The following is a 72089-nucleotide window of genomic DNA, read 5'->3' on the forward strand; positions in this document are numbered from 1 at the left end:
GGAAGAATCCAGAACTAAAAGAATTGAGGTATTTGTGTCTCAGATTAAGATAATCTTTTATGTGGATGACGTTATGCTTTCTATAGCTGACCTTTGGGGAAGTCTTCCCCCTATTTCCAGTATTATCAAGCATTTTTGTAAAATCCCTGGATATGAAGTTAATAAACAGAAGACAGAATTGTTGGCTATTAATCTTGCAGCGAATGAACAGTGATATATAGAGCAAAATTATGGGTAGAGGATTGCTGACTGCCCAGTAAAATATCTTGAGGTAAAATTGGTAGCAAACGTAAAAACATAAGAACACAAGAGCCTGCTGAATCAGGCCAGTGGCCCTTCTAATCCAGCACCCTGTTCTCATAGTGGCCAACCAGGTGCCCATGGGAAGCCCACAAGCAGGCCCTGAGCACATAAACACTCTCCCCCTCCCCCATGGTTTCCAGCAACTGGTATTCAGAAGCATACAGGCTCCAACATGAAGAAAGATGCTAAGATGAACTATGATCATGTAGTCCAAGTAACCAAAATTGAGCTTGGCAGATGGAAAAGACTAAATCTATCTTGGTTGGGTAGGATAAATCAAATTAAGATGTCCATAATTCCAAGATTTCTGTATTTGTTTGTGGTACTAGATTTTAGAGAAATGAAAAGCTGGCAAAAAATAATGGATAGCTTTATCTGGCAGAATAAACATTCCAGAATAGACTTCAACACAATGCAATGTCCAACGTCAAAGGGAGGACTAGCCATCCCAAATTTGGGGCTGTATTATGAAGTGTCCCAACTGGTTTAGCTGCACTTATGGCTATTTCCAGGGAAGAATAGGGTGTTGTATGATTTGGGACAACAGCTGGTAGATACTTCATTGGTCTCTGCTCTCTGGTGCCCCAGTAGAACAAGAGGTATCTCAATTTGCCAAACATTTGTGCCACAGCTACTATTGAAGACATAAGATTACCATACCTAGTTGTTATTACCTTGAGGTCTCAGTATTAAACTTTTTACTTGTGTTAGGTTCTCAGAAACAGTAGTAATATTTAGAAAAGTAATTTAAACAGGAAGTAGTTAATACACCAACCAATTTGTAGCTTGTTTTGGAAAACAACAACCCAGCACCTGGAGTAGAAGCTGTTTGTCTAGTGCTCCCAGTTCTTTGCTGACTGGCCTAGCCAGAGGGAGAAGATTGCGAGGGAGCAGAGCATGCTCAATAGGGTGTGCAGTGGATTTGGTCGAGGCCTGAGCCAAATTGGGCCTATTCAGAGGCCTTTGGGCCTCTGCCAAGTAGGGCAGAGATAGCCCCAGATTTCTAAGGGTCAGGTTATGTGGTTCAGAGTGATCCATGGTTATCAGGGGGCAGGGTGCCAGGCAGAAAGGAGAGGCAGGCATGTGCAGGAAGAAGGAGGTCGAATAGAAAAGGCACCTCTTTTGGGAGAAGGTAGGTGCCTTTCCTGCTTAACCTCTTCTTCCTGCCAGGCGTTCCCAAGCCCCGCACGGTATCCAATTCTCCTTTGCAAGTGGCTTCCCTGCATGAAGCCACTCACAAAGGCGCAAGAACCTGCAGGATGGAATCCTCCCACTGATCAGCTGGTAAGTAGGAGAAAATCTTTATAACAAAATATATATGCCAAAATTCAGCTTTCATCATGCTAGATTCTGAATTGGAGGTGTATTTTAGCATTTGGGATATGTACAGATTCTAATTTTGACAGGCCAGATGTTCCTGATTTTTTAAATAATACCATCCAATATGGATATAATATGCGCATGTATGTGCCTGGAGACACTGGAGGCCCTGGAGACAGTGGGGGAGGCGTTCTTTCGCCTGTTCGGACCGCGCCGACGTCGCCTCTCCTTGCAGCCCTGGAAGTTGTCGAAAGGTGGGAGGGATTCCCCGTTCCTTGCTTCCTGTTCTTTTTTCCCGGTGGCTGTTTTGAAGAACGAGGCGGGGGCCCCCCTGTTTTTCCGGCACCGGATTCCTTGGATCTCCTGGTACTGCCTTTGTGTGGACCTTGTGTTTGAGACTCGTTCGAGACCCGTGGATAGGAGCGGTGGTTGGACGTGGGGTGTTTGCCCCTTATCATCTGTGACTTTCGCACTTACTTGGTAGACGAGGATAACGGCTGGACCTTTTTTGACGGAGCAGGAGGCGGCTGGTGACGGCGTTGTTTTCTGTGTGGGGTGTGGGGAGTGTATGGTGTGAGTGTGTGAGCGTGTGAATGCTTGCAATATGTGCCTGGGAGAGAGGAGCCAAAGTCGATTAGGACAATTTCAGGGGGCCCCAATCAGTGTAGTGACGGGTAGAGGGAGATATGATGTTGTGTGGAGGACTTGCCAGGTGAGGGGAACGCGGCTCAGGCAGTTAACGGCTGTGCCGTGTTCCGGTCCCCCACGCACCCATGGGTTTGTTGGTTGCACTATCAGCCAGCTCTCTGATCTCCGGATGCTGCTTTTAAATGCCAGATCGGTTCACAATAAGATTTCTCTCATCCATGATTTAATTGTGGATGAGGCGGCTGATCTGGTATGTATAACCGAGACCTGGGTGGGTGAGCAGGGAGGGGTTTGTCTCTCCCAGCTGTGCCCACCTGGGTATTTGGTTCAGCATCAGGGTAGATCGGAGGGCCGGGGAGGGGGGTCGCTGTGTTCTATAGGAGTTCCATCTCCCTCTCCAAGCACCCTGTCCATTTAGCTACTGGTCTGGAGTGTTTGCATCTTATGTTGGGTCAGGGGGACAGATTGGGGATTCTGTTGGTGTACTGCCCACCCCGCTGCCCAACAGACTCCCTAACTGAGCTGACGGAGGTTGTCTCGGATGTATTGTTGAGATCCCCTAGACTTTTGGTGCTGGGGGATGTCAATGTTCATGCCGAGGCCGCCTTATCCGGGGCGGCTCAGGACTTCATGGTCTCCATGACAACCATGGGGCTGTCCCAATATACTATTGGCCCAACGCATGTGGCAGGGCATACTCTAGACCTGATTTTTGCAACTGGACATGGTGATGGTGATCTGAAAGTAGGGAGTCTTACATCAACCCTTTTGTCATGGACAGATCACCGCTTGTTGGTGTTAGACTTACAGCGGCTTCTCCCCTCCGCAGGGGTGGGGGACCTATTAAGATGGTCCGCCCCCAGAGATTAATGAATCCTGAAGGCTTTCAAACGGCTCTGGGGAGTTTTCCGGCTGATAGGGCTGGCGCTCCTGCCGAAGCCCTGGTCAAATTATGGAATACTGAAATGACCCGGGCAGCTGACACGATCGCTCCCAAGCGCCCTCTCCTGGGTAGAGCTCATACAGCTGCATGGTATACTCCAGAGCTGAGAGCGATGAAACAGCACAGAAGACGGCTTGAGTGCAGATGGAGACGAACTCCTGATGGATGCAATTCTGCACTGGTAAGTGCCTATACCAAGTTGTATTTAGGGGCAGTGCGGGCAGCAAAAAAACAACATTTTGTTGCCACTATACAATCTTCTATCTGCCGGCTGGCGGAGCTTTTTAGAATTGTCCGTGGGCTGTTACATTCTGGCCCTAGGGACATGATAGATCCATCGGAAGCCCGTTGTAATGAATTTGCTAGGCACTTCCAGGATAAAATCTCTTGCATCCGTCAGGACTTGGACTCCAATGTTTTGGGAGTGGAATAAAATGAGGTGTCCGGAGCGCAGTCTAGTCATGATTCTTTGGATGAGTTTCAATTGGTGCAGCTTGAGGACGTTGACAAGGTGCTTGGACAGATGCGTGCAACCACTTCTGTGTTGGATCCTTGCCCCTCTTGGCTAATAAAAGCTAGCAGGGTTGGAACTGCCGGCTGGGCCAGGGAAGTGATTAATGCCTCTTTGCATGAGGAAGTGGTCCCTGACTGCCTGAAGGCGGAGGTGGTGAGACCACTTTTGAAGAAATCTTCCCTGGACCCAGAAAATCTTAACAACTACAGGCCGGTAGCAAATATTCCATTCCTGGGCAAGGTCCTAGAAAGAGTGGTTGCAGACCAGCTCCAGGCGCTCTTGGATGAGACCGATTATCTGGATCCATTTCAATCGGGTTTCAGGCCCGGTTTTGGCACAGAGACGGCCTTGGTCGCCCTGTATGATGACCTGTGTCGGGAGAAAGACTCTGTTGATTCTCCTTGATCTCTCAGCGGCTTTTGATACCATCGACCATGGTATCCTTCTGGGGAGACTCGCTGATCTGGGAGTTGGAGGCACTGCCTGGCAGCGGTTCTGCTCCTACTTGGCGGGTTGTCTCCAGAAGATAGTGCTTGGGGAATTTTGCTCGGCACCCTGGGCTCTCCAATATGGAGTTCCAGAGGGGTCAGTACTATCCCCCATGCTTTTTATCTACATGAAGCCGCTGGGTGCTGTCATCAGGAGTTTTGGAGTGCGTTGCCACCAGTATGCTGCTGACACGCAGCTCTACTTCTCCTGTTCATCTTTTTCAGGTGAGGCTGTCAAGGTGCTGAACCGATGCTTGGCTGCGATAATGGACTGGATGAGAGCGAATAAATTGAGGCTCAATCCAGACAAGACTGAGATGCTGTTAGTAGGTGGTTCTCCTGAACAGATGGTGGATGTTCATCCTGTCCTGGATGGGGTTGCACTGCCCCTGGAGGAGCAGGTTCGTAGTTTGGGAGTTCTTTTAGAACCATCCCTGTCACTAGAGGCACAGGTAGCCTCGGTGGCACGGAGTGCTTTCTACCAACTTCGGCTGGTGGCCCAACTACGCCCCTATCTGGACAGGGACAACCTTGCATCAGTTGTCCATGCACTGGTAACCTGTAAACTAGACTACTGCAATGCACTCTACGTGGGGCTGCCTTTGAAGACGGTTCGGAAGCTACAGCTCGTGCAAAATGCAGCGGCCAGACTATTAACAGGGACTAGGCGGTCCGATCATATAACACCGACTCTGGCCAGCTTGCACTGGTTGCCCATATGTTTCCGAGTTCGATTCAAAGTGCTGGTTTTAACTTATAAAGCCCTAAACGGCTTGGGACCGCAATACTTGTTGGAACGCCTCTCCTGATACAAACCTACCCGTACACTGCGCTCAACATCAAAGGCCCTCCTCCGGGTGCCTACTCAGAGAGAAGCCCAGAAGGTGACAACGAGAAAAAGGGCCTTCTCAGTGGTGGCCCCCGAACTGTGGAATACTCTTCCTGATGAGGTACGCTTGGCGCCAACATTATTATATTTTCGGCGCCAGGTAAAAACCTTCCTCTTCTCCCAGGCATTTTAATATTTTAATACTTTTAATATTCAATGTTGTAATTTTTAACACCTTAACATCTTCACATCCTAATATCTTAACTAATTTAATTTTAATATTTATTATCATGTACTGAGTTTTTTTTTTTTTTAGTTCTCTGTTTAATTATGTTTGATTTATGGTATAATGAATCTATTTTAAAGTTGTTTAACATATGGTTTTAATTGTGTATTGGTTGTTTGTCTGTTGTGCACCGCCCAGAGAGCTTCGGCTATGGGGCGGTATATAAATTTAATAAATAAATAAATAAATATAGACCCAAGTACTATATATGGTTAATATTTATTCCTGTACTAATGTATGTGGTCTATAGCTACATTCCACTTTCACCTATGGTTGTCACTGTGTTCTGCTTCTTCATGAACTGAACTACTTTGGTAATGACACTGAGTTTCTAAGCTTGGCTTTGATGCTGCACTAGGTATCTCAGTTTTAGATTCCAGCTGAAAAACAAACTAGTCCATACTACAAGTTTAGGGAAGGGCAGAGAGAAAATAAATACTTTAGGGCAGCCTTGTCCAACCTTTGGGCCACAGATGTTGCTGGACTACAGTTCCCATAATTCCTGACCATTGGCCATGCTGGCTGGGGCTGATGGGAGTTGCAGTCTAGCAACATCTGGGAACCCAAAGGTTGGACAAGGCTGCTTTAGGGTGAATTTGCTTCCTTTTAGCTTTGTTCCTGACCTGTTGGGCAATCAAGGAAAAGCTTTTTAACTGGCTGCTATATAAAGGACTAGAGAGCCAGTGTGGCATAGTGGTTAGAGTGTTGGGCTACAACCCGGAAGACTAAGGTTCAAATCCCCACACAGCCATGAAGCTCACTGGGTGACTTTGGGACAGTAACTGCCCTCTCAGCTTCAGAGGAAGGCAAGAGTAAAACCCCCTCTGAATACCACTTACCATAAAAACCCTATTCACAGGGTCGCCATAAGTCGGAATCAACTTGAAGGCAGTCTATATAAAGGACTAACTAAGCAATTGGCAACTAATTGTGGAAAGCAATTGGAATTTTTTTTTTACTGGTTGCTGGGTTGATTTTTCTGTCCACAAATACTGCAACTACGAAGTGCTATACAGTACATATACACACACACATTGGAGATGTAAAAATACATACACCTCATATATAGGGTTGCCATATTGCCCGGTTAGCTGGGTTTTACCTGGATTCTTTGCCCATTTAGCCCCTTACCTGGCCCGGATTCTCAGCTTTAATTAAAAAAAAAAGTTTCTAAGTGTTCCGGTTCTCGAGATATACATAAAATCGTTATCCACTCCGACTGTTAAATCTTTCTTTAAACAGTACTGTATAGCACTTTGTAGCCTTAACCCCGCCCGTTCAGGATTGCAGCCAATCAGTGAAGCCAGGGTTGTGTTTCAGTTTGATTTGCCTGAGGCAGTGTCTAGAAAACCTCATTGCAATGCCAGAAAATGGTGGTTCCCCCCCCCCCCGTTTATCTGAAAATCTCATAAATTGGGTAAGCATATACATTTCAGGTTTTTTTCCTCTTGTGTGCAGGAGTCAGATCCTGGGCAGTGTTTTGAAAACCTTCCCAATACTTGGTTTTGTAAAAGCAATGCTAATCCCATATGCCCAGAGTAAATCTCATTGAATTCAATAGGACTTACTTTTGAGTAGACATGTTTATGAATGTGCTGAAAATCAATGGGACTTTGGAGTGAATGTAAAAAAAATTGTGTTTGTGTTCTAACTCTTTCTGTCTCCTCTCCAGTCCTATTTTAAAGCAAGTAGGCAGGGCTTACTTAGGTATTACAGTTTTTATTCTGTAGGAAACTAATACTGATTTTTAAAAAACTAATACTGATTTTTCTGCAATGACCAACTGGTTTGACAATAAACTATTATATGGGCTGTATGTATTGTATTTATACATCTGCAGTGTGTGTGTGTGCGTGTATAGAGTCTTTCCATCAACCCTGTGAGGTAGGGTTGGAAACCAAGGCAGCTCACAACAAGAAATAAAGCCATTAAAAATCCAATAATCATAAAAACAAGTATAAACAGTTGCAAAACAGCGTAAAGTTGCATGATTCGGAATTTTGGGTTGTGTGAATGAAGTTGCTTATCACTTGAGGTTGCATTTCTGTCTCTGAGTAAGGCCCACTGAATACACTGGGACTTGCTTCTGAATAAATAAACCTAGGATTGCACTATAAATATCTTTACAGTTTGTGTAAATAATAAATATATTTGATAGTCATGCTTATATAAATATTTCTTCATTTATCATATTTTTGGTTTTTGGTTAGGAATCCTGACTGGTTGTGAGATGCTTAGTTTTCTGCCTTACTCATAGGAATCTTGCTGTGGTTGGTATGGCATTACATTTAAGAAATCATGGTACGAAATGGCCTGAATCAGTGTAAGGCAGATTCCTTGGTTCATAAAAGTGGGAAGAGACTCAAGGGCCACAGTGACTCCAACATTTATTTATGTATTTTTATTTACAACATCTATATACCGCTTTATTGTAAAAAATCCCAAAGCAGTTTACAGAAAGAATTAAAACAGTAAAATTATTGGCAAAAGCGTTAAGGACAGATGCTTAAAAACATTCAAAATAATAAAACCAACAATGAGTTAAAAACAGATTTAAAAACACAATAGCTTCCACATGCCTGGAGAGGCTTGCCTCAAGAAAACTGATTTTAGCAGGTGCTGAAAAGAGGCGTCTGCCTAATGTCAATAGGCAAGGAGTTCCAAAGCGTAGGTGCTGCCACTTTACAGGACTGATTTCTTACAAGAGCAGAACAAGTACTATGTGGCACCCATAACATGGAAAGCACAGCTTGAACTTGGCCTGGTAGCAAATCAGCAACCAATACAGTTTTCAGAGCAGGTATTATGTGCTGATAGGATCTCACTCATGTCAGCAATTGTGCTACAGCATTCTGCATTAACTGCAGTCCCCAGGTCAGGTTGTGCTGCATGGGGATTTCTGTGACCTTGGCTGACTGGCTGCTAGGATTTTTTTAGTTTGGGTTTTTGGTTATGAATCCTGACTGGTTGTGGGATGCTGAGTTTTCTGCCTTACTCATAGGAATCTTGTTGTGGTTGGTATGGTATTACAGTTAGGAAAGTGTTACTGCCTTTTGTGTTGTTGTTTTCCTATTTGCATTTCACTTATCTTTAACCTCACTCCATTACAGCCATGGAAGCAACAGCAGCATATGCAAGATAATTAACTCCCATTAGTGATAAGAGCAAGAATTTATAATTATTATTTTAATTAAAACAAGAGGCTTAGCAGTACTTTGAAGAGGACCAGATATTTATTTTCTTTCTGAGCCCAGGACTGGGTCTTTCATGATGCCCGGTGCGGGGGGGGGGAGCAGGAGAGTAGTCGATAAGACAGACATCCTGGCATTGGTAATCTAATTAGCAAGGTATGTGTGGGGTTGTTGCACACTTCCAGGCCCAGTTTCATTTTGAGTATGGAGGTGGAACCTGTGTAGATGTGGTTGATCAAAGGGAGAAGAAATTTTGAGTTAAGCAAAGCTCTGCTTTTATAAAACCTAAGAAACATACAGATACTTTGAATGTCGTAAGTGTCTGCTCCAGTGGAATACTGGAGGAACTTGTAAAACCTGCTGCAACAGTATTTAGAACTGAGCATGTGGTGTGAAAGACTCCTTTTCCTAACATTTTGGCTTCTTGTTTTTCTCCACCCACCACATCTCTGAAATATATCATATATGTAATGGTTAACCATACTGCTTCCCTGACTTACTTTATGTTTGTTGCTGTTTTGTGTTTTTATTATGTTTTTATATTGATTGTGTCTTTTTATTGTTTTTATTATATTTGTAAGCTGTGCTGAGCTCTGTTTTTAGCAGCAGAAGGGCAGGATATAAATCCTCTTAATCAATCAATAAATATTCCATAGTGTTGGAAACTAGAGTCTAGGCATTTAAGGCTGAAAATGTTGCTTTTACAAAAAAAGATTTCTCACATCTTTCCCCAGTTTTTGGTGGTAATTCCTAGGCACAAAAACAAAACAACTGGATAATCCAAATACTAATATGCAAATAATATGCAAATAATATGCAAATAACATGCGTAACATGAAAATAATATGCAGATTAGCCTTCCCGGATTTATGGAACTGGAATATGGCAACCCTACCCATATAATAGTTTATTGTCAAACCCAGCTGATCATTGCAGAACCTTAAAAAAATAAAATCAGTATTAGTTTCCAACATAATAAAAACAGTGATACCTAAGTAAGCCCTGCCTAATTGATTTAAAAACAGGATTGGAGGGGGAGAGAAAGATACACAACACAAACACAATTCTTTCCTATGTTCACTCAAAAGTCCCATCAATTTACAGCACAATCCTAACCATGTCTACTCAAAAGAAAGTCCTACTGAATTCAATGGGGTTTACTCTGGGTATGTTTACTCTGGAAAATCAAGTACTAGATTATTAATATTTATTTATTGCATTTATATACCGCCCCATAGCCGAAGCTCTCTGGGCGGTTTACAAGAATTAAAAACATTAAAAACAAGTATACACATTTAAACCATTAAAACCCATAAAAACAGATAAGCAAGTTAAAAACACATGTTATTCAAATGCTGTTAAAATGCCTGGGAGAAAAGAGGGTTAAAGCTTCAATTTGGGTAGTTTGCAAACTACTACCCTCTTCAAAATTTAAACCTGTCTGACTCCTACACATAGGAGAGAAAAAGACTGAAAACTTACTTATTCAATCTGTGAGATGTTCAGAAAAGGAGGAAAAAGCACATTTCTGAGCCTTGAGCCAGTCGATGCCTCTCAGCCTCATAGAGAGGCAATGGTAAACCCCCTCTGAATACTTTTTACCATGAAAACGCTGTTTGTTCATAGGGCCCCTCTAAGTAGGAATCGACTTGAAGGGAGAGAATACAATGTGTGCCTACACTTTTGGCTTTATCATTCCTAGTCAATCACAACCCTGATTTCTTATTGGCTAAAAACCTGAAAGGGCAGGGATCAGAGCCACCAAGAAGTTGTGGGGTGGGGGCGGCGGCGGCTGATATTTTGGTGTGTATCTCTGGAACCAGACTACCTAGAAACTTAATTTGTTTTTTAAATGAAAGCTGAAAGTCCAGAGATTAAGGAGAGTCAGCCGGAGGGGACCCCCAGAAACCAAAGTCTCACGCTGAAAAACGGTGATCTGGCATATTTAACTCTTCAAGGATCATGTTACTATATAGGCTGTTTTTTTCAGGATCACTTAAGTAATTATAGGGTGACTTTGATCATGAAAAATCCACCCTCAGTTAGGGGAAAAAATTAGTAAGCAGACTTCGGGGGCTCTTCCGAATGAGTCTTTTGTTGTGCACTTGTCCTGCCTTATTTACTGAATTTCTCAAAGGGGCCTATTAAATTGCTCCTGTTCTTAAAACAAGCGGTCATTAAATGGAGGTTGTCATTGTCTGTCATGTCACAAATGAAAAAAAAGACGATTTCCTCAAAAAATCCTAGGGGGGGCAAAGCACTAGGGGTGAGGCACCCCCATTTTCCCCCACTCGCTGGCTACAGGCCTGATATTAGGGGGAGTAGAAAGAAATTTGGGGACTGGAGGACAGGTGAATCTTCCTCCCTTTTCAGATTTCAAATTCCCATGAGGAAAAAGTCACAACTCAAAATGCGGATTTTATACAGTTGTTCAGTTCTAAATGCACATCCAATTCTGTTCAAGATGTAACATCTTGCTATTCCTACACTGGGCTTGTCTTCTGTTGGATTGCCTGAAATACTCCTACAAGTAGCCAAATCCAAAACCACTTAGGATTTATCAGCTTGAAACTACTGCAGTGTACTTTGCACCTGGATGCTAGCAATATATATACATATATAGATTATATGGGTTGTGAAGTGCTGGGAACCTTCCTTGGAATCTCTGTCCTTTAGAAACACTTCAACCCTAGCCTGTCTCCACCCCAACTTCCAATTTCCAGATGGTTGTGAAAAAGCCATTAAATAGAATATAACGTGACAAATACAGCTGCAGGACTCCCCTTTAGAAACTCAGCAACGTTTTGGGAACAGTCAGAAGAGTCCATCAACCACAACTCTTTCAAATAACACCCCTTTAATGGCTGTGGGTCAAGAAACTATCATGCTGTGGATAACTCTAATTCTTATTCTGGTGGAAATCTTGATGACATGAAGCATTCTGCTGTTATTTTATTCGTTTACTTATTTGAATAATTTATATCATATGGAGAAACATTTGCAGCCTGAGGGCCACCTTTGATCATGGCCAGTCTCCCAGGAGCTGCATGCCAGTGCTGGGAAGGGTCAGAAGCAAACCGTGGGTGGGGCAATGGACATGACTCTCCCCTTTGTACAGTAGGCTACATTCCAGCCCCACACAGAGGGGGGGGAGAGAGAGAGGAATGCTGGATTGGTTTCGATGATGTATCTGCACAGCCCCAGTCTAGAGATGTGAAGGTCCAGGAAGCATGGCTCCACAGCACCATCCACCCTGCCCTTGATTTATATTGTCCATGTCCAACATAAATTTTGAAGATTTATACTCTGCTTCCCTTTGGTTCTACAGGCCAAAGAGAGTTGGCATTTGGAGCCGAGTCTTGTTTCTGGCAGGGAGGCGGGAAGCAAACTCCCTGCAATTGATCCTTCTTTGGCCAATAGACAGGTCCAAGTTGGTCTTCATATTATTCCGGGGGTGGAGAGTGGCAGGGTGTACAACTTTCCAGTTGCCTTCTTCTCTAGGCTGAAGGCATAGCGTGCTTCCCTTCTGATTTCAAGTCCAAAGGCAACTCAGATACCTTGTCTGATACCTTTGAATGTTTTCTTGGGAATATCTGATACAATTCATCTTACCATTTATTATTTGAAATATTTTTAGGCCATCTTTCAGGGCAAAAATGTCTTCTCATGGCAGCTTACCTAATACAAAATCTTCTGATTGGTCTGGGCACAAGCCCTCCTGTTTCAGAGCGATAGCTTGACAGTACTTATACATCACTATTTATTCAACAAAGAAAGTAGGTGATTATACACTTTTATATATTTTTTCCCAGTGTGCGTTTTTTCATGTTTGGCAAGGTTTCCTTTCTGACTGAAGCTTTTCCCACTGTCTGCACAGAAATGGTCTCTCTAGTGAGATTCTCCAATGTATCATAAGGTTTCCTTTCTGATTTGAGCTTTCCCCACACTCAGAGCACTGTATCCAGTATTACTTCTCTTGTACTTCTTAAGAGCTGCTTTATGGGTAAAAACTTAGCTACACTCTGAGTATTTATACAGTACAGGCTACTGCCCTAGACAGACAAAGAAGAGCATGGACCTTTGGATCATACCAAGGGTCCATCAAGTCCAGTATTCTGTTTCCAACACAGCTAATCCCAAAAGCAGGGCAACAGTTCTTTTCACTATTTGTCCCTAGCATCTTTTATTCAAAGCTGTACTGCTTCTGGCACATGGAGGTTCTGTTTAATTGTTATCAGTAATACGCACTGATAGATCAGCCCTCCATGAATTTTTCTCATCTCCTTTTAAAGCCATCTGAGTGGCCATCCCCACATCTTGTGGCAGTTAATTCCATGAGTTGATTATATACTGTATTTAGAAGTACTTCTTTTGTATTTAGGGCTGCCAGGTCACAAGCATCCCAAACCCTGAGATTTCAGGGGCATGCCCTAGTGATATCATGGGGGTGTGCCCTAGTGATGTCATGGGGTGGGCCCTAGTGATGTCATTAGGCATGATAGATTAAGCATCAACCATAGTTGCTTGGAGCATACCCAATTTCTCTAATTGGAAATTAAGATAGAAATCTTAGCTAAATGAGGATGTTTCCAGGTCCAGATGAAGTGACGGGCTCATTCCTTCTCACCTGCTTAGAGAGCCTGGGTAAAGAACATTCAGTCTAGCCTATTTGCTTCTGGCAAGAAGGGCTTAAGTGCCCTCAGGCCAGGCCAGGCACCAGAAGGCTGTTGTAGGAAGAAAGCCTAGTGTTGTGGAGACGTTAGATGGGAGCACTCCAGAATAAAGGTGGATGCCCTTGAAGGCTGCAATTCTAAACACACTTGCTAAGCCCCATAGAACTCTACAGGACTTACTGCTGAGGAGATATTTATTTATTTATTTATTTATTTATTTGCCAATTTATAACCCGCTTTCGTTCACTGAATTCAAAGTGGCGAACAACAGTATAAACTCATACAATGTAAATAGAAACTCATAAAATCAAATAATAAATCCATTAGACATTAGTAATTAGACGAAACAATAATGTATACATTTTAAAAGCTTGGCAAGAATTAAAATTAAATAAGGCGGAAACATTTATAAATTAAAAGCTTGGCGGAATAAAAATGTTTTAACATGTCAACGAAAATCTAAGAGGGAGTTAGAAAGCCGTATCTCTAGTGGAAGGGCATTCCACATGCTAGGGGCTACTACTGAAAAGGCTTTGTTCCTAGTGCCCAATTTACAGATTGTAAAAGTTGAAGGGATACTCAAGGTACATTCAACAATGGATCTCAATGGACGGTGAGATGTATATTCACAAATACGATTGGATAGATAAAATGGCGCCAGATTATGTAAAGCTTTAAAAATTAAAGTCAGTAGCTTAAATTGGTTACAAAATCTGATAGGAAGCCAATGCAGATGATATAAGAGAGGCGAGGTATGCGTTCGAGGGCCAGCTCCTGTTAGCATCCGTGCCGCTGCTCTTTGAACCAGCTTAAGCGGCCAAAGGCTTTTGACAGGAAGGCCGACATAAAGGGAATTACAATAATCCAATCGTGATGTTACAAGGGCCTGCGTTACTTTCCGTAGATCGGATAGTCCCAAGAAAGGACGAAGTTGGCTGACTAATTTTAGTTGTGCAAACGCACTCCGGGAGACTGCTGCGACTTGAGGTTCCAAGGTTAGGGCTGAATCTAAAATGATGCCTAGACTACGGACTTGTGCCTTCAGGGGAAGTACGATCCCATCTAATGAGGGGAGATTTTCATTTTCCTGAGGGGGATCTCGTCCGATTAATAGAACCTCTGTTTTGTCTGGGTTAAGTTTTAGTTTATTTCTATTCATCCAATTCTGAATTACTGCCAAGCATTGGTTCAGAGGATGAAGAGCCCCTTTGACATCTGGTGGAAATGAGCAGTAGAGTTGTGTATCATCAGCGTATTGGTGGTAGGAAATTCCAAATTTGCGTATAATACGGCCCAATGGTTTTATATATATATTAAACAACATTGGGGAGAGAACAGATCCCTGAGGAACCCCATATCGCAATGGCCAGGGCTCTGAAAGAAAATCCCCCACAGCAACTCTTTGAAATCTACCTTCTAAGAAAGAGCGAAGCCATTGTAGGGCAGTGCCTCGCAGCCCCATCTCGAAAAGGCGATTCAGAAGGATGTCATGATCAATGGTATCAAATGCGGCTGACAGATCCAATAGGACTAGTAAGGTCACATTACCTTTATCTAATTCAAGTCGTAAATCATCAACCAACGCCACTAAGGCTGTTTCAGTCCCGTGGTGAGGTCTAAAACCTGACTGAAAGATGTCGTAGTGGTCATTGGTGTCTATGAAGCTTTGTAGCTGTGCTGCCACCACTCGTTCAATTACTTTACTTATAAATGGCAGATTAGATACAGGGCGGAAGCTATCACAAAGAGTGGCATTAAGAGATGGTTTTTTAAGTAATGGTGTTATAATTGCTTGTTTCAGATGTTCAGGTAAGTGGCCTTGTTGCAGTGATGAGTTGACTATCAGGCATAGCCAATTTGCCAATTCAACTCTAGATGTTTTTATCAACCAGGAAGGGCATGGGTCGAATAAGCAAGTCGTGGGATTCATTCCACTGAGGAGCTTAGGAATATCCTCTGGTTGGATCAGTTGAAAGGTTGTAAAAAGAGAAAGATGGGCCACATCAACTATAGAATCACAGGGGCCTGACGTTTTATTAGCGTCCAGTGAAAAGCGGATCTGACCAACCTTATTCTCAAAAAATGTTGCAAATTCTTGGCAACGAGCCTGTGAGGGAGTTATACCAGAATCAGGCTTTGTTGGATGGAGTAAGCCATTAACTATCCTATAGAGCTCTTTTGACTGATTCTCAGCTGAAGTGATGGCAGCCGAATAGAAAGATCTTTGGGTGGCATGTCTTGCAGAGGCATAAGTTTTTGCTAGTTTCTTAGCGTCGGCCTGATCGGAAAGACTCCCAGTCTTTCGCCATCGGCGTTCTGAACGGCGATAAGCGCGTTTCATTTTTAACAATTCTTCTGAAAACCAAGGGGCTGGTTTCAGTCTTGCCATTTTTAAGGGTCGAAGAGGGGCCATTGAGTCTATCGTTTCTGTCACATTAAAATTCCAGGTATTAATCAGGGAATCAATTGATTCTCCAAAGCACGGACTAGGATAATTTTTAAGTTTTTGTACAAATATATTAGGATCTAGTAGTCTCTTCGGCCGACATAATTTTGTAGATCTTTTAGTGCTAGTAGGCAGGGAGGTACTAATAATTTGAAACTAATCAGATGATGATCTGACCATAATAGTGGTGTAGTGGTTATGTTATCTATTTTCCATTCGTTGATATTTGGATCTGATCGAAAAATAAGATCCAAAGTATGGCCCGCATTATGAGTAGGGGTCATAATTAACTGTTGGAGACCTAAGGTGGACATCATGACTAAAAAATTTCATGCTAAGCTTGAAGAAGTTGATTCTGCATGAATGTTGAAATCTCCCAGTACTAAAAGTCTGGGGGACTCCAACATCCATCCTGAAATTAAGTTATATAGATCAGACAGAGAGCTCGTAGGCGAATGAGGGGAGCGATAGATTAAAGAGATTGTTAGTTGATCTTGATTACCAAATTTTAAACAAAGAGATTCAAACCCCATATTATGTGAATGAGGCAATTCAATCAGAGGAATCGATTCACGATAGATTAAGGCTACTCCTCCTCCTCGATTATCAAGTCTAGGTTGATGAACCACTGTGAAACCAGGAGGACAGAGATTGGAGAGATTCACTCCACCGGAGGTACCTAGCCAGGTCTCAGTGATACATGCTATATCTGCATGTTCATCCTGAATAAGATCATAGATGGTTATAGCTTTATTATTGACAGATCTAGCATTAAGAAGTAAGACTGAATAAGTTAAATAACTTTTGTTTTTTGTGCAAAGGCTGTTCAATTCGCTGGGGAATTTGCAAGGGGACTATTAGACAATGAGATAGGGAGGAGTTCTTGGGATACCTTAAGTTGCTCAGCTGATTGTATCTCCCCTTTCCCAGTGTTAACTCTATCGAGTTAACATCAGGCTTTTTAATAGAGTGGGATTCCGGGTGAATTAAATCTAGGGGGAGGCTGAATAAGTTAGGACTTAAGTCATTAGTGGATCAGAATAGAGAGGAATCTAACTGTTGTATTGGACCTGTATTGTATTGGATATGTATTGGATATGTATTGGATATGGTTAGGATTGTGCTGTTGGTAAGGCTTGACTAGGGATCCTCTGCAACAATATCCATATCTAAGCATGGTTGGCAACCCCCTGCCTGGAATGCCCTGCCTGCCTTTTAACATGGCTGCTCCGAACATCTTTACAGACTTGACTCTTCACTGCAGAGGTTTGAAAAATGAGTAAGAGTTAAGAAGATTCTCTACTCTTTCCTGCCTACTCTGTGGGCTGCTATAAACTGTGAATCCTTTTACAACTAGTGGGCAAGAAACAAACCATCATGCAAATAACAAGGTGCATCAGTGGGTTTCAGTGGGTTCTGACCACATGGAACCACTGTTGTTGCTTCTATGGATGTAAGGTGTAAGGTCAGAGGTAAATGAAAAAAAAGTCAGTGATGATTTCCTACATGCAATACCATGCCAACTACAACAAGATTCCTATGAGTAAGACAGAAAACTCAGCATCCAACAACCAGTCAGGGTTCCTATCCAAAACTAAAAAAATCCTGGCAGCCAGTCAGCCAAGGTCACAGAAATCCCCATGCAGCACAAGTTGACCCTGGGTATGTGTGCAGTTAATGCAGAATGCTGCAGCACGATTGCTGACATGAGTGAGACCCTGTCTGATCTATATAACTTAATTTCAGGATGGATGTTGGAGTCCCCCAGACTTTTAGTACTGGGAGATTTCAACATTCATGCAGAATCAACTTCTTCAAGCTTAGCATGAAATTTTTTAGTCATGATGTCCACCTTAGGTCTCCAACAGTTAATTATGACCCCTACTCATAATGCGGGCCATACTTTGGATCTTATTTTTCGATCCTGTCAGCACATAATACCTCTGCTCTGAAATCTGCACTGGTTGCCAGTTTGCTACTAGGCCAAGTTTAAGGTGTGCTTTCCATAGTACTTGTTCTGCTCTTGTAAGAAAACAATCCTTAAGTGTGGCAGTACCACTCTTTGGAACTCCCTGCCTATTAACATTAACATTAGGAAGGCTCCTTCACTGTATTCACTTTGGCACCTGTTAAAACATTTTTGTTTAGGCAAGCCTACCCAGGCATATAGAAGCTATCATATTTTTTAAATCTGTTTTTAACTCACTGGTTTTATTATTTTGAATGTTTTTAAATACCTGTCTTTAACTGTTTTTGCCAATAATTTTATTGTTTTAATTCTTCTATAAACTGCTTTGAGGTTTTTTACAATAAATGTTGTAAATGTTGTTTGTATATTTGTTTTTAATGTTTTTAATTGTTGTAAACCACCCAGAGAGCTTCGGCTATGGGGCGGTATACAAATGTAGTAGTAGTAATAGTAGTAGTAGTAGTAGTAATAATAATATAACGTACATAAATTCACTAATAGGCAAAAAAATCCTTCCATGTCTGAATACTGCTTACCATGAAATCCTTATTCCTAGGGTCGCCATAAGTCAGAATCGACTTGAAGGCAGTCCATTTCATTTTCAAAAACTTCTTAAAACTCCCTTCTGGGAGGATGGGCAGGATATAAATTTAATAAATAATAATAATAATTTCAGTATAGATACAGACTGGGATCTCTGCTTAACGTGCTTGCTGGAAAAGGAAGGCAGGAGCTGAAAAGACAACAGAGATGGTGCCTGTCCACTGTTTAATAGGAGAGAATTTCAAAGGGTAGGTACCACAGCACTAAAGGCCTAATTCCTATACTGTATGGAATGGACCTTCTGATAAGATGGTATCTGCAGGAGGCCCTGACCTGCAGAGCACAGTGATCGATTGGGTATATAACAGGTGAGATGTTCTTTCAGGTATCCTGGTTCCAAGCTGCATAGGGCTTTGTACAACAGAGCCAGCACCTTGAATTTAGCCTGGTAGCTAATTGGCAGCCACCAGTTCTTTCATTGCTGCAATTCTTTCAGCAACAGGATAACACAGCCTTTCCCAACCAGTGTGCCTCCAGATGACAATGCTGGCTGAGGCTGATGGGAGTTGTGGTCCAACAACATCTGGAGGCACACTGGTTGGGAAAGGCTGGAACATGTTGGCAATATCCTGCTCCAGTGAGCTGCTGCATTCTTCACCAACTGCAGTTTCTGCACCAATACCAAAGGCAGTCCCACATAGAGCGCATTGCAGGAATCCTGCCTGTAGGTTACTAGCATTTGGACGACAGTGGCCAAGGTATTCCAGTTCTAAAATGGCCACAATCTGGTCTTACCAGCTGGAGTGTCCCCAGTTTCTAGTGTTAGGAAAGAAAGGGAAACAGTTCCCTCTATCCATTCCCTGCATTGCTACTCATAATTATATAACTATCTCATAATTATATTCACAATTATATAATTAAATAATATTCCATCATGTCAGACCTCTAGATCGGGAGCAGGCAACCTGAAGCGCGAGAGCCACATGTGGTCCTCAGCCTCATTTCAAAACCTGTCTGCAATCAATCAATTCAGACCTTTGGCAAGATCAATCTGTATCTTCCCTGGCAGCCTGCTAGGCAGGGAGGCAAAAAGAGAGAGAAGTGGGTGCTAGAGAGAGAGAAAGAGAGAGAAGGGGATGGCAGAAAGAGAGAAAAAGGGTGGCCCTGTCTACTTTTGACTCTGGTTCCGCTCACCACTATCATGCTGCCCCAATAGATTAACCCTGAGGAAATGTGGCCCTCGACAAAACAACAATGGCCCAACTCTGCTCTAGATGGAATATTGACCCAAATTATGTTCTGTGTCCCATGCCCTGTAACAATCTCTGTGTGAATTTGCCTTCAGAAGCCTGAGGCTTCCGTCTCCACATGCAACAGAATGAGGTAGGAATGAGGTGGTAGAGCCATGAGATGGGAGTATAGACTGTAAAATTTCAAACTGCAGGTTGGGCTGGGGACCCCATTTTTGAAAGTTCTCATTCTTAAATAAATTAATTGCCTTCTAAGTAGAAGACTAGCACAGCAAGTTGTTGGCAGAGTTAGAACCTTTCTCCTTGATGTCTGGTTTTGGTGGGGTTTTTTTTCCACAGGACCCTTTTTATGTGAAGCAACCTTTTTTTAAAAAAATGGTGTCCTCCACCTGCAGCCTGAAGTGGTACTGTCTATTATTGCACTCAGGATTCAGCCTTCTCATTCTGCTCTATTCTAGACTAGGCCTGAGTAATCAAATGGTGAAAATGTACACATGAGCAAAATCTGAGAGACCCAGTGTGGAGAAGATAGGGAATGGTGAAAGCCAAGAGCCAACATTTCTTAATTAAAAAGTGCATTTTTTGTTTTCTTTTTTCCTGTGAGCCACATTAGACGTCACAAAGTAAAATAGAAATATTGGGTGAGTGCAGATGGATGTGGGTTGAGTTTTTTGTTTCTTGGTTTTTTAAATTAAGTATTGCATAAGCAATTCAGTATTCTTAATTTCTAGGTGATGTTCGTGTTTCTGCTGATCTGGGCTTGGCTTAAAATGATTTTTTTTAAAAAAATAAAAAAATAAAGCCGATTCATTCCATGGGTTTTTGACTTGGCAGCCTCAAGCCTGTGCTGTCAACTGGAACATCTGAGCTTGGGAACAAGCTATAAGTTCCCAGGACCTGGGCTGGCAGAGTCTAAGTGTGTTGCCAAAAAGCTGCATTCAAGTCCCCAAAGGAGGGAAGATGGTTGGCCTGGGGGGCCTGGGGGATTCGTGGCATCTCGTTAGCATTGGCTCCCGGGGGACTCATTTGTCTGCTCTGCCTGCCAGGGAGATAGCGTGAGAGGATGACTCCACAGGGGAACAAGGGCAGAGAAATAAGACAGCGGAGATCAGTCTGGAGATGCCTGGCCGGGTTTCTTGCTGCTGATGGGGAGAAAACACTTAAGTGGGAAGAAAATTAGGGAGACAAAATAATTGAATTACAGCACTTGGTATAGCCCTTTCAAGCCTGTTTGTGCCAAACCCACTTTGTTTTGTTTGTATTTCTGGCCCTTATTGCAGGGATGGGGAATCTGTGGACCTCCAGATGTTGTTGGACTCCAACATCCATCATCATTGGCTATGCTGGCTGGGGCTGATAGGAGCTGAAGTCCAGCAATATCTAGAAAGCAACAGGTTCCCCACCCGTGCCTTACTGAAAGGTCCCTTTATATACATGACAATGGTGGAACGTGACTCATCAATGATGTGGAGTATACAGTTGAGGTGGAGGAGGCAGCCACATATTTATGTCTGTGATTATGAAAGAAGTTAAGGGCTGGTCCATACATGTTGCAAAATCACGTTGTATGGCTTCTTTCGATTTGTACTACATCAGGTTGCAAGTGGCAGATCTCATGTTCAATTGCTTTCTCATGAAGGATAAGGAAGACCTTTTATGCATATAGAACAAAACCTGGCATTCTAGTTCACTATGTGCAAGTATTTTGGGGGGGAGGGGGATATTAAAATGTGAAAATGCAAGGAAAATTGCACTGCATGATCCCTTTAGATCAGCTGTAGAGATAACAGAAGGGATGGTAGCAGTGCAGGAAGAGCTGCAGCAGGTAACTATTCCCCAATGCAAAAAAGTGCATGCTTAGGGGCATCTGCATTCTGGAGGACCTATTTTTTAGAACCTGGTGGGATTAAAGCAAGAACTGACTCTTCATCTGGAAAGGAGGGGCCATTTGTCTTTATACTTCACTTACTATTATTTCTATGGGATTTCCATTTATTTCCTCTGTGAAATTTGAGAGAAATTAGCTTCTAAAAGGTGGTCGTTGACCATGCTTGCGTTTGGTGGGTCACAAGTTGTGCAAGCATGCCCGTGAATGCTCAGGTAGCGGGTGATGAGAATGCTGACTTTAGACATCCTCCTCTTTGTTTCTCCAGAGCACCCAACTGATGCTATACATTTGCAGCAGATGTGATACAGGCACTCAGGAACAATCACACACCCCCCCACACACAGAGTAACTTGAGAAAATGTTGCAATTGCTTGAAGTTCTTGTAACTAAGGAGACCAGCTGGATCCTTTCCATGTAGTCACCACCAGCTCTTTTCTCTTGGTACCATCTTCCCAGTTATTAGGAACACTGCTGAGCTGTTGGGTTTCAGCCAGGCATAGAAATACTTCAGCATAGCTCATTCAAAGTCAATATTAAAACCCATTGGTTGTACTTGGTGTAACCCACTTCTTCCTTTCCAAAGTTAATTTGGTTTCTTTCTGGAATATCAGACCCAATGTCCTGTGGCATTCCTTCAGAACATCCAGTTCTAAGAAAAAGGGGCTTGGATGCCTTTTCTTTCCATCTTGCTGAGCTGCTGTTGTACGGTCAGATGTTTATGAACAAATGAAGGCTTGAAAAAGTGGAAAGGGCTTTAAAAAAAACAACTCCAAAAGTGCTGCTCTTTGGCGCCAGCAGCTCAGACCAACGCCCACTTTACTCCTCCTAGCTGTAGTAAGTCCTCCTTCTGCAGCACATTGGTCTCTCTCTGTTTTTGTTTATCACGACCACAATTACAAGTCCAACCTCTGACCTCAGGCCGCTTGAGACAGCTGAAACCAGCAGGCAAGTCTTCCTTGAAACCTGGCAATGCTGACGTTGGTGGCTTCATTCCTAATCAGAACTTCTCAAAACATTTTGGTAATTCGGTGGCAAAGCCTGAAACATGGGATCGGTTTCTGAAGAATGTGCATGCAGCAAATTCTTTAAGAGGGGGTGAAATGCTAGCAAGGGCACAAGGTGACAAGCCAGATGTGAATGGGGTGTAAGGATTCTCTGACTTAACTGGGTTACATGAGGGAGTGAATTTGTTTTGTGGTTTCAACAGAAATGCTAAAACTTTAACAGAATTCCATCTGCTTAGCCCAGTAATTGCCATCTGATACTTCCAAGCAGAAGTCTTTCTTTCTTTCTTTCTTTCTTTCTTTCTTTCTTTCTTTCTTTCTTTCTTTCTAACAGCTGTTGTCTGTCTAAGCTGTGTTCACGTTCAATACATTTAAGGAATTTATCACAAGTCTCCATTAGAGAACATTGTAATGGTGCCATGACATTAATTTCCCTAATTGCAGCACTGGGCCTGACTCTGCTGCTTCTTCAATTATGTAGACGCAGAAGTGGAAAATTGGGATGTTATAGTATAACGTTCCATATCGGGGAAGAACCATTTGCATACACGTGTATACATATACACATATATATGGGCAAACAGATTACACTTGGGGTGGGAGACAAGTACAATAGGTCATGGGTCTGCTGATGAATGTATGCATGGCTATTTATTTATTTATTTATTATTTTATTTATACTCCGCCCTTCCTTCCAGCAGGAGCCCAGGGCAGCAAACAGAAACACTAAAAACACTTTAAAACATCATAAAAAGACCTTAAAATACATTAAAACAAAACAACATTAAAAACATTTAAAAAAGGGTTGAAGATATTAAAAGACATATTAAAAGCAATTCTAACACAGACGCAGACTGAGATAGGTCTCAACTTAAAAGGCTTGTTGGAAGAGGAAAGTCTTCAAAAGGCGCCGAAAAGATAGCAGAGATGGCGCCTGCCTAATATTTAACGGGAGGGAGTTCCACAGGGTATTATTGGGAAAATTACGCCTGAGTTACAGCCTAGGTGGCCAGCTAGGTAACTGTAGTGTACACACCAGTATTTCTTTTCTTCTAGGGCTGTTTTCATCCTTTGCCATATAGTAGCCAAGAAAAAGAATAGCCACTATGACTGTGAATATAATGACTGCTTTAAGAGAGTAACGTAAGGTAGCCTCTTTTTTTTCAGATCACTGTAAGTTATCTCTATACTTCACCCTTGAATGATAAGCACCCAATCCTGGATCTATTCATTATAATAAATACAGAATAAACAGACTCTTATTTCTTACTGTAGGCAAACAAACATGCTTCTTTATTGCTGGCTTGATAGAGAACACAACTGAAACCGAAACCGAAACTGAAACTGAAAAGCAAAGCAAAGAAAGTCCAGGGGGTGGTGCCTAACTCTAGCCCATAATACAAGTTCTACTATTTAACTCTCCAAGGGCAATGTTACTACACAGGCTGTTTGTTTCAGGATCACTTAAGTAATTATAGGGTGATTATGATAATGAAAAATCCACTCTGTCAGGAAAAGCCTTGCGTGAGGACTCTTCCAGATGAGACTTTTGTTCTGCACTCGCCCTGCTTTATTCCCTGAATTTTTCAGAGCGTCCTGTTCTTAAATTGCTCCTGTTATTAAAACAAGCTGCCATTCTTTAAATGGAGGTTGTCATTGTTGGTCATATCACAAATTAAAAAGAAGACAATTTCCTACATTGTACAGAACGAACCTCCTGATAAGATGGTATCTGCAGGAGGCCCTCACCTGCAGAGCGCAGGGATCGGCTGGGTATGTAAGGGGTAAGACAGTCTTTCAGGTATCCTGGTCCTGAGCTGTATAGGGCTTTGTACACCAAAACTTGAACCTTGAACTTGGCCCGGTAGCAAATGGGCAGCCAGTGCAGTTCTTTCAGCAGCGGGGTGTCATGCTGACGATACCTGCCCCAGTGAGCAGTCTTGCCGCCGCATTTTGCACTAGCTGCAACTTCCGGACCAACCTTAAGGGCAGCCCCACATAGAGCGCATTACAGTAATCCAGCCTATAGGTTTCCAGTGTGTGGACAACAGTGGTCAGGCAATCCCAATCCCGAAACGGCCGCAGCTGTCTTATCAGCCGAAGCTGGTAAAAGGCACTCCTAGCCACAGAGGTCACCTGGGCCTCTAGAGACAAAGATGGATCCAGGAGCACCCCCAGACTACGGACCTGCTCTTTCAGAGGGAGTACAACCTCATCCAAAGCAGGCAACTGACCAATTATCCAAACTCGGGAACCACCAACCCACAGTGCCTCTGTCTTGCTAGGATTCAGACTCAGTTTATTGGCCTTCATCCAGCCCACCACCGAGTCCAAGCACCGGTTGAGAACTTGCACAGCCTCTCCCGATTCAAATGTTATGGAAAAATAGAGCTGGGTATCGTCAGCATACTGCTGACACCTCATCCCAAATCTCCTGATGACTGCTCCCAAGGGCTTCATATAGATGCTGGAGAGGGCACTCGGGGGCAACCGTGTTGAGAGCCCGATGTGCCTCACTGTTCCACAGTGTGATGAGGGCTTCAACAGGGTCACCTGCTCTATCTACTGGGATTCTATCTACAGTGGATTCCATTAGGCTCCAGAGGAGGACCATCTTAATCTGTCCACCACCCCTGCAGGGAAGGATCGGAGCCATAAGTCTGAACTTTACCAGGAAGTGATCTGACCATGACAAGGGGGTGACATGCACCCCTTATCTCCAGAACACCCCTTCCTCCATCTGGAGCAAAAACCAAGTCAAGGGTGTGTCCTGCCCTATGTGTCGGGCCAGTAACAACTTGAGACAACCCCATGGTTGTCATGGAGACCATGAAGTCCCAAGCCGGAACACTAGAGGCATCCTCAGCATGGACATTGAAGTCACCCAGCACTATCATTCTGGGCTTCTCCAACACCACAGCCGAGACGACCTCCACCAGCTCGGTCAGAGAAGCTGCTGGGCAGCAGGGTTGACGGTACACCAGCAACAACCCTAGTTTACTGTCTCCTTGGCCTGACACCAGGTACAGGCCCTCACAGCCAGCTCCAAGACAGAGTGGTTTCCTGGTGACAGAGATGGAAGTTCTGTAGACTACAGCAACTCCCCCCCATCCCTATAGCCTGTGCTAGTGTTGCACTGAGTATCCAGGTGGGCAAAGCTGGGTCAGATCAACTCTTCCCAGCTCACACACCCAGGTCTCAGTAATGCATACCAATTTGGCACCTTCATCCACAATCAAATCATGGATGAGAGTGGTCTTATTGTGTACCTATCTGGCGTTAAACAACAACACACACAGGCCAGTGGGCACAGCAGATGAGCAATGCGGAACCCATCCATGAGAGGAGTGGCAGCAAGGAACAAGGCGCAGATAGCCTTGCCCTCGTCTTCTGTGATAATTCACCACATCCCCATGGCTATATTTCCCTCTACCTGTGATCACTGAAATTGGGGTGGCATCAGCCATGTTCATACTAAGACTCCTCCTAAACAGCTCCAGGAATGCCAGGACCCTTGGGCATCAGCTTGCCCTGGCCCCCGGCGTATGTGTGTATGTGTGTGCGCACAGGCGTACATATGCGGCACCCCCACCCCCCACCTACCTGTCTCCTTTTACCATTGCCCTTAACGAAGATGGTGGCCGCGGTTTCCCTAAGGGGATGACGCCTCAACCGCCATCTTTGTTGATGGCATATGTGTGTGCTATGCGTGTGCATCTCTGCCATCAACTAAGATAGCGGCAGGGGCTTCAGTACCTTAGGGAAACTGTGGCCACCATCTTCATTAAGGGCAATGGTAAAAGACAGGAGACAGGTAGGTGGAGGGGTGTGGAGGGGTGTGGGGGGGTCTGGGGGCCCCACAGATCATGGAAGGGGAGAAGAGGGGCAGCTGAGGGGGCCCCTGTAGCTCTGGGGCCATCGGGCCAGTGCCCAACCTGGCCGTCCTTTAGAACCGGCCCTGTAAACAGCTGATATGGACCCAACACAAGCCCACCAACAAGCCTGCCAGAGTCAATTATCCCAGAAGGACTCTGCAAGAATTGGGAACAGTCATGCCCATTCAAACTTTTTCACACAGGGCCCATCTACTCCCCCTCCTGTCTCACACCCAGGGAGGGCCAGCCTTCTGCCAGTTACAGACTCTCACTATGAAAGTATCTGGTGACTTTCTCCTACCATTCAGTTCACTGCACAGGCTCTCACCCTTTGCAGGAACTACAGATGCACCACAAGCCCTCCCCACCACCAATCTCCTCTAGGTTGGTTTAACAGAAAATTAAAACAAACAAAAGAAAGGTAATAGAAGGGGGTAGCGCCCTCGGGACTCCCTAAGGGGCTCCCCAAGGGCAGCTGGGCTTTTATGCCTCCTGACCCAGCCAGGAGCTGATGCAAGAGGCTGAAGATTAACTGCAGCCTCTCTCTGGAGCCAGGGTCAGGCAGGGGGTCCCAGTCCTTGCAGCATTTACCAGAGACTCCAGCTGTCTTGAGACACAGCACCCCAAAGGAGCAAGCAACAAGCACCCAGATGCTCAGATATTCACTCACTAATTGCATCTCAGGAAGGGATAATCCCACTTCAGCATGAGTCCCTACTGATAATATTCACAATTTAGATTGCAAATTTTCATTCTATTCATAATTTAGATTTCAAATGCCTGAAGAATGTGGGCTCATAGTTTTTCTTGCCCATTTCTGGAAACCTTTGCCAATGCTCATAACTCACTTCACTTTTAACAACTCACAGCCTGTCAGGGCCCTGTCCGTTACTGTTTTATACATTCTGGGAAAATTGGTGGCAGTAATTCAGCAGCTTAAATGATGAAGACAATACAATGAAATCTCTCTCTGTTACAGGATATAGGGATATATATTTCTGTCTCAATGCAGCATTTTTACATTATTTTTGGAAGGCCTCACAAGATCTGTAATCACAAGTGCTTCAAATGACAAGTAAATCTCTTCTCCTTTTTCAGGTTCATTTAAATCCATTCTATCAGTACTGACTTCAAAGGGATATACTTCTTCTCCATTGTGCCACACAATCTCCTAGCGTCGACAGCCAACATCAATTTGTAATTGTTAATGAGGGAGCTGGCAGTAGAACTGGCAGCCACACAGGAATTTGGAACACTTCATCTTTTCTTCAGATTTCATAAAATAACATGAAATAATTAGGGTAATCAGTTCAGAAAGAAAGCTAGCTACACCTGGTTCTTATAGAACACTGGAGAAAGGTGGAACTCACCAGTTAAAAGCAATGAAATTCAGCCTGGCTTAGAAGCTTCCATTCACCTTCAAGCTAGCCAGGTAAGGATCCCATAAAAACATTTTCATCATCTTTAACATTTACACTGGAAAGTCCAGTCATCTCCCACCAAAGCATACCAGTTTCAATTACATCATTGCTAATTATTTTTAGCATGCAAAGAATTTAACAACTCTAATTTCATTTGTTTGCACAACAACATTGTAAGGTAGCTAAACAGACAGAGAATGACTTGCTGAAAACCATTAAGGGAGATTCTAGAAGAACATAAACAGGCCACAATTGAATCTTAGGGCTTGGTGTGTGGCAAGGATATCATCTTTAGAGCCTAGCAGCCTTCAAACCTTTCTGGACATAATTTGGACCCATTTTGGCTAGACAGGCATCTGAAATGTGTCTGATTTTCCAGATTCAGAAAATCTATATATTCACAAGCACCATAAGAGAATGACACTTTGTGGAACCACCTTGGGTTGATTGTCAATGGTGAGCTCCATATCCTGAGGAGGTACAAACAAGCAAACTACCCCATGTAGGTTGGCTGCAACAACTCATCATTCTGAAGAGCTTTGTAAAGCCAAAAAGCCTGCATACTGTCACCCATGTAGTCCTTTCTTTTTACTTCCACTTGGGTAACTGTTGGCAGTTAGGTTCTAGCTAGCATTGTTAACTAACTAGAAAATAGTGTGACAGATTATTCAATCAGCCAGCTTTTGAATGGCCTGGCTGGCTGTTTTACTCTATGGAAGCAGCAATGCTTCTGGTCTGTGTTGGCAACAAAAGTTGTGTGCTATGGTTCTTAGAAGCCTACTCCATCTCCTTTAATTCTTAGAAAGGGGAGAGCAAATGATTCAAAGCAAACATTGCAGTGGCCTTTCTTCCTAGAATAGAAACCATGACTGTCACCTACTTTACATAATAACAAAATGTTGCATGTTGTGTCTTGCGATCGATTTCCCCAACACAGTTCTGCTACAATCCACTCTCAATTGTCTCTTCCCCACTAACTATGGGGTGAGTTCATGCTTTCTCTGAATGACTTTTTTCTTTCTGCATTGTCTCTACTGACAGCCCTAAAAAAGAAGCCAGTTCCGTGATTTCATTTTATGTTTGGGGAGAGAAAGTGATGCCCCTTTGAGCTGCATGTGGTTTTTCACTGGAAGTGCGTGACCTAGTTGCAGCCATCACAACCCCAATGTCCTCCATATGTTTTGGACTACCATTCCTATCATTCTCAGCCAGCAAAACTTCCACTTCCAATAGTGGAAAGGCAAAAAAGAAGAAGAAAAAAGTGTGTGTGTGGGGGGGGTAGGAAACTTCCAGGTGCACAAATAAGAGGAGGAGTTGTTTTTTAAATTAGTTAAGCTCAACATTTTTAAAACACAATGCATCTTCTGGGGCACTCTTGAACAACAATTTTCAGCTTGGTGTCTATACATTTTTTGCAGTTTGTTTCACAGCCATTCATAGGGTCAAAACAAGGCTGCATTCATTTTGAAATGAAAATTTGACCAGCAAATGTGGAAATGCCAGTATTTAAACAGCCCTGCATAGAGGTAAATTGACAACAAGGCTATCTTTCTTCCTGCCTGTATTGAAGCCAGTTCAAAGGGAAGGTGTTCAACAGGTTGCACATTTGGATTCCTCATTTCCTTTTTGTGGTCATAACCAAGGTGATTGCATAATGTCTTCATAACAATAGGGTAAGTTACTAAAGGAGAAATAAAACATTGCATGGACTCTGGAACTGGGATTATTTTGGTGGGCTATATTTCCTTGCAAGAGAGCATCAGCAGCTGAAACATGGAGTAATTAATGGATGGAATTTGCAATAACAGGAGCAATTAACTGAAGGGGCAACAGTTAACGGCTCAAAACTTTCCATCGTTCAATCATAGGGAAGTATATTTCTAACACAAATCAGTGACAAATGGCTGTTGAGAGGAAAGTCAGTGGAATGGCTCTACTTCAACATCAGCAGTTAATAGTGCCGACATAAACAGACACTTTGGTTGTGTTTATTTAATATATTTCACTGAGAGAAATTCCTGTGTTTGAAATAGCAAGTTTCCAGCCTCAGCCAGGAACGATGTTAAATAAACAGCCACGTTTCAAGGGGAAATCTCTCTCAAAAAAAGTGATATGTTTCAAAAGGGAACGGTTAGATCTGTTTAATTTTTTTTCTCTTTGTTGCATGGAATTTTTCTTCTGAACATCTGGAGTGAAGTGGCATATTTATGTGCAAATGATGACATCAGAGCATTCCCCAACCAACAATAAAGAAGCAACTGGCACTTACAGAGGAATCTCATAGAGAAACTGCAAAATTGGGATTTGGTGTTAACTGCAAGACTTTCAGTTTGGTTACACTGGTTGGTCACTGAGGACTAAGCTAGACTGGATGCCAATAATGCAATGAGCAATTGTGTGATTGTCTTTTTAAAAAATAAATTGCAGATGCAGAGGGCCCATTCAGACTGTGGCCTTGGTATTCAGGTCAAGGAGTCTTAATCCTTTGTGCCCCTTAGTATGGGCCCAATGTGGACAGTCCCCATCCCCAATGCCTACAGTTTGCAATGGGGGAAAAGCTCCCATTGGAGCAAATGGGAGCTTTCATCCCATGCAAATAGCAGATGTGGGAAACGAGGTTAAAGTAGGTGTGGATCACCCCACCTGACACTAGCAAAAAGCAGAACTCGTATTAAATATTGTGGCACTGGTAATTCAGGATCTGCTCCATAAATTCTGGCAGTTCTAATGAATGCCCACATGGGACCATGAAATTTTCATTATAGTTTTATGGCATGTGTAGACATAGTCATGGTTTTTTGGTCTGGTGTGTATGTGTGTGTGAGAGATACTCATGAATTCTTTGGTGTTCAAAAGAATGCTACTGAACTTTCTAAAATCTCACAGTATGTTTGCATTTAGTGCTGGAGTATGGGGTGGGTCGGAAACCCTGTCCATATTTGTAATGTATATTTCAAGACGGAACACACCTACACAGTCATTGCTCTCTGTAATAAACATGGGCCCTTGTTTCTTGCTTTCTTATCTGTCCTTTAACTTTTGGAATAATAGTTTTCTTATTCTAAACAATTTGGGGGGGAAATGAGGTGAAGAGTTTCTTTCACCTTACTGCACAAGCAAGGGTGTGGTCGGGCACAGAATGTATGAGAGGCTGCAACTCAGTTGTGCTGGAAAGCATGCCCTTGATTGCCAGGAAAGGAAGGTCAAATTCCAGTTCTTCTGTGTTCTGGAAGAAAGGCTGCCAACCAACATTGTATGCTTGTTGAACAGGGGTGTAGTCATCCAGGGTCTCAGGGGGACTTAGACCCTTGACTTTTTGGGGAGCAGGGTCCCTATGTCTCCAGCATCCTATGAGCCAATCAGCATGAAAGGGGAGTTTGTTAGCCACCGAGAACAGTCTTCTAACATGCTTCCTGGTTCTTTTTTGCTGATTGGAACCAATCAGAATGAAAGGAGGTGAGTCAGGTACTGAGAAGACTCAGTGGCTAAAACACTCCCCTCTCATGCTGATTGGCTCCTAGGGACGTCTGTTGTGGGAGAAGGCATTAACAAGGATCCCATTCTCAACACAGCAGCAAAAAGGGGGGAGGGGCATGGCTGTGACTATTCTGAAGGGATCCTGCACTTTGGAATTAGCCACTGCACTACTGTTGTTGAGTGCTGTTTCTGAACAGGTAACTAGCCACATAGGCATCAGTGTGGGAGGATCTACTGCTTTATATCAGAACTCCATTGGCAGGTTGGGGAGAATGGACAGACAGTTATTCATATCCTAATTTTATTTCTGAGGAAATGAATCAATGACCACAAAGTCAATCTAAATACTGAAGTGAGGCTTGAGGACTAAATCCAAAAAGTCTTGCTCAAGGCCTACAAAGGGATCAGTCTATCTTCATTAAGGATTTATAAGAGGGCTGGAGCCTGAGCATTTCAGCAGAAATCTGTAAGCATCTGCTAGGAGCACCAAGCCCAGTATTCTTGACGTGTGATTTGTTCTAACAGATGCCCATGAATTATACACTGGAATTTCTTTATTTGTGAGACAAAACGCTGCAGCAGCAGCAGAAGAATCCCATGCAGTGTAAGAAATGGGGCAGAGAATCAGATTATCAAGGCTGAGATGGGTTAAAGTGATGGTGGAAAAAATACTAAGCATCCTGCCCGGCCATATGCGAGAAGGGAGGTCTGAACTTTCCCCACCCCAACTAACATTCAAGGTGTTAGTTCTAGCATATAAAGCCCTAAAGACTGTATCAGTGGCAGCCAAGGTCAGAGAGACCTGGACTAGAAGCTGCCAAGGAGCAATCCTCTACAAACACTGACAGAACAACACCAGTGCACTGCTGGTTCAGTCTTGTGATAAGCACTGTTCAAGTGTCGCACAAAGTTTTAAATGAAACAGCAGCCCCAAAAGGCAACACCAGGAGGAAGAGGAATGTGTTATGAAATAGATTTAAAAACCAGTTATGTCAGGCAGGCCTCTTGTTAAATTTGTCATTTTAGAGATTCCTCAGGGAACATTTTATCTGTATCCAGCGATTGTTAAGATGTGGGTGTTTTCTCCCCCTCTCTCCTAAAAGCATTGCTCTTTGTGAAGCAGCAGCGCTTTTTAATTTTGCTGAGTAATTTTCTTGTGGTGTCACTCCATTTGGCAGAGGCAGCTGGGATCACACTATCCACATTGCAGAAGGAAGAGAGAGAAAGAAACTAGAAGTCATGGGTGGGCTCCCTCTGATGTGATCCGTGATCCAAATGGATTTGGTGGTGCAACAAATTATCACATTGCCCGCTGGGAGTTTGTAGTTAGCGGCTGAGTAGTACATGACTGTAGAATTCATGGATGCCACCACTGTGTGGTTGAGTGCTGCCTAGCACATGAAGGGACAAGAATATGATTAAAGGCCCTGCTGGTTTTAGAAAACTACTGTCCAGTCTCTAATATTTCCTTCCAGGGCAAGGCGATTGAGAGGGTGGTGGCTGACCAGCTGCAGGCATGCCTGGAGGAAGCAGATTATCTAGATCCATTCCAGTCTGGTTTCTGGCCCAGTTTTGGCACCAAAATAGTCTTGGTTGCCCTGATTGGTGACCTTTATTGGGAGAGAAGCAAGGGCAATGCAGCCCTGTTGGTTCTCCTTGACCTCTTCGTGGCTTTTGACATCACTAACCATGGTGCTCTTCTGGAGTTGATTCCACTTTTATCTGCAATGCTACTAGAAAGAAGTACTAGTTGCTTGGCTGCATGGCTTTTGGGCTGTCCCATAAGAGACCATTCTGTTTCCTATGCTATTTAACATCTATAGCAAAACATTGAGAGCTGTCATCTGGGGATTTGGAGCATGGTGCAATCAGTATACTGATAACACACAGCTCTATCTCTCCATTCTATCTGGATCAGGAGAGGCTGTGAAGGTGTTGGACATGAGGCAGTGATGGGCTGGATACGGGACAATAAACTTAAGCTGAATCCTGATAAGACAGAAGCGCTGCCAGTGGGTGTTTCCTGTGTCTGGGAATTAGGTGTCAAACCTGTTATGGGAGGGGTTGCAACCCCCCTGAAGGAATAGGTTCATAGTCTGGGAGTATTCCTGGATTCCAACTTGTCACTGGAGTCCCAAGTGGCTTCTGTGGCTCACAGTGCTTATGCCCAGCTGAGGCTGATTCACCAGCTGCGGCCATTCCTGGACTAGAATAGCCTAGCCTCAGTTATTCATGCTCTGATGAGTTCCTGTCTGGACTAATGTAATGTACTGTATGTGGAGCTGCCCTTGATGATGGCTCAGAGGCTGCAGCTAGTGAAGAATGTAGCTGCTAGGCTGGTAAGTGGGGCAGCCTGATGGGACTGGGTGTCACTGTCCACTAGCAGCCAGGGGGCTACCATACCCAATTCAAGGTGTTTAGTACTAGCATATAAAGCCCTAAATGACTTGGGACCCAAGTATCTAAAAGAGCCCCTTCCCCGGTATCAACCATCTCGGACCCTACAATCGGCAGGTGAGGTCTTGGTGGTGGTGCTACCTCTGGTGGCTGCCCAGCTAGTGTTGACCTGTGATAGAGCAGTGGCTGTGGAATACCCTTCCCAGTGCGATGCATCAGTCTCCTTCATTACTGACTTTCAGGAGGAATTTAAAAACATTCCTGTTTACTCAGGCACCGAATAGCCGAAGGAGACTGATCCTGGCAACCCAGAGATCATTGGATGGATGGATGTTTTTATCTGTAACTGTTTTTGGAATGCTTTTTGTTGAGGTTGTAGTTGTTAAAACATTATGCAGATGGGCTCCTTCAGGAGGAAGGGCAGGATATAAATTCTATCAATAATAATGATGATGATGATGCCATTTTGAGGCCAGCACAAAGATGGACCAAGATAAACGAGCAAAGCAGAGAGGAAAGAAATAGGAATGGAAAGAAATGGGTGAGGATCCCACTCCCAAACCATTCAAGCGTGTTTCCTTTTAAATTGGGTTAGATTGGCAGGACTTCCTTTGGGATAGCAGTATGGTTTCTCCCGCGCACCCCCTGGATCTCTTGGATCCACAGGTTTGATTGCTGCTTATGTAGTTTAATCCTGTTTTAATGCTGATTTTATATGTTTATATGTTTTATATTTTTATAGGTTCTTAATGATGTGTACTTGTTTTTATCTGGAAGCCGCCTTGAGTTCCAGTTTGGAAAAAGGGCGGGGTATAAATAAAGATAATAATAATAATAATAATAATAATAATGTCATATGTGGCTTTCTTTGGGCGTGGTATTCTATTTATATGGACTCAACAAGAGCCCACCAACAAAACCTACCTGAACCAGTTATCCCAGGAGGCTTCTGAGAGAATTGGGAACAGTTAAACCCACTCAGTATCTTTCACACAGGGCACATCTATTCCCCCGTCTCACACCCAGGGAGGGCCAGCCTTCTGCCAGTTACAGACTCTCGCTCTGAAGGCATCTGGCAACTTTCTACTTTCTCATTCAGTTCACTGCACAGGCTCTCACCCTGCACAGGAAATACGCATGCCCCTTATGCCCTCCCCACTACTAATCTCCTCTAGATTGGTTTTTCAAAAAATAGAAGGGGGTAGCACCCTCACCCTTGGGACCCCGTTCATGATGCCTCCACGATGGCTGACCCACCGCCCAAGGACAGCTGGGCTTTTATGCCCCCTGACCCAGCCAGGAGCTGATGTAAGAGGCTGCAAGATTGACTTCAGCCCCTCTCTGGAGTCGGGGTCAGGCAGGGGGTCCCAGTCATTGCAGAACTTACCAGGGACCTCAGCTGTCTCAAGAGATAGCAACCCAAAGGAGCAAGCAAGTAAGCACCCAAATGATCAAGTACTCACTCCCAGGGCAGGACTTGTCCAGTCCCCCAGTGCTGCAGCTGTAGAAATTCACAGTACTTTGAATTTTTTAATGCAGTTCTCTAGACAAGTGATTTGTACAATAATTGTTTTGTTTTTAAGATGTTTTATAGATGTTTTTAGTGTTCCATCACCTGTTTGCCACTCTGGGCTCCTTTTGGGAGGAAAGGTGGGATAAAAAATAAATAAATATACTGGTGTAAAATGTCTATAAAACTGCAGATATTAGTGAAATTAGCATACAGAAACATTATTTTGGGGAGATTGCTTTGCAAAACGTGTATATTAGGCAAAATTGCATACAAATGTGTAAATTAGGAGAAATTCACATTAAAATGCTGGTAACTTTTCATGATGGCTTTTCCCCCCCAAATCACAAACTGAAGTGTGGAAATGAAGTGTGGAAGTGTGGAAATGAATTTAAGATTGGAAAAATTAGAAACTGAGAGAAACCGAAACGGACAGATTTGGCCATCTCTAATTGCAACATGTTGTATTGCACTGGATGGCTTTCTTTTGTCACTCATGTGAATCAATATGTATGTGTGCACATAAGCTTTTGGACTCTAGCCTGTGTCTTTATGGCTACGTCACATCTCACATAATGTGTGATCAAAATAGGTGTGATTTAAAATATTATTGGACAGGGAAGGCAGAGAAGCGCTCATGCACAGAGTATCTTACCTAAAAAATCTATTTAAGATTGTTCATAGAGTAACCATTAAGAATACTGGAGTGGCAGAGCACTTTCCCTCTGTAGGGTGATGCAACTTCCTCCCACCTTCACAGGTTCAGTCCCTGGAATCTCAGGTAGTAGGTGGCAGGAAAGACCTTTCTCTGCCTGAGACTCTGGAAAGCTGCTACCAATCAAAGTAGACAATACTGAGCTTGATGGGCAAATAGTTTGGCCTGGCATAAGCCAGCTTCCATATATGTTTATTCTGTTAAAAATAAGTTTATTTCCTTTTTAAAAAGCATAATCAATTTTAAAATGGTTGGGGGGGGAATACTCAAGGTGGGTTGAGCTAGTGGTAGTTGCATACACTTAGGTTCCCAAAATGTAGAGCTATGCATGGCTGACTTCTGCTGCAGAATTGTTTTTGAATCCTGGAGATAAGTAGGGTTGCTAGGTCAGATGCATCCCAAAGCCTGAGATTTCAGGGGCGGGCCCTAGTGATGTCATGGGGGCAGGTTGTATTGATGTCATGGGGATGGGTTGTAGTAATGTCACAGAGGCAGGCCCAAGTGATGTCACAGGGGTGGGCCTGAGTGATGTCATGCAGCAAGATACATTAAGCATCAGTCACAGTTGCTTGGAGCGTACAATTCAAACAAAAATATTTATCTGATTGGAAATTAAGATAGAAATCTTAGCTGAGTAGGGAACATTTAATCTAGCCTACCTGATTCTGGCAAGAAGGATTTAAGTGTCCTCAGGCCAGGCCAGTCACCAGAAGGCCATTGTAGGAAGAAAGGACCCTAGCTTAGAGATTAGACAGGAGCACTCAGGAGTAAAGATGGATGCCCCTGAAGGCTGCAACTGTAAACACACTTATTAAGCCCCATAGAATTCAATAGGACTTACATCTGAGTAGATATGGTTTGGATTGTGCTGTTGATAAAGCTTAACTAGGAATCCTCTGCAAAGATATCCATATCCAAGCAGGGTTGACAACTCCCTGCCTGGAATTCCCTGCCTGTATCTTTCAACATAGCTGCTCCAAATTTCTTTACAGATTTGACCCTTCATTTCCGAAACAGGTCTGAGAAATGAAAAAGAGTAAGAAGATTCTCTACCCTTTTCTGTCTACTTTGTGGGCTGCTATAAAGTCACTTTGATAGCCAACCCAATTTCAGTGAGTAATAACTGACAGAGAGAAAACACACATGGTTTGGTTTACCTTCACAGACAGCAGACTGGGAACAACAACAATTGTAGCCACACTTCTCAGTATGTGAATTTTCTTTTGCCACTATTGGGGAAGAAAACAAATGTCATGCAACCAACAAGGAGTAATATCAGTGGTTTAAGGGGGTTGAGCTGAGTGCATGGAACCACTGTTGTTGCTTCTATGGATGTAAGGGAGTGAGGTTAAAGGTAAATGAAATGCAAACAGAAAAGAAAAACAAAAATCAGTGATGATTTCCTAAATGCAATACTATACCAACAACAAAATTTTTATGAGCAAGGCAGAAAACTCAGCATCCCACAACCAGTCAGGATTCCTAACCAAAACCCCAAACTAAACAAATCCTGGCAGCCAGTCAGCCAAGGTCACAGAAATCACCATGCAGCACAACTTTACCCAGGGGCTGCAGTTAGTGCAGAATGCTGTGGCATGATTGCTGACAAGAGTGAGACCCTATTAGCACATAAAACCTCTGCTCTGAAATCTGCACTGGTTGCTGATTTGCTACCAGGCCAAATTCAAGGTGTGCTTTCCATTCTACGGATGCCACATAGTACTTGTTCTGTTCTTGTAAGAAATCAGTCCTTTAGTGTAGCAGCACCTTTGTTAGCCAGACATGTTCATTGTACTCTTTTCAGCACCTGCTAAAAACATTCTTGTTTAGGCAAGCCTACCCAAGCATGTATAAGTTGTTGTTTTGATCAGTTTTTCACTCATTGTTGGTTTTATTATTTTGAATTTTTTTAAATACCTGTCTTTAACTGTTTTGCCAATATTTTTATTGTTTTAATTCCTTCTATAAACTGCTTTGAGAATTTTTACAATAAAGCAGTATATAAATGTTGTAAATAACATACAAAAATTACTAATAGGCCAAAAAAAACCCTTGCAGTTTAAGAACATACCTATAGCCAACAGATATTTCTATCAAACTTTAAAAAGCAGGGAAATTGGGCAGCTATAGTGAATGCACCAGGGGAGCAGGAGACCTGACCTCCTCTCTGAGATATTGGACTGCCCTACAAAAATGCAAACACAATTTGGGTTGGTCTTTCATAGTCCAATCCACTTGCTGTGTAGCTTGGAAGAATTTGGTAACGTGCCTCTCAGCATATGGTCTTTTACAATAAAGAGGCATATAAATGTTGTAAATAAAATACATAAATAAATGTAGAAGTCACTGTGGCCCTTGGGTCTCTTTCTACTTTTAGGAACAAAGGAATCTATACCGACTAAGGCCATTTAATACCATCTAGCTCAGTACTGATGACATGGACTAGCATTCGCTCTCCAGGATTCCAGGCAATAGTCTTTTCCAGAAATTGAATTTTGGACCTTTGCATACAAAGCATATGCTCTGCCACTGGGCTACAGCCCTTTCCCTGTTTAAAAAAAATCTTCTATTTATATATTATTTATATCCCGCCTTTCCTCCCAGCAGGAGCCCAGGGTGGCAAACAGAAACAGTAAAAACACTTTAAAACATCATTAAAAGACCTTAAGATACATTAAGCTTTAAAAACAACTTTTTTTTAAAAAAAAGGTTAAAACATATTATTAAAGAAAACATATTAAAAGCAATTCTAACACAGACGCAGACTGGGATAGGTCTCAACTTAAAAGGCTTGTTGAAAGAGGAAAGTCTTCAAAAGGCACTGAAAAGATAGCAGAGATAGTGCTTGCCTAATATTTAAGGGGAGGGAATTCCACAGGGTAGGTGCCGCCACACTAAAGGTCCATTTCCTATATTCTGCAGAACAAACCTCCTGATAAGATAGTATCTACAGCAGACCCTCACCTACAGAGTGCAGTGATCGACTGGGTATATAAGGGGTAAGACAGTCTTTCAGGTATCCTGGTCCCAAGCTGTAGAGGGCTTTGTACACCAAAACTAGAACCTTGAACTTGGCCTTTAGCAAATGGGCAGCCAGTGCACTTCTTTCAGCAGTGGAGTGACATGTTGATGATACCCTGCCCCAGTGAGCAGTCTCGCCATTGCATTTGCACCAGCTGCAGCTTCCAGACCAACTTCAAGGGCAGCCTCGCATAGAGCGTATTACAGTAATCCAGTCTGGAGATTACCAGTGTGTGGACAACAGTGGTCAAGCTATCCCGGTCCAGAAATGGCCGCAGCTGTCTTATCAGCCAAAGCTGGTAAAAGGCACTCCTAGCCACTGAGGTCACCTGGGCCTCTAGAGACAAAGATGGATCCAGGAGCACGCCCAGTCTATGGACCTGCTCTTTCAGAGGGAGTGCAACCCCATCCAAAGCAGGCAACTGACCAATTATCCAAAGTCGGGAACCACCAACCCACAGCGCCTCCATCTTGCTAGGATTCAGACTCAGTTTATTGGCCCTCATCCAGCCCACCACCGAGTCCAGGCATTGGTCCAGGGCTTGCACGGCCTCTCCCGATTCAGATGTTACGGAAAAATAGAGCTGGGTATTGTCAGCATACTGCTGACACCTCATCCCAAATCTCCTGATGACTGCTCCCAAGGGCTTCATATAGATGTTAAACAGCATGGAGGACAAGATGGTACACTCCACAGCACAACTGCCAGGGGGCTGAAAGACAGTCACACAATGCTATTCTCTGAGAGCAACCTTGGAGAGGATCGGAATCACTGTAGAACAGTTCCTCCAATACCCATCTCACCAAGTTGGCCCAGAAGGATACCATGGTCAATGATATCAAAAGCCACTGAGAGATCAAGTAAGAATAACAGGGTTGCACTCCCCCTGTCCTTCTCCCAATAAAGGTCATCCATCAGGGCAACCAAGCCCGATTCAGTCCCATAACCAGGCCTGAACCCAGACTGCGATGGGTCAAGACAATCTGTTTCATCCAAGAGTACTTGCAATTGCTGTGCCACAACCCTCTCAATCACCTTCCCTAAAAAGGGGGTATTTGCAACTGTTGGTAGTTGTCATAAACCAATGGGTCCAGGGTGGGCTTTTTCAGGAGTGGTTGGATCACCGCCTCCTTCAAGGCACCCAGAACCACTCCCTCAATCAATGATGCGTTGACCACACTCTGGATCCACTCAGTCAGACCCCCTCGGCAAGCTTTAATAAGCCAAGAAGGGCAAGGGTCGAGAGGACACGTTACTGGCTGCATCATCGCAAGCAGCTTGTCCACGTCATCAGGCCGCATCAACTGAAACCGTTCCCAAGGAGTTGCAGTAGACTTTGCACTGGACACCTCATTGGGGACTACAGTAGATGTGGAGGGGGCATCAAGACTGCTACGGAGGCGAGCAACTTTACCCTCAAAGTGCCTTGCAAACAATTCACAGTGGGCCTCCGAAGGGTCTAAAACTCCATTTCTTGGAGTTGATGTCAACAGACTCCTGACAATACGGAAAAGCTCCACCGGATGGCTGCTTGAGGATGCGATGGAGGCAGAGAAGTGGGCCTTCTTCGCCACCCTCACTGCCACATAGTAGGCACAGTTATGATGTTTTACTCGTGCCTGATCAGCCTCACAGCACGTCTTTCACCACTTGCGCTCTAGCCGTTGTCCAGCCTATTTCGTTGCCCTTAGCTCACTGTTGTAGCAAGGTGCAGACCGGGCTCCACAATGCCGGAGAGGGAGCTCAGGGGCAACTGTGTCAAGAGCCCGATGTGCCTCACTGTTCCACAGTGTGACAAGGGCTTCAACAGGGTCACCTGCTCTATCTACTAGGAACTCCCCCAGGGCATTCTGGAATCCAGTGGATTCCATTAGGTTCCAGGGGCGGACCATCTTAATCTGTCCACCACCCCTGCAGGGAGGGATTGGAGCCATAAGTCTGAACTTCACCAGGAAGTGATCTGACCATGACAATGGGGTGACATGCACCCCTCTATCTCCAGACCACCCCTTCCTCCATCTGGAGCAAAAACCAAGTCAAGGGTGTGTCCTGCCCTATGCGTCAGGCCAGTAACAATTTGAGACAACCCATGGTCATCATGGAGACCATGAAGTCCCAAGCTGGAACACTAGAGGCATCCTCAGCATGGACATTGAAATCCCCCAGCACTATCATTCTGGGCTCCTCCAACACCACAGCCGAGACAGCCTCCTCCAGCTCAGTCAGAGAAGTTGCTGGGCAGCAGGGTGGACGGTTCACCAGCAACAACCCTAGTTTACTGTCTCCTTGGCCCGACACCAGGTGCAGGCCCTCACAGCCAGCTCCATGACAGAGTGGTTTCCTGGTGACAGAGATGGAAGTTCTGTAGACCACAGCAACTCCTCCCCCCTGTCCCTGTAGCCTGTGCTGGTGTTGCACTAATTATCCAGGTGGGCAAAGCTTGGTTAGATCAACTCTTCCCAGCTCACCCACCCAGGTCTCAGTAATGCATACCAATTCGGCACCTTCATCCACAATCAAATCATGGATGAGAGTGGTCTTATTGTGTACCGATCTGGCTTTAAACAACAACACACACAGGCCAGTGGGCACAGTAGATGAACAACAAGGAACGCGTCCATGAGAGGAGTGGCAGCAAGGAACAAGGCGCAGATAGCCTTGTCCTCGTCTTCTGTGGTAATTCACCACATCCCCATGGCTATATTTCCCTCTACCCATGATCACTGAAATTGGGGTGGCATTACCCATGTTCCTCTGTACTAAGACTCCTCCTAAACACCTGATATGGACTGAACACGAGCCCACCAACAAAGCCTGCCGGAGCCAATTATCCCAGAAGGCCTCTGAGAGAATTGGGAACAGTCATGCCCATTCAAACTTTTTCACACAGGGCCCATCTACTCCCCCTCCTGTCTCACACCCAGGAAGGGCCAGCTGTGATGATCCTGTATTAGTGTAAATATGGTAAGTGCTGTTTGTATAGAAGATACATGGTAAGTGGAATGAAAGAGGAAGGGGGAGTGAATGGGCAGTAGAATGCTGGATGATTGGCTGAATTTTTAAAATGGCTGACAGTATAAATGGAAGGATGTCAGGTAAATCTGGGGGGATGTGAGGTGGAGTGTGGACGTTGTGGGTTGTTTTGGTGGGTTTTTGGAGAGGAGATTGTGTGGAGAGTTGGTGGATGTGAGGAGAGGGTGGAGTTCGGATTAATACTAAGACCAGTACCTCAGGAATAGATGAAACCATATGCTTAAGTGCCTTTATAAAGAAATCTTGTTATCTTTGTTATTTAATAAATATATTTGGTTTACCAAAGGCCTGATCCTTGGCTGGGGTTTCACAGACCAGAAGGGAGGGTAAGGTAACTACCAAGGCTGAAGAGTGACAAATGGTGGCAGCGGGGAAGGGAAGAATAACACCACAAATATTCAGAGCAAACCAGGATCGTATGCTTTATATATAAAGATCAAAGAGAGTGGGACAGCTTAAGCACGCAGTCACAGAGGTAACCTGATAGAGAGACTCAGGCAGAGTCTCTGGGAATACTGGTTATAGGACGTGACTGGTGGTGCTGCCTAGCAGGGGAATCTGTTGAGATCTGTGCTAGAGCGAGGAGAGAAACCATAAAAAAGGACAGTCCGGACTGGTGGAGTCCCTGGTGCTGCCTAGAGACAGGCAGTAACCACGAGCAGGTAGGAACCTGACAGGGAGAGCCAGGGAAGGGGCGTCACACGTGGTGGCACAGCGGTGGGATATGAACCAAAGAGAGTCCCAAGCACACGTGGTAGCACAGCGGTGGGATACGAACAACAGAGAATCCAGATACGAATACTAGAGAATCCCTAACAGTGGTGTGGCAAACAGAAATAGCAAAACAAGATTACTTGTGAGAGTGACTGGCAAAGAGTGTGTGGCAAAGAGTGAGTGACCATGGCTGAATATATAAATATGAAAAGAGAGGAGCTGGTGGAGAAGTGCATAACATTCAATTTACCTCACGAGGGTAAAGGGGTAGATGAATTGAGGGTAGTACTTATAGGATTTGCAACTGCCCAGCAAAAACAACCTGTCAGGGAAGAGACCCCAGAAGGATACTCAAGCAATCCCGCTTATATAGAGTACTTGAGAGAGAAGTTAAGATGGGAGCATGAGTTGGAAACTGAGAGATTGAGGAGGAAGGCTGATGAGAAAGATAAACAGTGAGAGTTAGAAACTGAGAGATTGAGGAGGGAGGCTGAGGAAAAAGACAAGCAAAGGGTCTTTGAAATGGAAGAGAAGGAAAAACAGAGGGAGTTGGAATTTGAGAGAATGAGAGTGGATGCTGAATTACAGGTGGAAAAGTTAAAGTTTGAAAGGGAGAGGTTTCATTCTGATGAAACAAGAAAGGACAGAAATGAAACAAAAATAAAAGTTACACCAAAAGACTTTGCGGTGTTTGAGCCTGGACAAGATCCACAGATTTACCTCAGCACTTTTGAAAAAGCAGCTCAATTGTGGGGGCTACCAGAGGATAAATATATGCAATATTTATCAAAACTGATTAAAGGGGAATTGGCTGAGGTATACCAATATTTCCCCTCAGACAAGCCCGTCACCTATCCTGAGTTTAAAGAGGCAGTATACAAAAGGTTCAGAGTGGGACCTGACTATTTTAGAAAGTTAGTCCGAAACTGTCAGATCCAAGCAGGGAGGTCTTTTGTTGAACTGGGAGCGAAGTTGATGGATATATTTGGAAAGTGGATGAGTAGTGCCAAAGCTCAGTCAGTGGAAGAGGTGAAAAGCCTCATGATACTGGATCAATTATTCCATCAGTTACCACCAGAAATAAGGCTCCTGGTCAAAGACCGTTCCCCTACATCGGTGCAGGAGGCCACAGAGATGGCGGATCACTTTGCCTCCAACAGAACTGGCTGGGTGGGGAAAACATCAAGAGAGTTTAAACCCAGACCATATAATGGTGGCAGAAAGGATGTGGTGCCACAGCGAGTGAGTCCTCCAGTAAAATCTGAAGGGCACAGGACACTCCAGAGTGGATCTGTGTACCCTAAAACAGAGGAGAAATTATGCTACAAATGTGGTAGACCGGGGCACCTATGTTTTCAATGTGAGGTTGCCAACCCCATTAGTAATCCTGCTCAGGCAAGGGCAGTAAAAATAGAACCAAAAGATTTAACTACAAAAAAGGTTCAGTTCTGCCAGATAAACTGGACAGAAGTAACAGACCTTGATTCAAGTCTGAGAGAGGAAGTGAGTGTACAAGGGGCAAATTATTGGGCATTGCTTGACACTGGTGCTGCTCAGACGTTACTGAGGCCAGATTTAATAAAATCTGAAGAAATATTACCTCAGGAAACGGTGAATATCCAAGGAGTGAGGGGTCAACCAGAAAGCTTGCCTGTGGCCCTGGTGAAAATGGCGTGGAGAGGCCGAGAGGGCAGATATAAAGTAGGCATTAATGCCCAACAACAAGAACCAGTGATACTGGGAAGAGATGTTATGGGGGCACAAGGGAAAATATATGTGGTGACCAGACAGCAACTTGGCAGAGAAACAGAAGCCATGTTAAGGGGGGCTGAAGGAAACAGGGTGGAATCTGTTTGCGAGCCTCAGGTCCCCATAGCAACCCTTGGCAGGCCTGCTGAAGGAGACAAACTGTATCAACTGGTCTCTGGGGAAGAGACAGAGCATTTCAGAGAAGAACTGAATAAGGATACCAGTTTGAATCAAATAAAGGAACAAGCCCTGACCCAACAGATTCCTTTCACTGACAAACTGAGGAATCAAGTTGTGTGTGAGAATGGGATTTTATATAGACTGTGGATGCCTGCTGAGAGAAAGGATGAATGTGAACCAGTGAAGCAATTGATAGTACCTAGCAAATACAGAACCAGATTGCTAGAGGTAGCCCACAATGTCCCATGTGCAGGACATCTGGGAATAAAAAAGACCAAGAGGAGATTGGCTGCACACTATTATTGGTCAAACATCTCCAAAGATGTAAAACAACATTGTATATCTTGTGGTATATGCCAAAAGGTGGGAAAAAGTGGAGTAAAGACTAAGGCACCCTTAAAGCCCCTTCCTATAATTGGACAACCCTTTTATAGAGTGGGAATAGATTTGGTGGGCCCTTTTTCCAAACCCACAAGGCATGGCAAGAAATATCTAAGGTGGTGGTGGATTTTGCCACCAGGTACCCAGACGCAGAAGCACTGAGATCTGTAGAAGCCCCTGTGGTGGCAGAGGCTTTATTAAAAATCTTTATGAGGCTGGGTTTCCCTCATGAAGTGCTGACGGATCAAGGCAGTGTATTCATGGGAGAAGTGATGCAATGTATGTGGAAATGTTGTGGACTAAAACATCTAAAGACCACTACTTACCATCCCGCCACTAATGGGCTAACTGAGAGATTCAATGGAGTTTTGAAGGGCATGATAAGAAGCTATGTTCAAGATCACCCACAAGACTGGGATGAACGTTTGGGATGCTTCTTATTTGCATACAGAGAAGTCCCTCAGGAGTCAACAGGCTTCTCACCCTTTGAACTGATGTTCACTAGAAAAGTGAGGGGACCTTTGGAACTGTTAAAAAATTCATGGGAAGGAATTCTGGGAGAGTACAAAACATCTGTAGTAGATTTTGTATTGGAATTCCGCAATAAATTAACATCAATGATGGAAGTAGTGAAAAATAATTTGGGTCAAGCACAGGAGAAGCAAAGTTACTGGTATGACAGAACAGCCAGGGAACGTGTGTATGATGTGGGAGATATGGTTATGGCGTTCATACCCAGGAAACATGACAAATTACAGGCTAACTGGGAAGGACCATATACCATCAGAGAAAGGCTTGACACAGTGACGTATGTAATCACCACAGTATTAGAGGCATTAAGAAAAGCAGGCCTCACAATAAAAGCTAAGAAATGCCAGTTTGGGCTAAAGAAAGTAATCTATTTAGGACATAAGGTGGGGAGTGGGAAAATCACCCCCTTATGGAGCAAGGTGGAGGCAATACAAGCGTGGCCTATCCCCTTAACCAAAAAACAAGTTAGGGCATTTCTAGGTGTGGCTGGTTTTTATAGGAAGTTTGTGAAAAAATTTGGGGAAATAGCAACCCCCTTGCATGAATTGACAAAGAAAAAGTGTTCTGAGCGTGTGGTATGGACGGATGAATGTCAGAAGGCTTTTGATCTGCTGAAGCAAGCCTTGTGCCAAGGACTCATATTAATAGCACCAGACTATGAGCAACCATTCATCGTGGCTACAGATGCGTCAGACCTCGCGCTGGGAGTCGTCTTGCTGCAGGAGAGAGAAGGCACCAGACATCCAGTGGCGTATCTGAGTCGCAAGCTGACGCCGAGGGAGAAAAACTATTCGTCGGTCCAAAAGGAGTGCCTAGCGGTCGTGTGGGGACTGAACAAGTTGCGCCCATACGTGTGGGGACGGAGATTCACGGTAACAACGGATCATCGGGCCTTGTTATGGTTGCAGACTATGAAAAACCATAACACTATGCTGCAGAGGTGGTCCTGGGCCCTACAAGACTATCAAGTGGACTTCCAGTTCATCAAAGGCAAGGACAATGTATTGGCCAATGGACTGTCAAGGCAGGTGGCTGGGACTGCAGTGACGTGACCAGACGGAGGAACAAAGAAAGACATTTTCCTCAGAGAGACTTATTTTATTTGTTAACGCGGCGTATGAATCCTGGAACAGGAATAATACTCTGCCGTTATTTTAAGGGGGGGGAAATGTGATGATCCTGTATTAGTATAAATATGGTAAGTGCTGTTTGTATAGAAGATACATGGTAAGTGGAATGAAAGAGGAAGGGGGAGTGAATGGGCAGTAGAATGCTGGATGATTGGCTGAGTGTTTAAAATGGCTGACAGTATAAATGGAAGGATGTCAGGTAAATCTGGGTGGATGTGAGGTGGAGTGTGGACGTTGTGGGTTGTTTTGGTGGGTTTTTGGAGAGGAGATTGTGTGGAGAGTTGGTGGATGTGAGGAGAGGGTGGAGTTCGGATTAATACTAAGACCAGTACCTCAGGAATAGATGAAACCATATGCTTAAGTGCTTTTATAAAGAAATCTTGTTATCTTTGTTATTTAATAAATATATTTGGTTTACCAAAGGCCTGATCCTTGGCTGGGGTTTCACAGACCAGAAGGGAGGGTAAGGTAACTACCAAGGCTGAAGAGTGACAAATGGTGGCAGCGGGGAAGGGAAGAATAACACCACAAGTATTCAGAGCAAACCAGGATCGTATGCTTTATATATAAAGATCAAAGAGAGTGGGACAGCTTAAGCACGCAGTCACAGGGGTAACCTGACAGAGAGACTCAGGCAGAGTCTCTGGGAATACTGGTTATAGGACATGACTGGTGGTGCTGCCTAGCAGGGGTATCTGTTGAGATCTGTGCTAGAGCGAGGAGAGAAACCATAAAAAAGGACAGTCCGGACTGGTGGAGTCCCTGGTGGTGCCTAGTGACAGGCAGTAACCACGAGCAGGTAGGAACCTGACAGGGAGAGCCAGGGAAGGGGCATCACATGAGCCTTCTGCCAGTTACAGACTCTCACTATGAAAGTATCTGGTGACTTTCTCCTACCATTAAATTCACTGCACAGGCTCTCACCCTTTGCAGGAACTACAGATGCACCACAAGCCCTCCCCACCACCAATCTCCTCTAGGTTGGTTTAACAGAAAATTAAAACAAACAAAAGAAAGGTAATAGAAGGGGGTAGCGCCCTCGCCCTCAGGACTCCCTAAGGGGCTCCCCAAGGACAGCTGGGCTTTTATGCCTCCTGACCCCGCCAGCAGCTGATGCAAGAGGCTGAAGATTAACTGCAGCCTCTCTCTGGTGCCAGAGTCAGGCAGGGGGTCCCAGTCCTTGCAGCACTTACCAGGGACTTCAGCTGTCTTGAGAGACAGCACCCCAAAGGAGCAAGCAGCAAGCACCCAGATGCTCAGATACTCACTCTCAGGGCAGGTCTTCTTCAGTCCCCTAGTGCTGCAGATGTTGTTTTAATCTTTAATCTTTAAAAATTATTCTTTTCAATTCACTAATAAATGCACAGCATAACTAGGGCAGCTCCGCATCATTCATATAAAGCATATTCAACACATGAATTCCACCACAGAATCATGGGAACTGTAGTTTATTAAGGGTGGTGGGAACAATAACTGTGAGGGGGAAACTACACTTCCCAGGATTCTTTAGGGGAAGTCATGCAATTTAAATGCTAGTTGGATGTGCTTTAAATGTATTTTGTGGATCTACTTCATAAACTTTGACTGCATGTAAATTGTTTTAATTAATTTTTAAAAATGGAAATGAGCTGTAAAGTTTACTGGGTGACCATGGTCTACTCACCATTTCTCAGCCTAATCTGCCCCTCAGGATGAAAACAGAGGGGAACCATGACAACCCCAAGGAAGAAGGGCACACTTAAAATGTAGAGGAAGTAATAATGTACAAGCATAGTGTGAAATCAAATACTTATCAGGACCTGGTATGAAGAAATATTTATAGAAGCATGATTGTCAAAGATGTTTATTATTTACACAACCTGTAAATATATTTGAAGTGCAATCCTATGATTGTTTACTTAAAAGCAAGTTCCAATGTATTCAATGGGGCTTACTCGAACAGGGAAGCGTGCACAGAACTGCAGCTGTAAGTGATAAGGAACACGCACCCAACCCAAAATTCAGAAGCATGCCACTTTAAGCTATTTCGCAACTGTTTATACTTTTTGTGGTTATTGGATTTTAAAGGGATTTATTTCTTGTTGAGAGCTGCCTTGGTTTCTAGTTGGCAATCCTACCTCACAGGGTTGTTGGGAAGACTCCATATATACACACACATTGCAGATGTAAAAGTATATATACCCCATATAATAGTTTATTGTCAAAATGAGTTGGTCATTGCAGAACATTTTTTAAAACATAAAATCAGTATTAGTTTTCTACATAATAAAAGCAGTGATATCTATGTAAGCCCTGCCTAATTGCTTTAAAAAAGATTGGAGGGGAAGAGAAAGATTTACACAGAACTTGGAAAAGTTACTTTTTTTAAACTACAACTCCCATCAGCCCCAGCCAGCATGGCCACTGGATTGGGCTGATGGGAGTTGTAGTTCAAAAAAGTAACTTTTCCAAGCTCTGGATTTACAACACAAACACAAACCTTTGCTATGTTCACTCAAAAGCTCCATTCATTTACAGCACAATCCTAACCATGTCTACTCAAAAATAAGTCCTATTGAATTCAATGGGGTTTACTCCAGGCATGTGAGATTAGCACTGCAGCTTTACTCCCAGAAAAGTGAGTATAGGATTCATATTGGGAAGGTTTTCAACACACTGCCCTCTTCAACAGCCCAGGAAAATTTAAACTTGTTCGACTCCTTGTTTGAAGAGAAAAAAAAAACGTTTTGTACTGCTGAAAGCTATATACTTACTCAATTTATGAGATGTTCAGATAAACAGGAAAAAGCATTAGTTTTGCAATGGAGTCTAGGCAATTTTATTTATTTATTTATTTCATTCCATTTCTATACCGCCCCTAGCCAACGGCTCTCTGGGCGGTTCACAGCAAGGAATGCCTGGAGGTCCAGAAATCCCTTGTCAATCACAACCCTGACTTCACTTATTGGCTACAAACCTGAAAGGGAGGGGTTAGAGCAGCCAGCTAAGAGATCATTTCTTGGATGTTGCCCATGGGGTGTGTGTGATGTTTTGGTGTATATCTCTTGAACCAGACCACCTAGAAACTTAATTTTTTTTAAAAAAAATGAAAGCTGAGAGTCCAGAGATTAAGCTGACTTGCCCAGAGACCCAGAGAGGACCCAAGAAATCTGGAGTCTCTGGGTGAAAACCGGACACATGGCAACCCTAGAGATAAGAGTTGTACATTTCAACAAAATGTAGTCGACAAAACACTTTTACGGCTACCCCACCCCTTATACAATATGCATTTGTGTGTACCTTTATTCTCCACCCCTAGTTACTAAAATAGCCCAGTATGGCAACAAAATAGTAAGGGGGGGGAAGAACCCAAACATTCCGTAGGTAATTATCATTCTGTTTTTTCAATTTAAGCTTGGTGCCCTGTCAGGAGGATTACTGATAAGAAATCATGGTGTTGTACTTGTGTCCTCTGCAAACTACATACATTATCTCTGCTGAGTTGCAGAGTCCAACAAGTAAGGCTATGTTGAAATACACCTCCACCTACAAATCATTGTATCATTTACAAAGCAGGGGCATTTCAGCAATTTCTCAGGAGGGATGATGTGAAAGGAAAATGAATGATGGCCACCATTTTCCACCTGAATTTCCCCAGGAAATTAATACTAGCCTCATTTACAGGGGTCCTCTGGCAGAAAAATGGCAAGCATCCAAAGGACCACAGCAGGCAGATTGCCTCTGCTACCACATAACTAGTGGCAGAGGTGAAGAAAAGGTGACCTGGGTGGGTATGGGGCACCTGTCACCCCTTCCTTTTCAACTTTTTTAGTCAAAACTTTTCCTAGGTGATCTTCTGGCCCAGCGTTAATAAAAAAGAATAATTTGCTGAGTTCTTAGGATTCTTTTCTTATGATTTTTGGTTCCAGACAACTACGATCAAAGATGGTATGTGAGGGAATGTGTGAAGCTTTGAAGAATGAGCACATAAATGAATACAGCAGAAGTCATCACCCGTGCCAAACAAAGCCTCATGTCCCATTCGGAATTAGAAGACAAAATCCAGAATTCACCAGATGGAGCCTGATACTGTTGGCGGATGCATTTCCAGGTGCTGCTAAAAGTAACTAATGGGAGAGGGAAACATTTTTTAAAAACAAATAGAAGAAGGTAGAATGAGATAGATCTGCTCAACAACTCTAAAGGGAATGCCTCTCAAAGGCGAATCCATCTATAGCTCATGAGGTAGATATGCAGCCTATTAGGACTGCCAAGAGGGAGCTTGCCAAGATGGAGCCTATTCCAAGCAAGCTCCTGTGCTCGTGTACACAAACAAGTACACAGCTCAGAATCAGAAAGCAAAGACAACACAATGAGGGAACATTTCGCCTTGGCTGCCAGAAAAATTAGAGCCAAATACGTAAAACAATTAGCGGCGGTCCAGAAGCAAACTTGCACCTAAATTGCCAAAACAAGATTGGAAGGTGCTTCTTCCTTTTTAAATTATTCTTTTAATTGTTTCCTCTATTGCTCGGTTTTAATATTAGTATATGTTTTTGTATTTGTATTGTATTTGCATTTGTATTTTATTGCGGTGGCCAATGGCTTTGAGCAATTAAAGATTTATTCATTACAATGAGGGAACTCAAACTTATCCCCATATGCAACCCATTAGGGATCAGCAAGGAAGAGGAGATGGAACATTCAGGCTCAATCTTTGTGGTCCATTTCTCCTACCAAGTCACGGTCTCTGGGCAAAGTATAAATTAAGCTCCACAGTGGTGGGGGTGGTGTTTCAAGCCATTTCACACACACACACCGTGCTGATTTTAGATGGCATGAAAAAGATTAACCTTGTGCACCTGTGGCAGGCACTTTTCAAGAATCTCAGAGTGTGGGTGGCTTGAATGGCAAGTCTAATCTGATTTGAGATTGGCATTCCCCGGGCATGAATGTCTAAGATGTATCTTTTCCTTGTATGTGAAAAGTCTCTGTGGTGTCTGCGTGTGTGATGGTTTTTGAACTTCCATACCTGAATCCTGCTGTAAACTTTCCTCCTTCATTCCCTGTCGCCTTTCTACCCACCCAACTCTTTCTCTTTCAGTATTTCAGCTTGCCAGATGGAGAGGAAACCAGCTGTACAAGAATGGAATTCACACAGAGTGCTGACTCACTGAGTCACTCCCCAGCCCTTTCTCTCCGAACCAGACAGCAGAAAGCAAGAGCATTAAGAACATGCTTCACAAGTGTCTTTTAATATTTTGGAGGCCACCGTTTTCTCTCTGCATGGATGGACATGTAGATTCAAACTTAATGCTTCCAAGCATTCCTGGTAACAAGTTTTCATGACAACATGTCAGTGAGGCAGGACGTTAAAGGCAGGTGTCATACCGCCAATGCAGTAAACGGTCTCTGCTGGATTTGAGGATCAGCAGTCGCCAACCTTTTTGGGCTAATGGACACATTTGCAATTTGGAGAAACTGTTGTGGGCACCGCAAATTCATTCATTCATCATTGGCGATCACTAAGATTGTCTTCCAGGGTAAGGTCTTTAACAGTGGGTCCATAAGTGACTGTGGAGGCCAATTCTGGATCCACACAGCCTCCCACAGTGAGGACACAGGTTTCCAGATGGAAGATGGTCACAATGAGGATTTGCTTGACGCGCCTTCCGCTTAGCTCATTTGTCCCTTTCGCCCTGTACTCATGCTTCTTCAAAGTCCATAGCACCTTTGATAATGGCCGACCTCCAATTGGGATGCTCATGGGCCGAAGCTTCCCAGTTCTCGATGCTGTGGGCACCGCACATACACACACCACAACCAAGTACACATAGCAACATATTCTGTTGGCTGTGATAGAATGCTTCTTTCAAGTATAATTTCAGAGGCAAACTGGGTGGAGACTCCATGGACACTAGGGCAGGTATCTGTGGCTGTATGTGTGCCCATGGGCACCACAGTGTTCCCTGATGCATGTTATCTGGCTCTTTTTATTGGATTCTGAGTGCATCTTTCCTGAGAATTTTGTAATTGTTTAAGACCCTGAAAACCAAAAAACAGTAGGTGCCACTATCAGCCTACCAAAGATGGATTAAAATAGCCACCTTTAGAATTGCTACCAAACTTTTACCTAACTAAAATTCAAAGCGAAGTGCATGTGTGTGAGAGTTTGTCTTGTTCAGGTGAATCTCTTGATGAATTTCAGGGAGATCAGTGAAACGTCTCATGTTGGTTCCATGCATTCTGAGGTTGCCAGCAGATTTTACCTAAAGCGAAATGGAAAGCAAATTGGAAAGTTTCCACCACCACCCAAAAAAACATCCAAGGTATTTTGAGGAAAACCAAAATTGTTTTTGATCAGACAAGCAAAATTTATCAGGGAGCTGGGTGGGTTCTATACATCTCCTCCTCCAGTAATAGATGTTCAAGCTATGCACCCTGTCATGGTTTCCCCCTGGTGGTGCTCAAATCCTTTCAATTTTGCCAGCAACCTTCTTAAAATGTAGCCCTTAAAGCCTAAATAGAGTGATGCTGAACAGAAAGACCTGGGACCACAAACTCAGGGCAGCCTGTCAAGCTGGCAGACAGGAACAGAACCAAGACCTACAGACAGCAAACAGAGAGGGAAAGGCAGATCTGAGACCTGCTGGGAGCAGAGCCTTCAACCACATGACATTCTGAGCAATCGGAATGATATTTTAGTTTCTCATAAAGGCTTCTGATACAGCAGGAAGCAAGTCAGGTTGTACTCTGGAATGGACAATCAACCAAAAGCAGGATGGCTACATGTACTACTTCACAGGCAACAATCCCCTTTTGTAGGACAGTACTTTACTTGAAAAAGTCCTCTATTTGAGGGCTGTTAAATAACAGGGGCCTTGAAGTCACCCATCAGCAGCACCTGGACAGCAGACTGAGCTGGCATACAAGCACGGATGTAGTCATGGAGGGTCTCAGAGGGTCTTAGACCCTTTACTTTTTTGGGAGCAGGGTCCCAGCAGGGTCCCTATGTCTCCAGCATCCTACAAGCCAATCAGCATGAAAAGGGAGTGTGTTAGCCACTGAGAAAAGTCTTCTAACATGCTTCCTTCTGCTTTCCTGTGGATTGGAGCCAATCAGAGTGAAAGGAGGTGAGTCACACACTGAGAAAATTCTTCTCGATAGGTCATGCTCTCCTCTTTCATGCGTATTGGTTCCTACGCGTTATCAAGTATCACATTCTCAACCCCACAGCAAAAAAAAATGGGGAGGGGGCCTGGCTGTGATTAACATGAAGGGACCCTGCATGTCTGAATTTGCCACTATACTACTGCATACAAGCCACCTAGTCACAGCCTGGCCCACTTTGCTGAGATGTATTTCTATTTACATTATAGCAATTGCTTCTAAATTTGTATCTATATACAGTATATTAACATATGCAAATCTGTTCAATCTTGTCCTCCTTTTATGGTCATCCATATCCTCTCTAACCAAGAGCCAGGACTTGGTCCAGCAGATCCTGAAATTTCCCAGTCTCAGGGGAGTAAATACTTTTGTAAACAGGTATGTGTGCATTTGGGGATTAGATTGAACAGTAGCAGGCATTAGCTTCAGCACTGGATACTTTCAGGGCAATCTATGCAAGGTTGCCAACTGACCATGACAACAGCATGGCTTTTTGCTTTGCTTTGCTTTGCATCCCATTGTGAAAAGCAAGGAGCAAAGCCAATCCCCATCCCTGGCAATTTTGTTTTAAAGTAGAACAGGTTAAGAAAACAGCTTTTATGTCCACCCTAGATGTGCTCGTAGCTCTGCCAGAAACCTCTGGGCTTCAGCCCTGGCTCTTTCCCAGACTTACTCTGGGTTCCACAGGACTTCATCTCTGTCCAGGTATCAACAATGTTGATGCAAGAGTTGCTATCCCTAAATCTAATCCATCTCTGTTGTGAGGCAGAACTATGATCTAAATCCATACTTAGTCCAGTCACAATTTCCACTTACAATTTAAAGTTGTCTTTTCCCTCCCAGCTAGCTTGTGGCAAGAAAACCGAGTGTATGTGGCACATGTGTGGCTAGTGTGCTGCAAATAGTTGTTTCAGGTCTCACAAACTAGAGAGAAGATCTGTATGCCCTTTGATGTGACCTTGGCCTCATCTGTTTAATGCCTGTTGAGCAGTGATTCAGATCACCGCTCGGTCAGAAAGAAGGTGGAGCTGGCTTTGCACTGCAGGAGTTAATGCATTTCATGAAGCTTCTTCACTCAGGGTCATTTTATCTCTTAGAAACCTAAATTCTAAGAAAGCAGCAGTTCCTTCCAAGTAAGTTACTGGCTTATCCAAGTGCTATTGTTGAAGGGAATGTTGTAAAGGATCCAATGAAGAGGCTTTTTTGGGGGGTTGGGTTAAGTTTTGTTTTAATGAGGGTTTAAGCATGTGTCTGCATATGTGTTTTACTGTGTGATGTTTAGGTTTAGACTGCAAGTTGCTATGCTACCAGTTTCCCAAAAAAACATAAATCATAGTCATAAATAGACAGATGAAGGACCTTGTTATCGCACCAACATTTGAATACCAGTTCATTCTAGTTTCACACAGAGATGTGAAGTAGTCATGCCTCATTACTCTGTAGTGGTAAGTGCTAAAGGACATATTTTAAGGTTATACTTTCGAATATTTTGAGAGAGGCTGAAATGTGATATGGGTCTCCAGGGGCACTGTCTTTGCAGAAGCCCCTAACACAACTGCTGACAAAATGTCATAAATTGGAACCTGTCCATCCCATACCGGCTGGTTCCAAAGGGAGGGAAGAAGAATATTCAAGTATTTTAAAAGACTACATTTTCTCTACATAGACACACCTGGTCAAATGCTCTTGGTTACCTGCATAAAACTGACGGTTTTGGAGACAAGCTTTGCCAGGTCTGCTAGTTAAGCCGCCAAATGTGAGACAGGAGAAGACTGGCTGTGGGCACCTAGCAGTAGGAGACTGAGGCTTGCTGTATGCATGCAACAGGCTGAGGTGGAAATGCGGTGGTGGAGTTTTGAGGTGGTAGAATGGTCGGTACTAGGAGTATAGGAGGGTCACATTACTGAATGCTCCTTCATGTAAAACAATCACACAAACAAAACCTCCTTAAAAGTAGATATCGAGCACTGCAGCGAGGAGGTTGGACTAGACCCTTTCTTTTTTCTTCTGTGCTGATCAGTTGTGCAGTTACAGAATTGATTCTTGACTTAATAGTCTTATGGCGGGCTCTGTCTTTCTATGATAATGTGCATTACTTTCTTTCTTTCTATGAAATGCACATTACTTCATTTGCTTCAAAATGCAGATAAGCCAACCCTGCTGTGTTTTGGGGGGGCCTCCTGCTCATACTGTTTTGTTGGGCCTTGGACTCCTTCCCTACAGACCCTCTTGGGAGTTGAGATCAGCAGAGGGCAGCCTTTTTGTAGTTCCGCCACCCAGAAGCTTGGGGTGGTGGTGGCGGCGGCCTGGGAGAGAGAATTCTCTGTGGCAGCCCCTAGGTTATGGAACTTCCTCCCTCAGAATTGTGTAGTTTTCTGTGAATGCTGAAGACACACCTCTTTACCCTGGCCTTTGACTCCTGAGATGTATATTTTTAGGACCCACTCTATTTTTTGTGATGTTGTGCTTTTAGGTTGTTTTTAACTGTTTTTAATGTATTTTGAAACTGTTGTGAACCGCCCTGGGATGTTTGGGTGAAGAGCAAACAATAAATCTTCTTCTTCTTCTTCTTCTTCTTCTTCATAGTAGTAGTAGCAGCAGCAGCAGTAACTTACATGGTACCACTGATATGAATGGGATCTGCATCTCTGCTGAGCAACTTCAGAAAGATCTAGAGCTTTAGCCTGGGAATTGGCATACATCTCTATCTCCCAGAAAGGGGAAGTAAAGGGGAGAGTGAGGTCCTGCCTGCTGTTCTTTCTTTTTCTATTTTTAGCCACCATGTGACAGCAGCTTCAGAAAATGCTTTTCAATGGCATGCTTGCCGCAGCTGTTAGACGTCTTGTTTTCTTGTTCTCTCCTTCCTAGCCTCTCTCATTTCAAAATTGCAAGTGGCAGGGGAAGGGGTCATCCTTTTACATAGTACCTCATGTATGGAAGTTTGGAAGGTGTGGGTGGGGAGGGAATCAGGGATTGCACTGGTTTATTGCAATAATGTGTAAACCCTAATAAACTATAGATACAAGAAAAGAAATTCCTGCAAGTAGGTAACTAGCACAATAAGGAATATACCCATTAGAACCTTTCTGATGCTGCCATCACCACCACCAATGAAGGAACGTTTGAAAATGGCATTCCCCACTTGTAGGCTGGAGTGGTGCAATCCATTCTAGCACCTCAACATTCTGCCATGTCATTCTTGTTGTACGTGTAGATGTATCCTGAATATAGAAATTTTAAACCAGGGGTGGAAAACCTGCGGCCCTCCAGATATTGCTGGACTACAGCTCCCATAATACCTCACTATTGGCCATGCTGGCTGGGGATGATAAGAGTTGGAGTCCAACAACATCACAGGTTTCCCACTAGGGATGGGGGATTGAGTTCGCATTTAAAGGCAAACTTACCGAATTCACACTTTCCAAAACAGTATGCAAAATGAAACCGCAATCTTTAAAAATTTGCACTTTTCCAAATTTTGCAGTGAAGTTCTTCAGCCAAGTAATGTGTATAAAAATGCACATATTAGGGTAAAGTGTGGTTATAGATGCATATATTAATGATAATAACATGCAAAAATGCATTGTGTTAGGGGAAATTGCTTACAAAAATGTGTATATTTGTCAAAATTGCATACAAAGATGTGTTTATTAGGAGAAATTCACACTAAAATATTGAATTTTCATAATGATTTTTTTTAAATCACAAACTGCCTCAGAAATGCAGAGAACTGAATTTAAGACTGGTAAAAATTGAGAAATTGGGAGAACTGAAAATTGACAGATTTGTCCAGCCCTAATCCCCATCAATGGTTTAGAACATCCTGTTTACAAGATGTCCACAACTTGTGACCAACTAGCAAAACCCAAGCCCACCAGCCATGCTTGGGAGTTTAGTAAACGTCCAATTTTTCCCCTTCCTGCCTGAGATTGCAAAAGTGTGGGGGGGGCATGGTGGTGGTTGCCAAATACCTGGCAGGACACATGGTTGGTGGACTGACTTCAGCTAGGTGTATTACATGGTGGGCCTTCTGCTCACACTAGCCCTGTGCAGACATTCTAAAATTGCTTATGCTCAACACATGGAGGGGAGATTGGGTTTGCAATAGCAACCCACTCCCAAAACTCCATGCGTTAATTACTGCTTATGCACAGAACCCATGCATTTGCAAGCTTTACACTTGTGGGCTTGTTCTATGTGATATACTTCCTGCTGTCCAGGCTCACTGTGTTAAAGCACCATGACAATACTGCAGAGAGATTTATTCAAGATGCCTTGATACAGTTTCAGCAATAACCTCAGGCAGCCCTGTAGCCGGGGGGGCAGGGATGGGGGCACCACCATCCCTAGACCTGTGCTTCCCCCACCCAGCCAGAATTTTTGGGAAATTGTCTTCTTTTTAATTTGTGACATGACCAACAATGACAACTTCCATTTAAAGAATGGCAGCTTGTTTTAATAACAGGAGCAATTTAAGAACAGGACGCTCTGAAAAATTCAGGGAATAAAGCAGGGCGAGTGCAGAACAAAAGTCTCATCTGGAAGAGTCCTCACGCAAGGCTTTTCCTGACAGAGTGGATTTTTCATTATCATAATCACCCTATAATTACTTAAGTGATCCTGAAACAAACAGCCTGCGTAGTAACATTGCCCTTGGAGAGTTAAATAGTAGAACTTGTATTATGGGCTAGAGTTAGGCACCACCCCTTGGACTTTCTTTGCTTTGCTTTTCAGTTTCAGTTTCGGTTTCGGTTTCAGTTGTGTTCTCTGTCAAGCCAGCAATAAAGAAGCATGTTTGTTTGCCTACAGTAAGAAATAAGAGTCTGTTTATTCTGTATTTATTATAATGAATAGATCCAGGATTGGGTGCTTATCATTCAAGGGTGAAGTATAGAGATAACTTAAAGTGATCTGAAAAAAAAGAGGCTACCTTACGTTACTCTCTTAAAGCAGTCATTATATTCACAGTCATAGTGGCTATTCTTTTTCTTGGCTACTATATGGCAAAGGATGAAAACAGCCCTAGAGGAAAAGAAATACTGGTGTGTACACTACAGTTACCTAGCTGGCCACCTAGGCTGTAACTCAGGTGTAATTTTCCCAATAATACGTTGTGGAATTCCCTCCCGTTAAATGTTAGGCAGGCGCCATCTCTGCTATCTTTTCGGCGCCTTTTGAAGACTTTCCTCTTCCAACAAGACTTTTAAGTTGAGACCTATTCCAGTCTGCGTCTGTGCTACAATTGCTTTTAATATGTCTTTCAATATCTTTAACCCTTTTTTAAAAAATATGTTTTAAAAAACTTTTTATGTTTTTAACGTTTTGTTTTAATGTATTTTAATGTCTTTTTATGATGTTTTAAAGTGTTTTTAGTGTTTCTGTTTGCCGCCCTGGGCTCCTGCTGGAAGGAAGGGCGGGGTATAAATAAAATAATAAAATAAAAATAATATGTGCAGCTCAGCATGAGGCCTTTTCTGGGTTTCTGAACAGAAAAACCAACCCAGGAGCCAGGAGCAGGAATTGCAATTGCTTAGTTAGTCCTTTATATAGCAGCCACTTAAAAAGTTTTCTCTTGATTGTCCAACAGAAAGGAAAATCTAAAGGTCAGGAACAACACTACAAAGAGGAGTTAACAAACACACCCTAAAGAATTTATTTTCTCCCTGTCCTTTCCTAAACTTGTAGTTAGGAGTTTGTTTTTCCCAAAGTTTGTTTTCGGGTGGAATCTAAAACTGAGATATTTAATGCAGCATCAAAACCAAGTTCAGGAGCTCACTGTTATTATCAAAAAGTAGTTCAGCTCATGAAGAATAAGAACACAATGAAAGACCAGAGGTGAAATTGGATTGTAGATATAGGCAAAATCAAGCTTTTGAGTCTAGTATTCCTAGAGATCTTTCAAAAAATGGCAAGACAATTCAAAAGGTTAAGCTTCATTCATGTAAGTTAACACACTCTCTGGATGGAGGAGGAGTGAAGGGAAATGTCACTGTCTTTCCCTTCCCCTGATCTGGCCCTCATTTCCTCTCCACCAGTAGGGGGGGATTGGCTAGTGCTATGTGCCTCCCCCCCATGCCCTACCTAGAAATGTGGCTGCGTCACCTAACAAAGAAGGCTGGCTACAGGGCTGGGCTCAGGTTACAGGGGGTTGCAATGCAAGAATCTATGAGCAAAGTCTGGAGGACAAGACTGGTAGCAATGAATATGTGCCAACAAGTTGCCCCACCCTTCCTGCCTAGCTTTCAATGAGCAAGGTGTGGCAAGCTCTGTCACAAGACTCTCATCCTGCATGGGAAGACTGCACTTGTAGGTGGGCACTTCTGCAAGTGGGCTGCAACTGCTTGTGCCAGAAATGGCAGCATTGAGCCTTTGGTATTGGAACACCCAGCTGCCCCCTGGATCCTCCTCTTCCTCCTGCTCTGCCATCCCTCCCATATGGTCAACAATTTCCCTGGTACCCAGTGAAATGTCCTGCTCCAGGGGCAGGGTGAAGATGAGATATGAAGACTGCCAGGGCTGTAGAGTTGGAGTCGGAGTCGGAAGCAATTTTGGGCGGAGTCAGAGTCGGTAGAAATGTCCCGACTCTGGCTTCAAAATAATTTTTGATTGACAAATTTTTAAATATATAGATTTAAAATGTCAAAGAAGCTTCCCATGAAGTCAGCTGTAGTTGAGCATTTCACCATAACTCAAGATGGAAAACATTTTGTGTGTCAGTGTATGACACAGGACCCAGATGAAGACAAATGCTGTGATGCCAAGATCAGCGCATATTCAGGCAGCGATAAAAATGCTCCTATGAGAGCATCCAATTTAAAAAGACATTTACAGCCCTTTCCAGGGCTGTGGAGTTGGAAGCAATTTTGGGTGGAGTCGGAGTCGGACAGCAGAAAAATAGAGGAGTTGGAGTCGGAGTTGAAGGTTTGGTGTACCGACTCCACAGCCCTGGACTCTGCCTCCCATTCCCTAACATCCTGAGACAAGGGGTTGGGTCCTCATCCTCCCTCCCGGCTGGCTGCAAGTCACTAATTCTCTCTGCTTCCTCCTCATCTGTCAAACACAGCCCAGACCCTGTCAGAGCCACAGGCTCATGATACCTGAACAGCTTGTATGCATGTGCGTATTGTGCACAAAGAGCATTCAGTGTGTGGAGGTGAGGGCAGGGCTTGCCACTGGACTCCCAATTTCCTCATTCTTATATTGTTTGCTGCATGGATTGGATAGGATGTCTATCTCCTGTCTGTAATGTGTTTGACTTTACTACAGAGTACAATATAATGTATCATCCACAATCAGTTTGCAGCAGCAGAGGGCATGGTGGGGCACAGGCGTTTACCTGAACTCTCAGCAGGTGAGTCACTGCTGCTTATTGGAAAGGCGAGGGGCAAGGTGGTGGAGAGGTCACTACCAACCTGGAGCTCCCCCAGTCTCACTGCTCCCCTCCTCCATCCCTGTCCTGTCAAGTGCAGCACTGCTGCCCTGCTCGACCAACACCCCTGTCACACGCCCACTGCTGCATTTATATACTCAGTGAATAAATCAAGGCCAGAATGTCAGGTGAGATATTTTATCTTAGAATCTGCTGAAGAATCTAATCTTTATTTATCTACATACATATATGAAGCAACAACAACAAACTGCAGTTTAATAAGGAAAAAGAAAGAATGGTTCTGTCTAATAACCCAATTCAACATACAGTAACTCCCATTTCTAGCAGTTTTCCAAAATAGCCTTTTAGCTGTGGTTTTCTCTCTGTGATCACTCCCTAACTACTCTTCTCTAACAGACTCTTACTGTCCTTTGGAAGTAGGGATGGAACAATCTGTCAGTTTTGGTTCTCTGTTTCTTGTTTTTCCAATCTTAAATTCAGTTCTCACATTTCTGTAGCAATCTGCACTTTTTTAATCACAAAAATTCTCCAGCATTTTAGTGCGAATTTCTCTTAATAAACACATTTTTGTAGGCAGTTTTGACTAATACATTTTTGCAAGCCATTTCTCATCAAGTAATGCATATTTGCATGTTGTTTTCACTCATATGTTCATTAGTTCATTTTTATGCACACTTTCTCCTAATATATGCATTTTTGTAAATACTATTTGGTTGTCAAACCACATTGCAAAATTTGAATAAGTGTGAATTTTGAAGGATGGCTGTGTTGTGGTTCACATATTGTTCAAAAAGTGTGAATTTGATAGATTTGGCTTGAAATACAAACTGAATCAAAAATCTCACCCATCCCTATTCTCAAGTGACACTGTACACCTGTCACTGACTCCGACGCCATCCATCATTCCATCTCACTCTCCAGCATTCCCCAATTCTTCCACTCATTTGAACTGGAGACTCCGCACTCATGTTAACCCAGTAATGGCTACTACTCTGTGCCAAAAGTCATCCCTCCCAAACCCTTTCAAGAACACAAGAAGGGCACTAGTGAATCTGACAAAAGGTCCACCTATCCCAGCCTCCTTCTTCCCAGAGGCTCAGTCAGATACTTCTGGGAAGAGGATAGCAAGGCCTTGAAAGCAATAGCCTTTTCCCACTGTAGCCTGCCAGCAGGTAGTATTTGGTGGCGTACTGGTGGTTTTATACAGCCATTTTGATTATAGCAGTCGACAGACCTGTCATCCATAAATTTGTCTTATCCCCATTTCTGTGCACACAATATATTCCCGTTGACTCTGCTGAACAGCTGAATAACTCTGTTCCTGTTTGTTGTATGGAGACAATCTGTTCTCAACAGTGTAAAATGTAAGAATCATGAGAGGGAGAAGTGCACATACACAGGATACAATGTACAATTCTTGTGAAATATGGTGCATGGTGACAATGGGAAAGACAAATAAATCAAAATATTCAGGTTGGTGATGAAGGTGTACTGGCATGAACACAGCTCAAGGGAGAATGGGTATATTTACATTGTGAACTTACCTTGGTTTCACACCAGTTTCAGTATCACAGCATATCCTAAAAATCTTGAGATATGCAGTTTGGTGAGAGGACTGAGATTTCTCTGTTAGAGATTTATAGCATCCCTCTCGCATTGAAGCAGGTTTACCTGTTAAGAGGTAATGTTAAGTTTGTGGTGTACGTCCAAGAGAGGTGGGGAACCTGTGATCCTTGTAGGGATTTTATTTTATGAGATATTTTATCATTGTGACCCCAACATTCCAATAGGGATCCTACTACCCGCCTTGAAGATGCAAACCTGGAGTTTGCTGGAGTTCTCCTCTCTTATGAACCAAGCAGTGCTAGATCAGACATGTTCAAATGGTTTTAAACATTTATTGTAACAGAATTTAACTATATCAGAATGATGAGTGAGTAAGAAACAACAGAAGATGAACACAGATTTCTTACATGTCTAGGACCAGGTGCTTACTCACCCCTCCTAGGTAAGGTTTTGTCTCTGCCCCCTACCTACCTCCCCTTTGCCCTCTATCACTTTTTGTATCCCTTTCCAACTTGGGTTGTCCCTTTCTGATTGGCTCCCAAACCCATCATTTGTCTCTTGATGATAACCTTTCACCCTGTTCTTTGCTATTTCCCAGACAACATTAATTTGTCCTGTCTTGCAATACACATATATCCGGTCTGGTTCTGAAACATTCATTAAGCTATAACTCTGAAATATCCTTCACTAAGCATTTTATCTGTCATGTAAGCATATTCGCTATTGAAACCTTGTGTTCATCCATTCCTATATTTGAAATGCTATCAAAGCATTTTGTACTTGCCTTGGTATACTTCTGATTATGTCATAAGGTCCTAGCTGCTTTTAACTGTAATTTTACAAATCAGGATTCTGTGTCTCCATAAACGTGAAACCTCTTGATTTTCCCTTAATTAATTAAAAAATGATCTATCAATGATATACCTATATGAATATATGCATGTTATTTTAGTCCTATGCCCTCCAGATGTTGTTGGATTCCAACTCCCATCAGCCCCAGCCAGCATGGCCAGGGGTCAGGGATAACTAGAGTTGTAGTCCAACAACATCTGGAGGGCCAGAGGTTCTCTACCTCTGCTGTACTCTCAGTAATTTGTCCCAAACAATGCAGCCACCTAAATCAACTAAAGTCAGTTGGGCTTCAGTTCTGCAGAAATCAATGGGACAAGTGAGTAACTGGGTCTCAAGTGTGACTAACTTTAGTTGAATTAGGGCTGATGAACCCCAAACTGATATTTACTTGGGAATAAGTCTCGTTGAACTCATTTGACCTTACATCTGAGTAAACATGCATAGGATTGAGCTGCATGGTTGATCAAGGATTTGGAACCAGAAGGACTGAGTTAATGTACTTTGTCCACGAAAAGAACCGACAGAAGAGTGAAGTGGGAGAATGCTTCAATAGAGTGGTTACTCTTTCCCAAAGCCATGACAGCCAGAGCTGCTGCTTAGCAGAAGGTAGAAGGTGAGGTGGTGGGGGGTGCTCAGGGCTGTGCAGCAAACTGGGAGGGCCACTTGTGCCAGTGTGCCCGCAGCTGCACCAACCTCCCTGCCACCTCGCTCCTCCCTCCTTTCCGGTAAGCAGCATTGACAGGACGCTGGTTTTGTGGCTCTGCCCCATCAGGTGAACCGCTTTTGCGCCTGAATTTTCCACGCAACTATTAAAAGAATAGCTTTAGCAGCCTATTTGGCAGCTGATGACCCTAAATGACAATCGTGCAAATTGTCAAATACGGGGCTTGAATTAACAAAGAGAACATGTGCTGGCTCGCCTACTACTACTCGGGTCTGCATGACAAAAGGAAGCTGTGATTTGAGGCAGCACATCCATCTCTGTCATTTGCCATTCTTTGGTGTCTCTGGCTGAGAAAACTCAGTTTTACTTCTCCTCAATGGAAAGCAGAGATTGATGTCCCACTTTTGACTCTAAGCTGAATGGTAAAGTGGTGATGGTGGTCAGTGCTGACCCTGTCACAGAACACCTGTAAGGAATCACAGGCAGCTGGGATGTGATGGATTCTCTAATGTGCTTTTTAAGGCTACTGCATACTGCGGTGTCACATTTCCCTTGCAAATGCACCGAAACCTCGTATTAACTCATATCAAGTTCACTGGAGAGGGGATTTGTGTTAGGGCTGTAGAACATCATGATATCTGTAGGTAAAAGGCCAAACCCTTTACTTTTTCTTCAACAAAAACACTAGCTGTCACCCTTACAAACAAAAGTCTTAAAAGGCAAACCGCATCTCAACCCTTTACGTTTGCAATTTTAATCATAACGTTAATCAGTCCACCCTGGGAGATGCACATTCTCATGATGTGGGGAAATAATGTGCATCTTCCTCCTTTGGATGAGACCCAGAAGTGTGAGGAGAGAGGAAGGAAGCATAAGCCACTCGTGCTTTCTTTCTGACTGCTTCCTTTGAATGTCCCAAGTGGATCTAAATAGCATTCCAATCCATCAGAATCAAGCAATAGATATTCATTAATAGCCAACTTTATATTTCTGCTTCCAGTATTATTGTGATGTAATGTTTGCTTAACTCTTTGGAAGGTTTGCTTTTACTGAGGACAGAGCATCAGTTCCTACCTGCTATAAATTGAGCACTCCTGTATGAGATAGCACTAATTTGTTTAATTCCTATAGTCTCAGAGTCAGAACAATAAAGAATCCAAAGCATACGGCTGTGCACAAACCACTCTCCTCCTTTTAATTTCTCTTTGTGCTAATTTCCCTTTTTTGGCCTTCATCCAATACATATTCTTAATCTCATTTTCAGGCCTCTTCACACTGTTTTACCACCCCTGTGCATAGCTCATCTCTCTGATAATATCTGTTCAGCCATGCTTCCTTGCAACTTTTCCAGCATCACTTACCCAAAATATCCTGCTCCTTCAGACTGTTCCCAGTTTCACTGCCCAATATTCTTGGAATCTTTTCTATATACAAGGCCACAGCTCTATTCCTCTCTTGCTCTCACAACACCTTAGGCTGGTTTGGCAGCTAAGGCTGTTCTTGGACCAAGATAGCTGCGCCTCAGATGTCCATGTTCTGCTGACCTCATGTCTAGACTACTGCAATGTGCTGTTCATGGAGCTGCCCTTGAAGATGGTCTGGAGGTTGCAGCTAGTGCAGAATGCAGCTGCTAGGTTAGTGTGTAAGGCAGCCCAATGGGACTATGTGTCACTGATCCTGAAAGCACTGCACTGGCTGCTAGTGAGCTACTGGGCCCAATTCAAGGTGGCTTGGGAACCACATACCTAAAAGACAGTCTGCTCCAGCATCAAATGCCTCAGGCCCTATGATCATCAGGGGAGGCCCTGTTAGTGTTGCTGTTACTGGGTACTACCTGGTGACAGATCCTAATTTGTGGAATGCTTTCCCTGGTCTGTCTCCCTCATTATTAATATTCAGGAGGAATTTACAATTTACACCTGCTCACTTGGTGTTTGATGACTGGAAGATGCTGTTCCTGGCAATCTTGTTATTTGCTTTGAGGATATGTGATTGTTTTAACTATTTATAGATGTTCTTAATCTTTTTAAATGGGTTTATTTTTTTAAATTTTTTAAATCATGCTGTTTTATTGCTTGTTGTTTGCTGCCCTGTACTCCATTGGGAGGCACAGTGGGAGAGAATTGCAATAAATAAATAAATAAATAAGTGATTGTGGTAGCAGCCAGAACGCCTGGAAGTCTGGAGTTGCCATCACTGCCTCTTCCCCAGCCCCTCCACTTTGCTGCTGCTAGTGCCTCTTCAGAGGAGAGAATGAACTGCAAACCATCTTGCCTGGTGACTCCCCCCCCCCCGTCTCTTAACTGTATTTAAAGTGGACTGCTGTGGTCCCTTAGAGTATAGAAAGGCCAACACTAGCAGTGGGGGTTCAGTTAGTCATTAAGAAAAACCCTGTTGATTTTGAGCGTGCTTAGTGTCATTGCATTGTAATATTGAATCTGACTTGCTTACTCTGTCCTGTTTGAATCTGTTTGATATGCTTTGCAATGAATTGTTTGTACATGTTGATACTTATGAGCTGCTTTTGTGGCACAGTTCAACTGTGTAAAGGTGTCTTATCATTTAAATTAAACTAAACAAAAACAAAACAACAGCTTAATTGGGGTTTAAGAGAATGTTGTTTTAGAGAATGTTGTTTTAAGTTTTTTGCTTTTCCTGCGGTTATAAAGAGAGATGATCATGTGGCTTCTTCACCTCCTAGCCTGATACCAATTTACTCTTCCCTGGCATCACTGATTCTGGCTTGTGGTTAAGCATTTGCATTGACAAAACACTGCAAATGAGCAATCTTGTTGTGACCCTGTGCTTGACTGCATCAATTCTCTTTTTGTGCAGTATTTTACCAATATGTATGTGTGCACTGATATAAAAGCAAAATGGACATGATTTTTACATAGAGTTGTTTTAAGGTACTTTGGTGGGGTGGGATATATTAGGTCTCCCCCTCCATATAGCATAAATGTGAAGATCAGAAAATGCAATACACATATTATAACCAAACTTATTTTTTCCCGTTAAGACAGATCTTCATAGAATTACCAATCATACTAAATTCATGTGGTAAGCAAGACATTCCAAAAAGATCTGTGTTGACTTGAGAAGTGCTGTACTGAAAAAAATATTGGTTATTCATGAAAGCAAACAGAAACCATATATAAAGGAATGTAATTGTGCTTGTGCAACAGACACCTACACTTTTTTGAGGTGAGGGGTTAGCAATGTGCAAGAGCTCATGCATCCATCAGTAAACAACTACATAAGAAGGGTCTTGATGCAATCCTACATGTAATCCCATCAAGATTACTGGTTTATTGTTGTTCTTTTATCATTTGTCAATGCAGATATATGAACTGGTAACATAGAGACAAGGAGAGAGGTATGCAAATAAATTGAATTCCAAAATTATTTTAGAAATTCCTCTGGTTTTACTAGAATTCAGAAGGAATGGCATTCAGGGAAGAATGAATCCAATAAAGCAAAAGAACAGGGAACATATTTTCATTCCTAACAGTCAAATGAGTGGTTTAACATTCATACAGGTATGTGTGTGTGTGTGTGTGTGTGTGCGCGCGCGCGCGCGTGTGCATGTGTGTGACCTGAAACCACATTCTTCCAATCCAGATTTAACCACCTAAAAGTAATCATGTGACTCAACATCAGTTCCCCAATGTTGCACTTTAGCTAAGCCAAGCAACTGTTTTTTTCCAGTTCCAGCTTGACAGATTGTTTGGCAAAGCTCTTGGCCTGAGTTGTGGAGACAGAGGATTGATACACGTAATGTAGAATCCCACATGGAGTTTGTGATATGATCTGATGTGTGCCTCAGCCACAGAGATGCATGTCTTGAATCCTAAAGCTCCTTTGTTTGATCTTTATAAAAAGTCAGCTAAGATGGTTGCTTATGCAGCGCACAGGAATCAGATTCAGCACAAACCTGTTCTCATTACATGGACTACAAAACCACTTCCAGATGATGTGGGACTCCAGTTTACCTTGCCTGATTTTGTGTAAGTCATATGGTCAACATCCTTCCACTGATTTTTCTGAGCCTTCTGCTCTCCATTGAGCAGTTTTAAAAATATATTTGGTTGATCCCATTGGGTTCTAACTTTTTTTTTTTACATTCTTTAAATCTCCTTGGGAAATCCTTGCTTCAGCATTACATGTGTTTTTTCTTAGTGGGCTCTGAAGACTATTCTCCTAAGCGCAAGGGAGTGATTTACCTCTTTATTGTGTTATCAAGCTGATTTATCTCTTCATTGTGTTATCATTCTCAGGACAACATGACTTCATATACCTAAACATTAGAAATCTCTCGATACAGTTACAACTTAACCTCTCCAAGTCAATGCAGACTTGGAAACTCCAGCTATTTCCAAACAACACTGGAAGCAATTAGGTGAACACCACAATGGAAAAATCCAAGTTGTAGGGAGGATTCCAGAGGGACAATAAAGGTCTTGCCTTCTAACCCTAAGTTAAATGTATCATTCTGATACAATTCCTGTTAGTAATGAGTACCTGGATCTGAATTTAAGATACAGAATATGGTTATGAATTGGGGGCACCTTGCCAAGAAATCTCCATGGTGCAATTCGCTCTGGTGTTAGCTTTTCAGTAGACAGTTCATTACACACCTCACTCAGTTCACAGCCTGGTAGAACTGAACAACTAAGACTTCAACTGATTCAGTCCCATTGTATTTCAGTAGAAATTAGTGGGTGAAATCCAAGCATTTCAGATGAACTAACAGACTATTGTTTTTAGTTAAATAAATGCCCATTAATTTCTATAACTCCTTGGGTCCTGCCCTGGATACATTGTACAAGTACTCAGAATATCAAAGGCATCAGTAAATCATGGGTCTTTCTTAATTCAAACTGGGTTCTCCCAACCCAACCCTCTTTCTTCAGTAAGCGATCTACTGTGGTGAAGAGGGGTACCAAAAATGGCGTTATTTGTGACATGACAGTTGCAATGGGATCTGTGAGAAATCCAGACTATAAAGTATGCCAGTGATCAGACCATCTTACACCCTGATGACCCTGAGCAGATCAATCCTAACTCTTCTGAACATATGTCTGACTCATTTCAAATGACTGGCCAGACTTGCTGTGTGGTTAAAAGTAGGGATGGGGAGAATATCTGCTAAATCAGATTTAGTAACAGTTTCTGACTGAATTCGACAATCTGCTATCTTTTCGGACTGGCACTGATTTCTTGTGGTAGGCCGCAGCTGTAATTGGCACAGATTTCCCCCCTCCGATTTTATGTAATTATCTTTGTAATTTCCTCTATTCATAACAGTGTGTAGGTGTGATAAACAGGAAAAAATAAACCACATGGAACACTGTGATCATTTACATAGGCATTTACATTAAAAATTATGCATTTTTTCCACAACCAACCCCCCCCCCCAAAAACAGCGGATCGAATCAGCAAGTGCCAAAACAAGTGGGAACAAAAAAAAGGGCAGATTGGGATGGCATGATGGACTATCGGAATACAAGCAGATCGGAACTAGGTAGCGAACCTCATACCTTGCTAAAAGGGATGTCATTTTACAGAACACTCTGAATCTGGTAAAAAGAAAAAGAAAGGTTGGATATATTTTTACACAGATAGATGGTATACCTAGTTATGAGTCTGTCTTAGATAAAGGAGCATCCCACTTGGAAGTCACATATACTTAAGTCCCATTCTATTTCTGATAAGCAAATGTGCTGAGAAACCCTTCCTAACTATGGCTGCAGTTCTAATCCTTTATCTGTTCCCTTAAAGTTCCAGTTGAAGCACAGTGCTCCTACCATCAGGCAGAGTGAGGGGGTCACTTCAGGCCGCAGATGCTACAAGACACTAGCAGGAGGCCCAGCCCATGTTTTTGCTGAGCTTCCCCCAGCCACTCCCATTCTTCCAAGTCCATGCCCCAGGGGCAACAATGCTTGTTCATTGCTGGTATAGCTGGCTGTTTCACATAGTCATAGACTTAGCAACTGGTGGGGTGGGGCTGGTGGGGCTGTGTTGCTCTCCTGGCTTCCCAACACTGCAGGTTGCTGCCGCTTACTGAGAGGCAGTGGGGAGAGGCGCATGGAGCTTGGTGCGGTGTGGTGTGCAGCAGCAGCAGCACTGAATTGGATCTGCTGCCATCCAGGCTGGTCAGCATCCTTATGTGGAAGGGGAGCAGGAATGTGTCCTTTGCCTCAGACAGCAAAATGTCTTGGGCCAGCCCTCCATTGAAGGCAATAGGGCTCAGTCATGTGCAGCTGCGAATTGGATTGCTACCAGGAGCCACCATCCCAAGCAGGGCCGGATTAAGCTGTAGAGGGCTGCTAGGATGATTCTGAGCCGCCCGCCATCCCATCCCATCCCATCCCGTCCCCCTGCTTCACCTACCTTTCCGCTTTTTTTGTGGCTGCGCACACTGCACACACAGGTTTGCCATCAATCAAGATGGCGGCCGAGGTTTCCCTAAGGGACTGAAGTGTCTGCCGCCATCTTGGTTGATGGCAGCAATGTGCGCGTGTAGCACGCATGCGTGTCATCAACCAAGATGGTGGCAGACACTTCAGCCTCTTAGGGAAACCTCGGCCGCCATCTTGATTGATGGCAAACCGCAAAAAACAGTGGAGAAAGAGGTAAGTGAAGCGGGGGGATGGCGGGCAGTTCGGAAGCTCTTGTCCCGCAATCCGCGGCTTCTGTCCTGCTTCCGTGGATCATGGGCCCCCAAAAGCTCCGGGCCCCTAGGTTTCAGCCTACTAAGCCTAATGGATAATCCGGCCCTGATCCCAAGTAGGGGTGGGAGAGAGATTAGGTTTGAAATCAACTTTTGAATGGAAATCCATCTAATTCACACATTCTGAACCAAATGTGCAAACTGCAATGCAGCTACACTTCAAACTGCACACTTTTCTGCATCTTGATATGCAGCTCTCCAATAAAATAACGTGGACAGAAAGACATACTGGAGGATAATGTACATTAAATGTGTACAATTTATTATATTAGGGAAGGTTCCTTGCAAAATGATATATTAGGCAAAAATGCACATTTTGGGTAGTATTCAACTAAATAATTGAGGAAGTGAAAAGACTTCCATTTGCGCAAAGGGACTTCCACCTCTCTTACCCCTGTATGCCGCTCACCATCCCCAAATCTGCTCTCAAGGGTTGGGGGACCCCCAGAACAGAACTTCAGATTGGGGGAAAATGGATTATTATCCGTTTCCTCCCCCACCCTTTAAATTTGCAATTTAAAAAAAAATGGAAAAAAATAAACCAAAATGGACAGTTTTGTCCATCCCTTGTCCTAAGCCACACATTTGAAAGTAGTATTTATTTGTTTAGTTATATTCAGCCCTCTCACAAAATATTAGGCAGCATTATTAGTATTAGGCAGCATCATTATTATTAGTACAGCAGCATCAAAATCCTTTAAGAGCCATGCAGAACAATCATTAAAATGACTGGCTACTCAAGAACATTTTAAACTGCACTGGTCTGTTAGCATTCAAAGAGAGAGAAAGAGAGAGAGAGAGACCTCAGAGTCAAAAGAGAGGATGCCTGAAGAATCTGTGCCAGAAGAGCATTGAACAGCATGGGACTAGTGAATTTCAATTCTCCACATTTCTGCATCGGTTTGTGATTTTTTTTAAAAAAGGTGAAAGTTCATCAGCATTCTCGTACACATTTTTCCTAATAGACACATTTTGGGTTGTAGTCAATGTAGCACTAAGAGGAATGTTGCATCAGCTCAAGGACTCCTCCTTGTGCAATGGACTGTTCTTCCCCTCTCCTCCCCCCAAGTGCCCTTAAATCTGTTCTGGGGGTTCCCCAACCCTTGAAAGCAGGATTCTTTGGGGGAAGCCATGAGTATTTAAAGTGGAATAAAGAATCCTGGGAAGTGTGGTTTGTGAAGAGGGCTGAGTGTTGTTAGGAGGCTCCTATTTTCCTCAGAGAGCTGCAATTCCCTGAGTGGTTTAATAGCCAATCCCTCTTCCCAGGAGACTCTGGGAATTGTAGCTCTCTGAGGAGATTAGGAG

This window comes from Rhineura floridana, chromosome 2, assembly GCF_030035675.1.
Source record: "Rhineura floridana isolate rRhiFlo1 chromosome 2, rRhiFlo1.hap2, whole genome shotgun sequence".
NCBI classification, from domain to species: domain Eukaryota; kingdom Metazoa; phylum Chordata; class Lepidosauria; order Squamata; family Rhineuridae; genus Rhineura; species Rhineura floridana.